Genomic DNA, 72,089 nt, shown 5'->3' with positions numbered 1-72,089 from the left:
AAAACAGGAAGAGCAGAAATCAATTGCACACATAGATATTTATTAGATGGGTCAACAAAGTCAAGAGTTCTTTCAAAAGGGAAAAGCCCTGTTAATAGCTTGGTGGTATTGACCAAAAAACAAAAAAGATATGACACAAATAATGAATAGAATTATTTGAAAACTTGAAGTAACTATGTAACTTATATAATTAGCAGCATGATTCAGTTAAATTATGAATACTTTCAGGAAACATTGAATATATAAAATAAATAGGCAAATTACTAGAAACAATATACTGTGCCAATGACTATTAGCTAATCTTCCTAACAATCTCTTTTTCTTGACAAACAACTAGACCAGATATGAGTGTGGAAAGGTATGTGACTGAGTCCCAGTAAATTTAACACAATGAAAATATTTCATTTCCAGGTTAATCTCATAAAGTTTCTATGTTCAATCTTTCATGGTCTCAACATTCCAGCTTCATGCACAGTAGGTGGCAAAGCCATAGGAAAAGGGGCCTGGGTCTGTGAAGTCACTGAGTAGAAAACAAACATCTCACAACAAATGATGTCCACTCACAATTTCACACAAAAAATGAAATTAATTTGCAATTTATTAATATATTGAGATTTTGATATTTAATTCTTAAATAGCTGTGACAAATTAATTATGTACTACAATAAATTTTAATTACTACCACTACAAAAACTATTTGTGAAATAAATAACAAGCCATAACAATAGGAAATAAATTACATGAGAAAAAAATATTTCAAATTTTCTTTTCTTTACTGTTGAATTTCACTGAACACCCAGGGGGGAAAAAAATTCTAATAGTACATGAAAACTTAGAATAAAATGCATATTATACTTTCCAACTCATTTTATAACAGTAAAACTTTGACAAAAAATTCAGTAAGAGCACTATCAACTAGGAAAATTAAAGTCTAATATCTTTCATGAACATAAATTTATACATTTAAAAACAAATATACTTTATTTGTAAATTAAAAATAGAAGTCAACTTAGTGAAACTAACAATCATATGTAACAATAAATTGCAGTCACCATCATGCTTAATAATGAGCTATCAAGTGAGGTGATGGCATATTAATTAATTGTGGTTATTTTCTCAACATAGACATATATTGAGTTATCATTTTGTACTCAATCAATAAATAAATCAATACTTTCCCTCTGAAATTGAGAAGGTAAAGAGATTCACTATGATCACATTTTTTTCAACACTAAGCCAGAATTTTAATGCAAAAGAAAAGAAAAAGGTATATACCTATAATTATTATGGAAGAAGGAGATATGATTTTGCATGTAAAGAATTAAAAAAGGCAAAAAATGAACTTTGAAGAATTACTAAGAGTTTATCAAGGTTTATCAACACAAATCAATACACTCACTGTTTCATTTTCACTTACAAACTAAAACAGAAAAAGAGTCATTAAATGAATAAAACAGCATATAACAAAGTAGATGTTAGGGAATAAATATAAAAAATATATTCAAGGCATGGATAAAAAATTTATAGCACTGTTTCAGTTTATTTTATTACAAAAGACCTAATATTTCATTGAAAGACATTAAAGAATCCTGAATAAATGTAGCTTACATCATAGTCATAGATGATTATGTCTCAGTTCTGTAAAATTTGTCAACTATCCCTATATTGTTCTACACATTTTATACTCAAAATCCCAATAGAATTTTTAAAATCATCACAAATCGATTTTAAAATTCATAAGAAAAATAAAATGACCTTATGTAGTCAAGATAAGAACAAATAAGGTAGGAAGCTTTTCATTATTAAGAATACTAATAGAGGTATATCTAGTAAGTCAGTCACTCTAGTAGTGGTGCATGTCTAGCAAATAGAGAAATGAAGCTAAAATATAAATATAATTTTTATGTAATGATATTTGAGGAGTTATTTATAACAAAATGGATCTTTAATAAAGTGGAAAACACTGTATTGGAAATACATTGAAATTGGAAAATAAGGTATTAATGTATAAACAATGAAATATGGCTGATTACCTCTATTATATTAAAATATTAAGTATAGATAGGTTATAAAACTAAGTGAAAAGGCAAGTTAAATAAATGGGTAAATTAATATAAAGTGAAACTTTGTAAATATAAGCTTTATATTTTTATGACCACAGAGTGTAAACAGATTTTTAAACAAGGTATAAATTATGTGAACCATTAAAGAAAATAGAATGGTGAAAACCAAGAAGTTGTACCTACTGAAAGACATCTTTAAAAACATGAGAAAATAAGCCACAATATGTAGGTTTATAATTCTGATAGGCTTCAAAGGACTTGTATACAGAAAACACACAAAAAAACCTCTTTTAAATTGAGGATAAAAATAGACATTGCAAAAAATGAAGAAAGAAGAAGAAGAAGAAAAGGAAACAGTTTGCTAAAATATTTATTCAAATTGTCAATAAGTACATTAAGATATGCTTAAATTCATAGTTAATAAAAACTAACCATTAGAAACTATGCCTACCAGAATGTCTAAAACCTGGACCACTTTCTTAACCCATACACCAAAATAAATTCAAAATGGATAAAAGACTTAAATGTGAGATAGGAAACCATCAGAATCAATCCTAGAAGAGAGCAGGCAGCATCTCTGACCTCTGCCATAGCAACTTTTTACTAGCCACATCTCCAGAGGCCAGGAAAACAAAACCAAAAATGAACTATTGGTACTTTATCAAGATAAAGAGCTTATTCACAGTCAAAGAAACAGTTGATCAAACTAAAAAGTAACTTTGGAATGGGTGATGGGTACTAAGGAGGGCATTTATTGTAATGAGCACTGGGTGTTATATGTAAGTGATGAATCACTGGATTCCACTCCTAACACACATACACACACACACACACACACACACACACACACAGAGTACACTTATGTTGATGAGCACTGAGAAAAGTTTAGGTTTGTTAAATCATATTATAAATTTGACATTTACATAACAATGTATGTTAATTATACCTGAATTTAAAAAGTGGACATAAAAACTAATAATTCTAGTAATTGCTACATAAAAATCAGTAAAATTTCAGAAGTACATTAATGCTACCATGGAGATAAAGAGAAAAGATAAAAAGAAAAAATAGGCAGAAAAGAAAAAAACAAGTAAAAGAAAACATTAAAAACAAGTAAAAACAAAATGAATATGCCTATAAAACTCTTATATAAGTAAATGTACATAGAGTGAGTATATCTGGTTAAATTTTAAACATAGAATAAAATATTTGTAATATTACAGACATATATAACACAAAGTTACCAGAATGATGGAAATGAAATGTTTGACCAAATATATGACAAATACATGGAAAGAAAACAGAGCAAAGTTTGATTTCAAAGGAAAAGCAATAGATAAGAAAAAGAGAAAAAGAATCCTAAAATATAATAATCATGACTATATGGCAACCAAAAACTATCACATGAAAATTCAAACCCTATATGAAACAAATGGAAAAAGAGTAAAATACAAGTGAAATAATGGATCAAATGGATAAAGATTTTTAAAGTGTATAGAGAAACAATAATCAAAATGATAAGTCTGATCTAATAGATTAATTTAAACCTGTATGATGTGAAAACAGAAACTATTATTCTTTTTAAGAGTGCATTGGGCGCCTGGGTGGCTCAGTAGGTTAAAGCCTCTCTGCCTTTGGCTCAGGTCATGATCCCAGGGTCCTGGGATCAAGCCCCACATCGGGCTCTCTGCTCTGCAGGGAGCCTGCTTCCTCCTTCTCTCTCTCTCTGCCTGCCTCTATGCCTGCTTGTGATCTCTGTCAAATGAGTAAATAAAATCTTTAAAAAAAAAAAAAAGAATGCATGGAAATATTGTAAATTTTACCCATAAATTAGGACAAATAGAAAATGTCAACATTTACAGAATGTAAAATTACATTTCCTTATGAAAAATGGAAAAACATGCTTAATAGTGAAAAGAAAACAACAACAAAAACAATAAAATTTAAGAAAAAATAGCAATTGAATTAAGAGAAAAATGTAAACACAAACTGCAGAAAAAAGATAATAACTGCGATGAACATGTTAATTTCCCCCAACTCTTGGTTATGAAAAAAGATAGCTAAAGATAGTTGTTCAGCTAAAAATAGCTGGAGATATATTTAAAGATTTAAAGATATAGTCTTAAAAAAGAAAGGAAGATTTTATTGAATAAAGATTTTATTGACTTAAAAGATTTTATTGAATAAAAATCATAGAAAATAATAATAAATTAATATAAGGAAAACAGAAGAAATAATGTAAGAAAAATAAAATTAATAAATTAGAAAAATAATAAAATGATAAAATGTATATTTTTACAAAGAACCGTGTAAATTCTTCATTAAAAATATAACACACATATGCCATTAGCTAATATTTAAGAAAAAAATACTCCAAATGCACCAAACTTAAACATAACAAACACAAAAAAGTAAACAGTTAAGAGATGATAATTTCCAAGAAAATTGCCATGTGAAAAGGATAGTAAATTTTCAATGCGATGCATGATCTCTCTCCCTCTCAAACACCCTCACACCCACACACCCATAACACAAGGTACAGATATTTCAAAAGTGAGTTTAAATAAAATTTCACAAAGTAGATAATTCCAATTATCCATTTAAAGTGCACTATGGAGTCGTCTACTAATGGTGTAACCTTGTACGAGCAGCTTTAGTATCAGGAGGCAACTTGATGAGACATCTTGGTAATTCATTTACACATGAGTCCTGTGTTAGAGCAGTGGTTCTTGGCAACGTTCACATATGAGAATCACCTAAAAAGCTGTATAATAAACAAACAGGAAAATAGTTGTTAGGCTGTGGCCCTCAAACCTAAGATAATAATAAAATTATGGAGTAGCTTCCAGGCAACAACAATAAAAAATAAAAATATTGCTCTAAGTTGGAGAACCAGACTTGGGCATAAGTACCAGGTATGAATTGTGCATAAACATGAAGTATTTTTGTTTTGGTTAATAAATGATATCAACATCACGTGCTAGGACCATATGGCTTGATAGTTGTGGGGAAATTTTTATGATACGAATGAACATATCTCATCCTTTCTGGTAAATTTACTTTATCTGGTGATTTTGTAACATAATTCAACTATGAAAATTTTAGTCACTGTATCGTTTCTGATCTCAATGTTAGAATTCCCTTGTTTCCTTGGGATATTTCCCTTCCTCTTACTTCTGGTCCCACTTTTTTAGGAACAAGGTTTACCTGAGTCTAACACTCAACTGTGGGAGGCGAGAGGGAAGAGGATGGTGGGTAGTGAGTTGTTATGAAGGTTACTAACTAAGTAAGAGCAGTTGCTGATGAGTTTGTATCTGTCCTGACTATGCGCTGGTACCCCGCTGTGCTCCTGCATCCATAGCTCCCGGACACCCCTCTCAGAGCTCTGTCAGTCTTCCTGTAGCAGTTGCCTGCTGCAGCCTTTTCCTCCCCTCACCCCATGGCACCAAGGCTGTGCTATGGGCAGCTGGGAAGGGTGCTGGGATATATTTAAAGATTTAAAGCAGGCTGGAGTTGTGCCAACTTCAGGTACATGCCAGAACCCTATCCATGCAAGCAGTGAATGCACACCCCTGCCATCTCTCACCCTGGCCTTGGCTCTCCTCCACTGCATGTTATAAAATTCTGGCAGTTCTCTAGACCAAGTTTCAGAGGGATGACTAAAACGGTCTCTGTTTTAATGGGTGCCTATGGGATATTGAAGCTCTGTGGTAGAAACCAAACCATACTGAGGAATGAGGATTTATTAAGATCTGGAACTCTTGTCTCCCACAACGAAGATACCTCCTTCATCTAATGCCATCTTTATAAAGCCCTGAGGCAGGGGGGCAGAGGTGTTGCCACACAGACTGCATCGCAAGTCCCGCAGCTGGTTTCTATTACTGAAGTGGCTCTGTTGCAATTTAGAAGCTAAATTGTGTCAGTTAGCTCCCGAGCAAGTCATCTCAGTCAAAAACAAGGTTAGTCATAAAACAAATAAAAAACTAAGTTTTGATGTTGGAAGTTTTTCACAAACATATATAATTTATATTACCCCACTACCTGTGAATCTTAATCTTTTAACAAGGTTATTCTAAGAGCATGCTTAACATTTATCCACTAAAAATGCTCTAAATGTATTTATGAGGACTGTAAGTAAGCACACACTACTCTCGTTAAAGTTTATCCTGTAAGTTTGTCTAAAGAAATTTGACAAAAGGAAAAAAAATGTAGGCATATATTTTGAAAAGAAAAAAGAAATGTTAATATCAACCGGTGATAGAGTTATAGATTTTCAAAGATAATTTAATACTAAAATTCTATAAGCACAATATTAAAATTCAGTTAAATGGCTGGTTACAGTATAGGTATGGATACTGAACCACATAAAAACAGCATCTAGCTAGATAATACAATGTGAGAGTAGATAGCAATTTCAGTAGCCAAATAAATGAAAATTCAGAAAACAACTTCAGCAAATTCATTAATAAAAACTATAAAGGCCAATATGAAAAATAAAAGAGAAAAGTTTGTTTCTAAGGAGTGGCACAAAGGAGAACTTCATAAATGGAAGCCCAAACTTACCTTGGATAGGAAGACACAATGTAATAAAGTTGTCAAGTCTCATCCAGCTAGTATAAAATTCAAATAAATCCCATCAAAATTTCAAAGAAATATGTTGAAACTTGACTAAATTTTCCTAAATTTCATATTGGAGAACAAATACTCAGAGTGACTAAAAAATTGAACAAAAATTAACCACTCAAATGTATAACAGTAAAATATCTGTATTTATGTCTATCTATATATCATGACAGGAATACACAAATCAATGGGAAATAGTAGAGCCTTTTTTCAAATGACAAATGTAGTTCTTCATATTAGTATGGAAATGATTAATTATATAATGAACTTTTTTCTAACAATTATGTAGTCATTTCAAATATAAAACGTTTACAGTATCCATTACACACCAAGATAAAAGACAGGTAAAATCAATACTTATGTTTTTAAAAAGAATTTACTGTAAAAGTACTAAAAAAATTAGGAAGATCTTTAAATATGACATATAAGACTAGAGAAAGCTTTTATTTACATGATGGAAATTTGGCAATCAAAATGAAAATGACAGATGAATGTACTAATATATCTTTTTAAGTATTAGCAAGTGTATGGTACCTATATGCAATATACTCACATGCAGAATTATTGATATATAAAATACTTTGTAGACTGTTTTTAGTAGGGGAAAAAATATTTAAAGCAACAAAACATACACAGTTATATACCTGGAGATCCTGTCTCTGGAAAAGAGAAGATAGTATAAATTTAATATAGAAGAGTTTATTTCATAAGGTTACACTAATCACTAATTCTGCCTTTGTCACAAATTTTCTCACGCTTCAATTTATTTTATTTAATTACATTTCACTGCTAGTTTTTGTTGTTGTTGTTGTTGTTGTTGTTGGTTTGTTTGTTTATTTCTTTTGACAGAGAGAGAGAGAGAGCACAAGTAGGCCAAGAAGCAGGCAGAGAGAGAGGGGAAAGCAGGCTTCTTGCTGAGCAGAGAGCCCCATGCAGGGCTCCATCCCAAGACCCTGAGACTGTGATCTGAGCCAAAGACCACTAACCCACTGAGCCACCCAAGCGCCCCCCATTTCACTGCTAGTTTCAAAGATGCATTTTTGTTGGTCCTATCAGAATATTTTCATGGCAAAAAAAAAAAAAAAATCATCCAGAAGTAGTCATAGCAATTATGCACAAAGTTATCTCCTGGTTTTTACTCTGTTTTGTTTGTTTGTTTGTTTTTTATCCCACTATCTAGATGATGAATGAGGGAAATAGCCCTTAGGACATGATGGGTAAATAATATGAAGAAACTCTAACTAGCTTCATATTATCCTCAGACTGGAGAATGAGTGTGAAGCCCATTTGTTTGTACTTTGTTAATACCACACAATATACAGGACTCTAGTAAACTAATATAAGCTTTTACTAAGTAAGAAGATTTATCAGTAATGCATTTCTCATATATAAATCTAAACAGTGGAATAAAATTATTTCCTACTTCAGAGGTCTAAACACACTGGATGTTAAAGACGGCATGAGTTACTTTAAATGCTGCATTTTTCCAATAATGCGAAGTTCACAGATTATCACAGCTCTTACAAAATGAGCATTTGAAAAGTTTAGAAAATTACTGATGGCTCCTCAAGACATGGTGGCATCCTAAATTTAGGCCTCTATCTATCTGCCAGATGGGGTCACCAGGCCATTCCCTGGCTGCTCAGAATATGCCACTGGGTCTTCTTGCCTGTTCTGTCAGTGGTGAGAATTAATACACTTTAAAGAAAAGCTGAACTCCAGCTGGGTAAAACAAAGCCAGAGTCAGAGGGCAAGGGTTTAATAAATTAGAAATGCCCATCAATTTACTGGAGGAAAACTGCTAATCATGTGATTTCCTGAACATTCACTAAGGAAAACTGCTGTTTATGTATGAGGAGTGAGACTATGTCACACCTACTGAGACGCATGTCCCTGAAACGCCTCATGGCCACCTCAGATTTTAGCAATTTTGGAGACAAAATGATCTGAAATGACTCTCAAATTTTGTTTTATTTTATATTTTTAAGATTTTATTTATTCATTTGGAAGAAAGAGAGTGTGGCTGTGTGTTGAGGGGTGGGGTTGAAGCACAGGGAGAAGAGTTAGGGGGAGGAAGAGGGAGAAACAGTGTCTGTGCTGAGCACGGAGCCTTAAGACGGCTTGATAGCAGGACCCTGAGATCATGACCTGAGTCAAAACCGTACACTTCATCAACTAAGCCCCTCAGACACCCCAATTCTCAAATTTTAAATGTGTAATAACTTTGGCCCGCAGACATGACACTGGATGTGGATTGTGGCAGAAACATTTAAAATTTCTGCAACATTGTTTTTTAAGGTTTTATTTATTTATTTTTCTGAGAGAGAGTAAGAGAGAGAGAGAGAGAGAGAGAGCGCGCATGAGTGTGGGGAGGAGCAGAGGGAGAAGCAGACTCCTTGCTGAGCAGGGAGCCTGATGAGCACTTGATCCCAGGACCCTGGGATCATGACCTGAGCCGAAGGCAGATGCTTAACTGATTGAGCCACCCAGGAGCCCTAAACTTTCTGCAACAGTAGTTCTCTGCTAAGTCATAATAATTTCCAAGTCAAGGTAGATAATGTATCTTATACTCTGGCTTCCCAGTTCCTTCACTCCTTCTCCTCCAGTGACCATTAACTAATCCCTTGCTCACTATCTACCCTTGTCAATATCAGTAGCCAACCACTATAATCACAATATCAACATGACTCTCTGGACACCGCCTTTATCTTTCCAGTTCACTCTTTTTACAATCCCATCTCTAATAACTCTTGGACACCACTGGATTGTTTATCGAATGACCCAGCTACATTTGTAATGTCTAGAGCCTCTGATGTCCTTACCCCTCCATTCACACAGGTTAAATTCTATATTCCATAATTTACCTACTCCCTTGTGTACATTCTCAACTTCCCTGCCACTCTCTCCTTTCGGCATATGCACCCGATGAAACTCCAACATTTAGTTTAACCTAAACCCACTCATACCCTGCCTGCAAACCCAGTTCCTGAACATGGCTGCCTGAAGGTTTTAATTTAAATTAATGACCATTATCATCAAGGAGACCATTTAATTCAGCTGCTATTTCATGTACTATCTCTCCTTAAATTACCAAGACCTCCTAATCTGCCAGTTAACTGGTATCCTGCTCCCTCCCCTGCTGAGAAAAGTAAAGGCATGAGAAGTTCTTTATCTCTCCTGAGTATATGAATCTCCTTGCATGGGAAACACATACTGTGCCTTCTGGATGTATAGTTATTGCCATTATCGAAGGCCAACTCTTTCATCTCATATTAAATCATTTCCCCTCCCCCTATGAAAGGAAATCCACTGGCTGATTCATGTCAGCTTTATGTTCTAGCAGAAACTTAAAAGAATGGTTATAAACATAGAAACATATAATTTCAAACTTATAAAATATCGCTTTTAATACCACCTTCACTGCCTGCCTCATCTTCACTACCTATCACAAAGTTCTTAAAGGGGTTGTCAGATGTTGGTTTAGGTGTTGGTCTGGTCTCCACTTCCTCTCCCCCATTCTCTTATGAACCCTAATTTGCATTTTTACCACTGTGCCCAGATTGTATGTACAGGATATTATATCCACTTTGCCCAATCTTGTGGCCAATATTTAGAACTGGAAATTCTGCCATTATCAGTATCATTTGGTATCTTCAATCTTCTATCCTTGACCAAAATAATACTTCCCATAAAAGAGTTTTAAAATATTCTATTTTGTGAGGTTTTCTCTGATCTCTAAGACAAGAGGAGTCCCTTGCCACAACATGCTTCCATAAAACATGAATGTTTGTTTGTTGTTTCATTTGTTTTCAGATCTCTTTGTATGATTTGCATACCGCATGAATTTTCTGCCATCTTCTTAAGAATAAAATGTCTCTTTATAGTACCATAATTCTAGTGCTTAACACACTGCTGGCATACAGCAGTTTCTCATTAAATACTTTGAAATGAGGAAATGAATGCATATATATTTTATAAGATATTTCCTGTTTCTTTTCTCTGGTACTTCTGACATCCTATTAGTTTTATTTTGATAAAAGAAGAATAAAGAGCTCCAGGAAAACTTCACACATCCTGGTTAACCCTCCTGTCTAACCATGGCATCAAATAACACAGAAATCTAAAATAATACCTAGTTACTTTGCTAATAGAGTTGGGATAAAAAGAGTAATACTGAAATAACATTCCAGGGTACTATGTGAGTTTGTATAAGTTAGAGGTTATAAATATTTCAGACAGAACAATTTGAAATATTATCCGATATTTCTGTTTATGAAATAAATTTAAAAAAGAAATAAATAAATCTACATTGATTAGTTAGGGTAATGCTTACAAATTTGTTGATACTTCCATCAAGAGAAAATTGACATCAAAGCATTATCATAATTTGTGATTCCAGACCTCTCTGTTCTTTCTTGAACAGCCAGGTCAAATAAAGCCTCGAGTCTTTACACATTCGTTCCTCTAGGACTCTAGACAGAGCTCTCTGTGATTTGTGTTTTCATTTCCTTTGGTCTTTGCTCAAATTAAAATTGTGCCCTCTCCCTAATACTCCCTTGCCAGCTTTATTTATTTCCTAGAACTTATTATCAACTTACATACTGGTTATTTGACTCATATATTTTTTTTCTTTGGTGCTTCTCTCCATTAGAATGTAATCATCACATGGGCAAGGATTTCTGTTTCTTTTATTCACTGTGATACACACAGCGACATAAAAACCATCTGGCATAGGAAAGCACTCATTATATTTTGACTGAAATTAATGAACTTATCTTTTAGTGTCATTCTTCACAAAGCAACACAACAGAGTTACCTACTGAGGCTACTACTTCCATAAAATAAACATATGCTAATTATAATACAATTAATTATATTAAGTTCAATTACAATTAGTTAAGGTTCATCTGCTTGAGGAGAGTTGCATCCTCATCTCAAGGTATCTGTGAAATTAGAGGGCCATAACAGGATTGAACTTCTATATTTCTTAAAGTTTTTCACCCACGTTTGTCCAGCTCAGGTTTGATTCCATCACCCAAAGCTTTTCCCTTTGATGCTTACCTGAACCCAACCATCAAATCAATAGAGCATTGTCTCTAATCGTTACCAAACAAAAACATAATATTCATTTCTTTCATACAGGACAATTTCTTTTATACATGACCATTTTTTGGATTACTAGTAGAATTTACTAGATTTTAAATGACCTGGAATACATCACAGAATGCTAATGACTGATTGCACGTTTCACATTCTTGTTCTTAGAAAGTACCCCAACTCAAGTTCTCCTGTGGCTGGCATCGTGGACACCCAGGGCTCTAAGGTGACATCATCTGTGCCAGTGGAGGAGAAGCTCTTGAATGTCAAACTAGGAGAACTGCCAAGATGGATGGTGATGTGAGATTTCATCCCAAAATCATCACTAGAGTGTTTCAGAAAGGTTGCTACCGGTATTACAAGTATATCAAAGCGAAGAAAGGGGGTATTGCTGTGATTTCATAAGGTGCTGGCCCCTGAAGTACTTTTCAACTAAGGTCATTCTTACGAGGAGACATGAGCAGCTACTCAAGTACCACTGAAGAGGGCCCAGTGTGGAGGCACATTCTGCATTCTTGACCTTGACTTTTGCCTCTCATCTATGAATCATATCATATTCTGATTGAGAATTAACACCCAATAAAAGATGACTGTTATGGCGGGTGTGGGAGAGTGTAGGGTAGGGAATAGTACTCCACTCATTTCCCCAGCACAATTTCTAGGTCCCTGTCATGTTGTCTCGTTCTCCTCTGGTCCCTCTCTCCCTGCTTCTCTCTCCTCTCCTCAACCCCAGACCCACATTTCTACTTATATATATTAAGCAAAGTAGTTTAAGGTTTTAAAAATTTTGCCTTTAGTCAGTGCAAACCCTCACAATTATTTCTCAATCAAGTAGTTTATCAAGACGAATTCCTAATAAATCCACTTCTTACCCCAAGAGAAAATCTGGTTTACATTGTATTTACTTGGGGGGGGGGAAATTAGCATGTAGTCATGTAATACGAAGTCAATCAATGTGGGCTATTTTACTTTTTCAATTGTGCTTCCCCTTAAAATACATACACTCACTTTGCTGAAACCACCAAGAGGCAGCTGTGTGGACAGATGGCCTGTGTTGACTACTTGTAATAAACTATATTAAACGCAATTAACACATTTTCTTACTTCTAACGGGAAGTAGTTGAGTGTCATCTATTTCAGACCAAACTACCTTTTGGGTGTACACATGTATTCATAAATCTTCAGATGCCATGCGTTTTTTAAGTGAGCACTTCTGTTAGCATTTATAAAAATGTCTAGACTTCTTGATTATAATTATTGCTAGTTACAAAAAAATAGGAAAAGTATCTACACTGGTCATAATGATTTGGTCAGGATACCTTTGAATAGTAGTTTTGCTTTAGTAATTCGTATCTATTTGGAGTTATTGTTAAATAGTTTTTGAAAAAAATTATGTTTACTAAAGAAGCAACTACATTTAATTTATATGAAACAGTTACAACAAAGAAAAAATAAATTTACTTTTTTCTAGAAAAATTTCTAACAATAAGGTCAAGTAAAATTTATGAGCCTGTAAATGGGTCATGGAAATGACAATGTGATAAAACACTATATGTTCTAAAATAATTAGTTTTCTCATTAAATATTAGTTCATAAGGATGTGGTCCATGAGTCTAAGTTATGAATGACACGTTATTTTTTGATCAAATATTAGAGCTTATTGAAAATTTAAAAATCCAAATAAATACAATAGTAACAAGTATTTTGTTGAATATTTGCTAGATTGTTAAAAAAAAATAAGCATATCACCAGTGTAGCTACTATCATTATTTTTATTCTGTAAAGGAGAAACCTAAATACAGAGAAAGAGTGAATAAATTGCCCAGGATCACAGTTGGAGTGTTTTGGACTTCAGTTCTTAGCAGTCTGAATCCAAATCATGAGCTCTTAACACCATGCTACAAAGCCTGCCAATATGAGTTCCAACTGTCTTTTAGGAGATGAGATGTAAGACTGAAACCAGCCACTAAAGAGTTGAAAAGCATTTGTTGATTACATGAAGTATAAATTTTTTCTTTGTAAAAACTGGACATTTTTATATTTACACATATGAATATTCAAATATTATATATATTACTTAAAATAGAAAGAAAAAAATCTATAAGTGTTGAATTGAAATGCTCCAGTTTGAAAATTAATGTGTAATATCAATACCTATAATTGATGTTTTATGTGGCATTTAGAGGAAAATAATACCATTTCTAAATCATTTTTAGTAAAGGTCTAAAAAATCATAATGAAAATATAACATAATTTAAAATAAGTGTAATTGACTCCTTAATAATTTACATAATGAAATTGTCTGAAAACTATTTTGGACATTATTATGGTATACAACTCCATCTTTTACAAGGTTCATACTTTTCTATCTTTGATGTTTAATATTATGTACATATTTAAAAACCAGACATCATTAAACCATCTAACCATACATGGAAGTCTGTATTACTGAAGTGACTTATTGTATATATGTATAAATAAATATAAGCCATGTCAAGAAAAAGAATTCTCTGGAAGAGATACCATTAGCTTTTATTTCAAATATGTTCCCTATTAAGTCATAAACTGAAACTTTGAAATAAATGTAGAAACAACAGCAACTTAAATAACTACCTATAATATCATATCATGAAGGAGGACTAAAACATTCTGAATTATAGCACATGGTAAGCCTATTTTAAAAATTTGAATGCAGCACCTTTATAAAGAGTACCTCTTTAATAGAAATGTCAACAATATCTATATCTATTTTTCATTTTCACTTACATTTATAAAATGTCAAAAGGAATATATTTTGGATTTAAATTTCTTTGACATTTACTGTTGTGAAAAAAATGGAATGTGTGTTATGAGATCGATCATCAAGTATCAAGTTTACTGAGCATTTGATGTCACCATTGTTAGTGTTACTTTGTAGGGTATAAATGAATTGAAGTAAATTATTCAAATCTCCTACCCAAAGGTTGGAACTCATCTAATGCAGCCTCAGAATTGTGATAACAACAATAGGAAATCTAGAAAAAGTAAGCTACATAATTCTAACCTCAGAGTGTTTATAGACTTTGTGGAAAAGACTAATGTACAAGGACAGATAGTAACAATATGGGAAAAAATATACACGAAATGTTAAGTCAGGTATAAATTACAGTTATTATAGGGATTGCAAAGAAAAATCATTGGTAACAATTTATGGTGATGGATATTAACTAGACTTACTGTGGTGATCATTTTGCATATATACAAATATTGGATTATTATGTTGTATACCTAAAATTAATATTGTGTTAATTATATGTACATTCTGGGTTTTTTTGTTTGTTAGTTTTATCTAGACTATGTTCATGATGGTAATTTTACCCTTGCTCTTCTTGTTCTTTGCAGTAGGTAATGTCTTCTCCTCCAGTGTCTCTCTTAAAATCATACTGATTCATTTCAGTTTGTCTTGGCCTTCAAAAAAACAAGGTAAATGGTATATCATCTTCCTTCTACTGTTTCCTACATATTTCTGTAAAACAAAGTTAAATTGTGTTCTTGTTTCTTTCCTGTTACTAAATATCTATTATCTTCAAAGGTCCTCAGTCAATTTCATAAACAATAAACATAAAGGAACATATCAGTGCTATTAGTCTTTGTCCATGGCCCTTTTTGGGTTTAAAATGCAGATTCATCTATCTGTTAAAAATCCAACCTTTCTTAAAGGATTAAATTCATGAAGAAATCTCTATTCATTCTCTTTAGAAATGACTGCTACCAGTCTCCTCTAGCAAAACAGAGTTTGTAACCCTCATATGGTGTTGATGAGATTAAATAGATATAGATAAGTAGACATACATATAGATATCACTATTGATTTTTTTTACTGACTTTTTAAAAAAGATTTTATTTATTTATTTGAGAGAGAGAGAATGAGAGAGAAAACATGAGAAGGAGGAGGGTCAGAGGGAGAAGCGGACTCCCTGACGAGCAGGGAGCCTGATGCGGGACTTGATCCCATGACTCCAGGATCATGACGTGGGCTGAAGGCAGTCGCTTAACCACCTGAGCCACCCAGGCATCCCAGGGTTTTTTTTACTAACTTGTATGCTTTCTGAAGCTTGAGACTAGCTTATACATCATGATATAAATTACTATACCAAGCCTAACACCCCATATATGAATATGGCTTAATACATTGAAAAATAATGGGAAGACTGCAGATAGATAGATAGATGTAATATATATATATATATATATATATATATATATATATATATATATTTATTTATTTATTGGTCACTTGAAAAGTAACATTTTCAGGATGCCTGGGTGGCTCAGTTGGTTAAGCATCTGACTTTGGCTCAGGTCATGGTACCAGAGTTCTGGGATCAGGTCTCACATTAGGCTCCTTGCTCAGCAGGGACCCTGCTTCTACCACTCTCTGCTGTGCTCTCTGTCTCTGACAAGTAAATAAATAAAATCTTTAAAAAAAAAAAAAAAAGGTGACACTTGCCTTTAAAACATTGGCTGATTGTTTTAATGAAATTATCATTATAATTTTACAAAAAAAAAGTTCTTTAATTTCTTCATTGCTGGCTTTATAAGATCTAGATTTAATGCCTTATTTAACTTTCAGAGACTTCCCAAAATCTTTGGATTGTATTTAAGAGATATTTATCTGAAAAAAAATTTCCAAGTCAAGACAGATTAAAAGACAAAGAGTCTTACCACTTGCATTTCCTGCAAAGGTCAAACTGGCAAAAAGACCTTGAGTTCTCAAGGGGTCTTTAATGTATAATTATCATCAGCATCAGCATTATCATCTACTAATCACATAAAATGAAACAAAGTGGTTTGTTACTTTTTTCAAATTTGAGGAAAAATATAATTAAATATTATTTTAAATTTAACTTCATTACTACAAATCTTTGGATGATTGCTACTGTTCGTGATTACATTTCTTAAATATCATTAGTTACAAATTTCATTCAGACTCCTTAACTTATGCTATACACTGAGAAGATAGTTTTATATGGAATAAAAACTCATAAAGAAATGCTATTTTGAAATTCTAGGGTAATGATTTAAAAAAGTTCTGGATGGTATTGTTTAGACTGACAATCAAGGAGCAACTGGGTGGCTCAGTAAGTTGAGCATCTTCCTTCTGCTCAGGTCATGATCCTAGGGTCATGGGATGTAGCCCCATGTTGGGCTCCACGTTTGGTGGAGAGTCTGCTTGTCCTTCTCCTTCTGCTTCTCCCCTCTGGTTGTGTGATAGCTCTTTCTTTCTCTCTCTGTCTCTCTCAAATAAATAAAATTAATCTTTAAAAAAATAGAGTAACAGTCAAAGCAATATAAGTTAAGGTCTAAATGACTTCAATTTAACAAAATGTAAATATTGATGACACTTAGTATTGGTTATTCTTATAGGTTAGGAAGGAAAATTTTAAGACTCTCAAGAAAATTTCAACATTGTCATATATAGCACAATTACATTAAAATCTACTGAGCAGCAATTACACATTAGGTATTTATCCCTTTGAAGTATTCACATATCATTTCCCTATTTCAGTTATTGTGAAGCGGAATTTTCATACCAGTATTATTTGGAAAGTTAAAACGTCAGAAAATAAGTAAATGAGAATCTTCAAATAAATTATGGTTCACCAGCACCATTATATATTTTTATATTAAGAATATTAAAAATAATCTGTTAAAATAAAAAACTAAAATTTTAAAATTTTATTTTGATAAAAAGACACATTTTATGTATGTATATATGTAATAACATTGATATCCATTCATTAAAACTTTTGGAAAGATACATATAAAAAGTACAGAGGATGTGACTAGAGAATGAGATATAGATAGGTATACATATAGGATTAGGAAAAGCTATAAGTATATATATATATCTATTTCTATTTTCTATATATTGTAATTTTAGATGATATTGCTACTGCTGGAATCTCCTCTGGCTAGTTATTTAACTGAGAAAACTGGTCAGAAATGAGAATTCTATTCAACACCTAGTGATAGAGTATTTAAATGACTGAATTAGGCATTATAATTACCAGGGTCAAAAATAATTTTACTTTTTTAATATCTAATTAAATATGGAAAAGGACATAGGTATGTGTAATATGTAATTAAAATTCTAGAGGCCATTCATAACTCCTGTTATTCCAATAAATACAGCTGATTATTTAATAAGTTTTAAAAATCAATGCAAGAAAGGACTGTTTAGTTAAAAAGGTAATGCATAATTGATTTTTTGTATAAAAATTAATGCATAGAACAGGATGCTTTAATTAAAATTAGAAATATACATATAGGTCTTAATACAGTATCAATAAATACTAGGTATTCAACATTTAGTTTATTATAATTATTTCATCATAATTATTGGATGAACTCCCACAGTGCAAACTGATTTTTCTAATTTCTGTGACAATTTTCTTCTTTTTTTTTCCATGTGATATATAGGGTTTTGTTTTTTTTTTTTAGAAACATAGTTCAAATGAGTATATCTTTTTGGTTATTCTTATTTTTTGTGGACTCTTCTCCCAGTGATGATGTTGATGGTAAGAAATCATTCATCTGATTTCTTCAAACGTTTGGTATATTTTCTGCTAATTTTCTGACAGTTACTACTGAAGGCTTTTTGTCAACCTCCCAGTTTAATCTTTCCATATGTTATATCTACAGCTGTCATTACTCCCCACCATTTATAAGAACTTCTAAACATCTCACTTACTCAGTGATGTTAAAATGTTAATATAATGAGAACTTCTTGGTAAGCTTTCTTATTACATGATTATATGGAACATATTAGATCACTTAACAAGTTTGTATTACCAAATAATTGCATTTAATTTTTTGTATTCAATTTTTTTTAAACATTCTATGTATTTATTTGAGAGAGACAGAGCATGAGCTGTGGGGGAAGGAGAAGCAGAGTCTCTGTTGAGCAGGGAGCCCAATGTGGGTCTAGATCCAGGATTTCAGGATCATGACCTGAGCAAACATAGGTGCTTAACTGACTAAGACATCCAGGTACCTTATTTGCTTTTAATTAATATTTACAGGGTGACTACCCCATTTACTTCATTCAACAAAATATGCCCAGTGTGGAGCCTCATGACTCACTGAATAAGTACTCAATAAGTATTTGCTAAACGAATGAGATAGTCAGATGCTTAACTGACTGCACCACCTGAGTGTCCCTTAGCTTTACTGCTTTGAGTTGTACCACATTCAGGCAAAATCCTGCCCTTTGATTAATTACTACATTTAAAATAATATTTGTAATGGAAATTGCTGTAAATTTAAATGTTTTTCATGAGCTGCTAGACCTACACAAATTCATCTTTCTGCCCTCAAAGCATTCTGTAAAATACCTGGAACTCAACACCATTAACAAAGAAACATCATCTGTATCCTTGCTTATGCACCTAGATTATAGGTTTCAAACTGCAACTGGGATAAGAGAAAGCTGTAAAGGAGTTTTGCTAAAAAAAAAAAAAAAGTCTGCATCCTCATCATTATTTTGTTCTTTGGAGCTTTTATAATTCCCTGACTCAGACTTGCTAAGCTTTGACTTTCTTCCCATTACTGAAACTTCACAAACTGCCAAGAGTCTGAGAAAAAAAAAAAGATTCAAAGAGAGAGACAGACAACTAAATATAATAGTCCCCGAAAAACCAGCTATTGGAGGCAGTTAAAATAGGAATCTGATAGAGGGGAAAAAAGTCTCACAAATATATTTAATCCAATTCACCTCCTCCAAGAGTATTCTTTGAATGTTCGTACCAAGAAACACTACCTTGAGAAATGAGTCCCTCTTTCCTACACATTCTATAGCATCTCTGAAACAGGATAGGAAACATATTGTGCTTTTAAGCTCAAATTAGAAGGGAAAATCCACCCTTTATTTGTCAAAAGGCAAAAAGATATTCATATAGCATTTGTTATCTTGAATAAGAACACGTGTTTTATCAAAAAATTGTGTAACAGTGATTCCCACTCCATTTTTATCAATTTCAAACATATTTTTGTACTTTTATTTTTAAAGATTTATTTATTTGAGGGAGTGAGAGAGCATGAGCAGGGCAAGTAGCAGAGGGAAAGGGAGATAGTCTCAAGCAGACTCCCAGGGGGACTCAATCCCATCACCCTGAGATCATGACCTGAGCTGAAATCAAAAGTCAGCTTAACTCACTGAGCCACCCAACCATTCCAATTTCAAATATATTTTAAACCAGAATTTCCAACCTTTAACATTTACCTGAATTGCTCAGGAATGCTGTTAAAAACTGAGTCATTGTTCCTGAGGGATAACTTAAGATTCTGTATTTTTAAGAACCTCTGAGGTGATATTAATGCAGTTAGCTTATAGGTTCACATTTTGAATAACATAGGTGTTAGGGTATAACTATTATTTATTAATGGATTTAATTTTCACCAATAATATGATTTAATTATAAAATACATTAGAGATTATAAAGATTTTAAGACTCCTCTCACATAATCCTCCCAGAAATATTGTGAATATTTTAAATCTGTTATTATAATTCTTATTTTACAGATTAAGAAAATGAGGCTCAGGAATTTTAGCTGGTTTAACCACGATCACAATCAAAGAGGAATATCTTGCTAGTCACTTTGTTATTTTACCCTATGTCATTTGAGCAGGTAAAAAGGCAAAGAAGTTAAAACTGTGCCATATATTCAGAATTCATATATATGTCCTATATTCAGAATTCAGTAGATTCTCAGGACTTGTTTTCCTCCACAGAATAGATGTGGACAACTTTCTCTTATGTTTAAAAGTAGAAAAGCATTTTATACTTGGCACTTTAATATGTATGTATATAGTAATCTTACATTCTGATACATATTTTAAAATCTTGAATGCAAATTGATTTTTCCTCACTTACAAAGGTAGTCATTCAGCCAAGATGTATTCAATGTCTACTCTTTACCTGATACTGTACCCAATAACAGGATATATAATATTTCAAAATGCACAATCATGCTGATATTCAAATCTAAACAAAGAGCATAAAATTCTCTTGTAGACATGTTCACAGTGTAGTAACAAGAAACAATTAAACAACTAAAATGTTAAAGGGTGATGGGTTAAAAAAAAAAAAAAATCAGTGCTTGGCCAGAAATGCCCTCAGGAGTTACCTGAATAAAGGGGTGGGGGGGCTGTTCCAAGCTTTACTATTTCTATTTTTATTGAACTCCAGGGTGGTTTCTGATGAGTTCTTATTTGATGTATTTAAGAAAATAGTTTATGAAGGAAATAAATTACTATAAAAATTAAAGCAACTATGCAAGAGTACAATGACCAAGATTTCAGGGACCAAATAAAAGAAGACTCCAAAGAAGAATGAAATAGAGCTAAATTAGGAGGTCCCCTAAAATGTCATAAGGTGCTGTTTTTCCTATCAGTTAATTTGTCTAGATCACCAGAATGAATTAGGACACATTCAAAGTGTCTGTTATGCTTTTATAGAAAATACTCTTATGTTATAGCATTAGCAGGCAAACAGTCCAAAGGGTGTATTATGTGAGCCATGGGGGACCTGACTTTCCTGTCATTTCCCCTGCATTGCTGCATATCTATTCTGGGGAAGAAGAGTCTGCCACATCATCAGGAGCTATGTATTTATGTGGAAACAAGGAGGGAAAGACACGTGGGCTGTGTAATCAGGTTTGAAAAGTCTGAATATTTCTAGAGTAGCTGCAGCCATCCTACAGTGAAATAAAAATTAGGAACAAGGTTGTCAGCAAAAATATTTTTCAGGGTAAAACTTTTTTTCTTTTATCCTAATAAAAAACAGTGCAATGATAATAAAAAGAGTTTCAGTGTGACGTTGGACTCTCAAAAAATTATATTACTTGATTTAGAAAGTTGTTCTGGACAAAAAATAAATAAAAGCTTCTTGGATAAAGGAAATTTCATCTTGAAAACTTTTATTCCAGAGAGTTTATTTTTAAAGTTCACTTTTTATCATGCTGATCCATGCAGTATTTGAGCTTTATAAATAAGTTTTAGGTACTGAGTTAAATTTTAAACATTTTAAATAAGTATCTTTCTTTAAAGGAAACATTGAATAAACTCAAGACTCATATTTTCATATATAATTATTTAAGAAATAAGTAGATAAAGAAGACTTTATTATTTTAAGGTTTCAAGGCTTTATTTAAATTTTAGTTAACATATAGTGTAATATTAGTTTCCAGAGTAGTACTTAGTGGTTCATCACTTACACGCAACACCCAGTTCTTCATCTAAGTGCCCCCCTTAGTGCCCATTCCCCATTTAGTCCAGTCCTCGCCCAGCTCCTCTTCAGCCTCCCTCAGCTTGTCCTCTTCAGTTAAGAGTCTCTGATGGTTTGCCAAGGAAACTTTAATTGTCATGTTTTATCTCAAATTATTAACAGGCAAGTACACAGAATAGTTTGCTTATATATAGTTGTTTCAGTATAAGTTAATTTCACTAAAAATTTGAGGAATGTAAGTTCAAGGAATCACACACTTCAAGTTTTATTTTAAAATGCAATCTTTAATATGAAAAAGTTAAAATATGAATATGTGATATCAGAAGACAAGAGTTTGTGCAAGATGATAGCAAAGAAAGGATTTTTTTTTTCATGTCAGTCCTTAAATCTTGAAGAAAAAGTTTTCTCTGATACACAGGAACTCAACTTATAAATAGAATCAGATTTAGAGAGAATATAATCTACTTCTTGATACAATGTGTAAAATGAATAGTAATGCTCTAAGTATTGCTATAGATAAAGATTTTTTTGTGATTTAATATTTGGTTTTGCTTTCTTCTAGGAACATAGATGATGGAATTGCATTATAGCATTTCAGGATGATTTATTTCCAAAGAAGGGACTTTAACCACTTTCTCTCTCTCTCGCTCTCTCTTTTTAAAATATTTTATTTATTTATTTGAGAGAGAGAGAGAGGCACAGCAAGAGAAGGAACAGAAGCAGGAGAATTGGAAGGGAAAAAGCAAGTTTCCAGCTGAGCAGGAAGCTCAGCTTGGGGTTTGATCCCAGAACCCTGGGATCATGACCTGAGCCAAAGGCAGAAGCTCAGTGACTGCGCCATGAAGGCGCCCCTCTAACCTCTTGAAAAACAATCTAGTTATTTGCAATTTTGTTCCCCAGAAGTTATTCCAAGTATTTAACATATTATAATATTTAAATATGTTAGTCTTCATCTTTTAAGAATACAATTAAAATTTTATCATTAAATTCTGTACATGTTTTCTGATGATTTTCAACCATCTTTACTTTAGGTAATATTTTCTTCTTAACCTTCACTAGTTCCATCAATATTCTTCTTCCATTTCTGTTTGACATTAAATTTTTTAATCTGTAAGTGATTTCCTCCTTTCATATAAGGCTATACTCTCTTTATACATAAGTGCACTTCAAATGACCAATTAAATTAAGAACTCATTCTGGGAAATTGGGTGGAACTATTTTATTGAGTGGGAGGTTAATATCATGTCCTTGTTGAGAAAATGTCAGAGTTGAGCACATTCTTTTACCACCCTTATTTTGGTCAGCAGCTCAGCATGCAAATGCAATTTTTGTTATTGAACATCTGCAGGTAATGGGTAAAGAAGCATTGACACAGGTATAGAAAAGAGGCAAAACTGGGGCACCTGGATGGCTCAGTGGATTAAACCTCTGCCTTCGGCTCAGGTCATGATCTCAGGGTCCTGGGATCGAGCCCCGCATTGGGCTCTCTGCTCAGTGGGGAGCCTGCTTCCTCCTCTCTCTCTCTCTCTCTCTCTGCCTGTCTCTCCACCTACTTGAGAGTGAAATAAATAATATGTTAAAAAAAAAAAAAAGAAAAGAGGCAAACTGATCTTCACTGCTATTACCAAGAAAACATTACCTTTCATATAACAAGAATGGAGGTGATGAATAGAGTGATTTATTTACACATTCAAAAATATGTATTTAACACTTACAGAAACTGTTTGGCTTGATGATCCTACATTGTACACAGTTTATATGAAGATTATGTAACAATATAATAGAATGTGCTGTAAGTATAATGCTCATATAATTTCAAGCTTTATGGGACTTTAAAGACATTTTAGTTCAATTCTCGTTTAAGCAATTGGGTACAAATACTTGGCCATCTCAAGTAATACTAGTTTCAAAGGCAGAGAAAGAGGTAAAGCTGCTTTTATCATTTAGTTATAGCTGATCTTGCTTAATATTCTCAAGCTCACTTTCAAAGTCTTTGTATTTGTTTTAGTCAGGTTCTATTAAGCTTTTTTAACAATGTACTTTTTGGGTTGTTTTTCTTTTTTATCTGCTTAACTACCCACTGTTACTCCATTTCTCTCTAAATTATAAACTCTTTTGTCTCTTCATTTTACATTTGTTAATAAAACAACATTCTTTTAAAGGACTTAGACATTTTAGACAAGTTCTTAGTTCAATATTTTTGTCTTATTAGTGATGTGCTATATCTTCTAACATTAGAGAAATTATGACATCATATTGTAAAAAAAAAAAAAAGTTTTGTGAAATCACTATTGATTATTTCATGGAGGCTCTACTGAAAGCTGACATCAGTTTGAACAAAGAGCTTGAAACTGCCAAAAAACTTCATAGTCACCTACCCTAAATAACCACAGGTTTTATCATACAGGTTTTGAATGATCAGGGCCTATTCCTAATAATCATATATTTCACTCATCCAGATGAATTTTTAACAATAATGGATGCTTGAGTGAAGTTCTTATTAAAAAATATAAGAAGAGAAGCAGCTGTGAATGAAATGATAGCCAGGAAAAAAAGATGATACTCCCATTGTGTCTTTTAAGCAAAATTAAGTCATACTGTCAACATTTAAAAATAATGGCCATAGCAGTTTGTGAAAGTGGCTGCAATTGTAAACTTTTTTTTTTTTAAGATTTTATTTATTTATTTGACACAGAGAGAGAGAGATCACTTAGTAGACAGAGCAGCAGGCAGAGAGAAGGCGGGGCGGGACAGGAAACAGGCTCCCTGCTAAGCAGAGATACCAATGCAGGGCTCCATCCCAGCACCCTGAGATCATGACCTGAGCCTAAGGCAGAGGCTTAACCCACTGAGCCATGCAGGTGTCCCTGTCAATGTAAACTTAATCAAATCATTGAACTAGAAAACTGCAATTAATTTGACCATGTTCATTATTCAGACAATGAAAATGTTTCTTTGTTAAAGAACTGCACCACCTAAAGTTAATCTGATCCACCTTGTTTTGCATTTCCAGGGATCATTTAGCATTAATACTCCATGGCTTTTATCCTTATGCTTTGGTAAAATAAGACATTTCTGAATTCTTAATTGGTGTCAAATTAATTCTGAGAAGCTTCTACAAATGATAAAAGTAGCTTCATTTGTTTTCCTCATTGGTCCATTTGGTCTTTGGCGAAATATTCTCTTATTAATCATTAGAATGTGGAGAAAAGGGAGGAGTTGGCTTCAGAATATATAAACCATAAATGTACAAGGGCATTTCATGGAGAAATGTGCAGTTGCAGAAGGAGGAGAAATCGTAAAGAAGCAAAAGTATTCTCAGAAACATGGAAAACAAGAACTTGAGAACCATGCATCATTCAGCATGTATAAAGCAGTACCTGCATGAAAGGAGCTTTTCAACCCATCATTCCAGGGCACGCCAGTGAGATTTTGTCAAAATAATGTGTCTCAATGTACAAGAAAGGTAGCCTTTGTATAGAATATATCACAGGGTTAGTTTGTCCAATTTTCATTTCTGAAAGTCCAACTATCCAGAATGTTTGCCAATAAAGCTTTGAGACTAATATATTTAATATGAGTTGAATAATTTAGTTAAAAGTGGTGTTCACATGCAGATTTTCCATGGACTATGTAATTCATAAAATATGAATTTAAATTTATTGAAATTCTATAAAGTTTTTTTACTCTTTGTCATATATTTCCTCAAGAATATTAAATTTTAAAAAGAACTTTAAATGTATTACTTAATATGTATCAAATATATATATTGATTGTCTAATAAATTTTTACTCTATGTAGAGCAGGAAAAACAGCAAGAAAATATAGTGATAATAATAATCATATTGTTTATATTTATTGATTATTCTAACTGCCAGATACTTTTCCTAAAGCTCAAATGTATTAACACATTTATCTTTTTAAGCACATTTTTTATCTTGACAATAACTTCATGAAGGCAATTGTTATCATGTTCCTTCTTTAACAGATAAAGAAAGTGAGATGCATTAAAGCTTATGTAACATTTGTATAACTAGCATATGATACTTATGATACAGTCTCAGAGAAACTAATTCCAGTAATGAATTGCAGTGTTCTGTCTCTCTCTCTCTGTCTTCCTCCCTCCTTCCCTTATTCCCCCACTTTCTATCTCTCCCTCTCTCTGTCTTTCTTTCACACACATGCAAGAGAGGAGTGAGAATGGGAGAGATTCAGAATGATAAATTCGGATTTCCTTCAGTTTAGAAATGTTCCTGTTTCATATAATATTCATACTACCATTTAATATGTTGTAGGCACATTATTGTAGGTACAATGTAGGTACATTGATATGGTCTAAGGATCCAAAATATATCAATAATCTCTTTAAAAGTATCCTCATTCTCAGTTCCTTTGCTGGACCTTCTTCTAAAGGACATTCTCGGTCTCAAGTTAATTGCAATACTATTGATCTTATCTCCAAAGGATGATCCTTTACCCCAATGCTTCTGTCACCACCCTAGTCCAATATACTCTTTATTCTTCCCTAAACTTCTATAATTACCACCTAACTGGTTCAGTGAGTATCCAGCTTCCTGTCCAGAATCTTTTTTTTTTTAATTTTTTAAATTTTTGTTAAAGTCAATTACCTAACATATGGTACATCATTAGTTTTTGATGGAGTGTTCAATAATTCATCAGTTGCTTATAACAGCCAGAGCTCATCATATCATGTGCCCTCCTTAATGTCATCACCCAGTTGCCCCATCTTCCCACTCACCTCCCTTTCTACAACCCTCAGTTTGTTTCTCAGAGTCAAGAGTCTCTCATGGTTTGGGTCCCTCTGATTTCTTCCCATCCAGTTTTCCCTCCTTTCCCCTATGATCCTCCACACTATTTCTTATATTCCACATATGAGTGAGGCCATAGATAATTGTCTTTATCTAATAAACTTGTTTCACTTAGCATAATACCCCCTAGTTCCATCCATGTCAGTGTAAATCGTAGGTATTCATCCTTTCTGATGGTTGAGTAATATTCCATTGTATATAGAAACCACATGTTCTTTACCTATTTATCTGTGGAAGGACATCTCAGCTCCTTCCACAGTTTGACTCTTGTGGACATTGCTGTTATGAACACTGGGGTGCAGGTGCCCCTTCCGTTTACTACATCTATATATTTGGGGTAAATCCTCAGTAGTGCAATTACTGGATTGTAAGGTAGCTATATTTTTAACATCTTGAGAAATCTCCATACTGGTTTCCAGAGTGGCTATACCAGCTTGCATTCTCACTAAAAGTGTAAGAGTGTTCCCTTTTCTCCACATGCTCACCAACATTTGTTGTTTCTTGTTTTGTTAATGTTAGCCATTCTGACTGACTCATTGTGGTTTTGATATGTACTTCCCTGATGACAAGTGATGTGGAGCATTTTTCATGTGTCTGTTGACTGTTTGTATGTCTTCTATCCATTTCTTGACCAGATTCTTTGCTCTCTGGGTGTTGAGTTTGGTAAGTTCTTTATAGATTTTGGATACTAGCCCTTTATCTGATATGTTACTTGCAAATATCTTCTACCATTCCATAGGTTGCCTTTTAGTTTTATTGATTGTTGCCTTCTCTGTGCAGAATTTTTTTTTATCTTGATGAGGTCCCAGTAGTTCATTTTTGCTTTTGTTTCCCTTGCCTTTAGAGATGTGTCTTGTGAGAAGTTGCTGTGGCCGAGGTCAAAAAGGTTGCTGCCCGTGTTCCCTTCTAGGATTTTGATGGATTCCTGTCTCACATTTAGGTTTTTCATACATTTTGAGTTTATTTTTGCTTATGGTATAAAAGAATGGCCATTTCATTCTTCTGCTTGTGGCTGTCCAATTATCCCAGTACCACTTATTAAAGAGATTTTTTTTCCCATTGGATATTCATTCCTGCTTTCTTGAAGATTAGTTGACCATAGAATTGAAGGTCCATTACTGGGGCCTCTGTTCTGTTCTATTGATCTGTGTGTCTGCTTAGGCGTCAGTACCATACTTTTTGTTTGTTTGTTTGTTTAATTTTGTATTTCTTTTTAACGTAACAGTATTCATTGTTTTTGCACCACACCCAGTACTCCATGCAATCGTGCCCTCTCCAATACCCACCACCTGGTTCCCCCAACCTCCCACCACCCGCCCCTTCAAAACCCTCAGGTTGTTTTTCAGAGTCCATAGTCTCTCATGGTTCACCTCCCCTTCCAATTTCCCTCAATTCCCTTCTCCTCTCCATTTCCCCATGTCCTCCATGTTATTTGTTATGCTCCACAAATAAGTGAAACCATATGATAATTGACTCTCTCTGCTTGATTTATTTCACTCAGCATAATCTCTTCCAGTTCCGTCCATGTTGCTACAAAAGTTGGGTATTCATCCTTTCTGATGGAGGCATAATACTCCATAGTGTATATGGACCATACTGTCTTGATGATCATAGCTTTGTAAAATAGCTTAAAGTCTGAGATTGTGATGCCACCAACTTTGGTTTTCTTTGTTTTCCTATGGCTATTTGGGGTTTTTTTTGGTTTCATACAAATTTTAGGATTGTTTGTGCCAGTTCTGTGAAAAATATAGATGGTGTTTTGATAGGGATTGCATTGAATATGTAGATTGCTCTGGGTAGCATAGACATTTTAACAACATTTGTTTTTCCAATCTATGATCATGGAATGTTTTTCCATCTCTTTGATGTCTTCTCAGTTTATTTTGTAAGTGTTTTGTAGTTTCTAGAGTACAGACCCTTTACTTCTTTGGTTAGGTTTATTCCTAGGTGTCTTAAGGTTTTGAGTGTAATTGTAAATTGGATCAATTCCTTAATTTCTCTTTCTTCAGTCACATTGTTAGTTTATAGAAATGTAACTGATTTCTGTGCATTGATTGTTGTTTCCTACCATGTTGCTGAATTGCTATATGAGTTCTACCAATTTTGGGGTGGAATCTTTTGGATTTTCCACATAAAATGTCATGTAATCTGTAAAGAATAAGAGTTTAACTTCTTCTTTGCCAATTTGAGTTTTTTTCTTTTTTAATTTCTTTTTGTTGTCTGATTGGTGAGCCTAGGACTTCCAGTACTATGTTGAACAACAGTAGTGAGAGTGGGAATCCCTATTGTGCTCTGACCAGGGGGAAAGTTCTTGTTTTTTCCCCCATTGACAATCATATTCACTGTGGGCTCTTTAGATATGGCTTTTATGATATTGAAGTATGCCCCCTCTTTCACTACACTTTGAAGAGTTTTAGTCAAGAAAGGATGCTGTGCTTTGTCAAATGCTTTTTATATATCAATTGAGAGGATCATATCATTCTTGTCTTTTCTTTTATTGATATGATCTATCATGTTGATTGATCTGTGAGTGTTGAACCACACTTCCATGCCCAGAGGCATTCCACTGAGAATCGGTGACCTACCTTCAATCCCAGACCTCTTGTCAACATCTGTGAATGTGCCTGTTCTCAGAAGCTCCAGGCTCCTTCCTTTTTCTCTTCCATAATTATCCAAATTCATTTCATCTTAGTTCTTTCAACTGTTTTTTCCTCTGCTAAATATAATCTATATAAGGAAGTTTATATGTCTAGCTGCTTTTTTCCATTCTGATCTAATTAAAATATATCTTTTTCCAGGACTCCTCCACTACCTTTTTATTTAAGGAAACCCTCTCCTCCCCAAGTCACTCTCCTATAATCCCTTTTTATTTGATTTGAAACACTATTATCACTTTTGAAAATCAGCTGCTTCTGTTTATTGGTAAGAACTTACCATTTTTCCCTGCTATTATCGGATCTAACTTGTTCATCATCACATTTCTAGGACTTGAAACAGTTAGGTGGTAGATTTCTAGTGCTCTATAAATATATATTCAATAAATGAATAAAATAATGCATTAACCTCTGAGTAAAGGGAGCAATAAGATAGTAACTCTTTCACTGGATTACTTGATACAGTTTTGAATTGTTTAATTATATTTAAGGAGTAAAATATTTACTCAGAGAGAGATGATGTAGAATCTGAAAAAAATGGCCACAAGGTAGTTTTGCAGGTCACAGCATATTATCAAGCAATCTTGTTGTTTTTCCAATGTTTGAAAACAAATCCAGAAAAAAATCCAAAAAGAGCTTTTTTTTTTTTTTTAAAGATTTTATTTATTTATTTGACAGACAGAGATCACAAGTAGGCAGAGAGGCAGGCAGAGAGAGAGAGAGAAAGAGGGAAGCAGGCTTCCTGCGGAGCAGAGAGCCCGATGTGGGGCTCGATCCCAGGACCCTGAGATCATGACCCGAGCCGAAGGCAGCAGCCAAAACCACTGAGCCACCCAGGCGCCCCTAGAGCTTATTTTTGTTTTTAAAAAATGTGTATAGCAGCAGCAAAAAAAAAAAAAAAAAAAAAAAAAAAAAAGTGTTTTGAAATTGATAATAGAAATACTTTAGGGGAAAGAATTTTTTTTTTAAAGATTTTATTTATTTATTTGACAGAGAGAGATCGCAAGTATAAAGAGAGGCAGCCAGAGAGAGAGGAAGAGAAGCAGGCTCCTTGCTGAGCTGAGAGCCTGATGTGGGGCTTGATTCCAGGACCCTGGGATCATGACCTGAGCCGGAGGCAGAGACTTTAACCCACTGAGCCACCCAGATGCCCTTAGGGGCAAGAATTTTAAATTGGAATAACATCTTATATGGACTTTCCATTCTTCCTACCTCAAGTTTCCATTCTTCCCATTTATACTGAATGATCTCCAGAGATTTAAATTACCATCAGTAGATCCATGCTTTCCATCTATTTCCTGATGTGTCTCCTTGGTGGCCTCTTCCTTGGGTCTGCAGGTTTCAGTTGGAGGTAGCAAAATATCATACCATGTGCAGGTCTGAGTTACATGAAAATTACTTCCCTGTATCTCTGTAATATACAAACGAGTTATGTCTTTTCTAAATCTGAAAAACTCACTCTGATCTATTAAAAACTAGGTCTAATAAAAACTAGAACCATGGCCTTTCATTTCATCTCTAATTTGTTGGAAAAATAAATATACTAAACTCTTGTTAAGAGTTTTCAATATTTGTTTTCTTGTAAGGGAGGAGAGATGTCAGTATTCTAAAGGAAGTATGGGTAGATTATATATAACATAATTAGTATTCAAATCTTTATCTCCCTGTAGTTGAAATCTCATTTAACTGTGTCACTTATAAGCTAAATTATTTATTTGTTCCAACTACTTGATTATTTCAAATACTTATCTGCTTACCAAAAATGATTCTCCTAAAACATAGATATGACAGAAAAATCTTAATTAAATTAAATTAATTTAATTTAATATAATTAATTTATTTATTTGAGAAAGAGAGCACAAGAAAGGGGAAGGGTAGAGGAGAGGGAGAACCAGACTCCATGCTGATCAGGAAGCCCAATATGGCACTCAATCCCAGGGTTCTGGGATCACGACCTGAACTGAGGCAGATGCTTAGCTGACTGAGCCACCGAGGTGTCCCAGTAACCCTTTATTTTAGTTCAAAAGTCTTAATAGGCATACGCTTAGTCAAATTTTCAAATATGTACTTGCATTTTTTCAGATGTTGAGTCCCACAACCAATCACGAGGTACAGTTTTCGAAAGTAGTTTATTTTTTTCCAACATAGTTTAAAAAATATGTGTCATTCAGATTCTAGCCTTAAACTATGAAGACTTTTCCCTGGGAGTTGTTCTGTATATTACACAACAGTGTTACAATGTCAAGAGGTGGTCCTACAGGGGATCTATTTGAGGAAAAGAGAAAAAGAAAATGAAAAAGAAAAAGTATCCAGGAGACTAAAGTCATGAAATCAAATGATGAATAATAACATATAATAGCAAAACATAATAATAAATATTATTATATTTGTTAATGTAAATTTTCTCTTCAACACAATAAATATCTTCTTGTGATTTACCATAAATCAAGTCTGTAGGAGGAAACTAAGACAAAACTATTCATCAATAGTAACTGTACCCCATATTTGGAGCCAGTACATAAGCACTCTTTGGTATTGGCTATATAGGGCTTGAGAATTTATAAACATTTTTTCATCTGAAAAAAATCCCCAAAAGAAGATACTATTATTAACAATTAACAGATGAGTATCCTTAAGTTTAAATAAACAAAGATCATAAATAGTCGGTAGGTTTAAAATATATGCCAAGTTTAATTTTGTAGTCTATGTTTGTTGAATAACTCTTAAACATTTTATTAATCTTTTTTATCCTTATCTGAAAAACTGCTTATCAGAAAGCACTTATTCCAAAAGGGTGATCTGCTATCATAAATCCTTTTACTAGGGTAATTACAAGCTGCTATTAAAGATTAAAAACCCACATCCAATGGAGTAGTCCACTTCGTATCAGGAAGCAATCCTATTCCAAGGGCTCATTCAGAGTTAAGGCTCTTTTTGTGGCATGGTTTATTTCAACATGTAGCTTCCAAGTTTGTTTGTTTGCTTTTTTGTTTGATTCCCCCTCTCCTAAATTTTCTTGTCTCAAATCATGAAAGTTTTCTAAAAGTGGAACTTCTGTCTTCTCACATTCCACTGGCTCCAATTCAGCTACAAGTGACATTAAACTAAGAAGGAGGGTAGGAAATGAGGGATAGATCTATGCTCAGGAAGAAGATGAAACACTTGAAGAAACAGCAAGTTGGCTAACAATAATCAAAAGCCCATTTTACTCTTCCTTCCACAAATATAATATAATATGCTCAGCCACTTCTAAAAAGAGGGCAACCCCAAGTTACAGCTAATCACTTAATCCACAAAAATGCCACATCCTTGTTTTGCAACAAAACATTGTCTTGTTTTAGGAGCTAAACAAACCTTCATTTAAAATAAATTTTTATTGATCATGGGGTGAAAAGAAGCACAAAGTGACTTTTTTTTTTCTACTATGCTCAAATTTATTTGAAAGTATGGTTGGTATCTACTGGTTAATGGTGAAGAAATGGAATTCAAATATCTAGTCTTCAATAAAATTTGTTGTAATTAAGATGGTGAATATGATTTTTAAGCTAAGAGCCAGCTCTTCACAATGAATGGGCAGTCTAATTCACTAGTAGCCACTGTAACATGTCCTTCAACTTTAAATGATAAAGAGAATGTAAACATGGAAAGCAGCAACTTCTCATTTTTTCTACTTTGTTCTACAGAAAATTTAAGTAGTTTTGAAGATTTTATTTTAGTTAGGCAGAAAAACAAAACAAAACAAAACTTATGCTGCTTTTACATTTAACATTTACCCAAGCATATAATTTCCTATTCTTTGTTCCCTAGAAACATACGACAGGGAAAATGTTGCTGCAAAAGAGATACAACAAGAAGTAACGGAACAGTTCTAGCAAATATTACTGAATTAATGTGAGTGTGTGTGTGTTAATGCAATTCTCTGGAGGAAAGAAAAGTCAAAAATTCTTAAATGTGTTGGGATTTCTACCCCCCACCCCCGGCCTTGTCTTGTGTAGCTCTTGGGACAGTCCATATTTTTCAAATATTATAGTTTTCTACTATTTCCTTTAAATGACCAAAGGTTTTGTCATTGTTTTAAATGTCTCATGATAATTTTATTTTTATGTAGTACTTAGAATTTAAATAAAGACCTTATTATAATTTTCATCCCCAAAATGTACTTCCAACAGATTCACTAATCACTGAAATTTGATTCAAATCTACCAAATGATACTTCTGCTTATCCATTTTCTAACTTATGTGAAATGTTATTTTTTTTAACGAAGTATGCTTTATTCACTTATGGTAACATTTGTAGGAAGAGAAAGCAATAAGAAATGAAAGTAAGCTCACTGGGATATGGAATCATTTCTAAACTTTTTAAAAAATTTTTCAATTATTCACTTCTTACTAAATTCTAAAAATATAATATTCATGATCCATTTATTTTTCTTTAAGCTTAAAAATAAGATCATTTAGCTTTATCTTAATTAAGCAGCAACAAATAATGTGATTAACAGAAAAAATAATTTAAATTGTATCTCAGAGACTTGTTCTATCTTTTATAAAGAACTCCTGATGAAAGATCTATCTGACCAAAATAATAGAGAAAATATTTCAATAAGCTAATGTCTTTCTCTGAAGTTTAAACATATTCCTTAAGATTTATGAATTTGAAAATTTGTCATGTTGGCATAAAAAAGAATCACATGCTTACTTTATTCCCTACATTTTTTTAATGCCTACTATGAGCTACACACTATTCCTTTGAAATACAAAGGATGGTTCCATAAAAATCATTCCATGAGGAACCACTGAGTAAACAATAGTAGAAAAAAAAGGGGGGCATATTAACAAACTTAACAGTGTTGAGCCTTATGATAAAAAGGCAAACCAGTCATACAAGAGAGGTAAGTATCAAAAGTATCCTTGAGCTACATTTTGAAAGAGTTTATAGATAACTTGAGAAAGAGGTGAAAAGGCATGCCAAGTGGCGTGGGATAGTGTTAAGCAAAGCCATAGGAACTAGGGAGAAAAAAAAATTGTTTTGGGAATATGAAAGCTGTAGGTCACCTTCGCGAAGACTATGAAAGGGAATGTGTGAGAGGGATTCATAAATTGGTAGGCTGTGCGCCTTTTTCCTCTGGCTTTCCCTTGTACAGATGCTTATTCAGCTGTATTACTCTACTCAGACTAGTCCCAGAGATGGTTATTACTCTCTCACTCTTCTGTGTACATCCAGACTCCTCCAACGTAGAGTTTACCACTCTGTCTTCTCTCATTGCTTTGAGCCATATTTGACTCCAGTTGAACAGCTGTGTGCTTTAATATTTTAATGCATACATATTCTCCTTCCTCCAATCCTTTAAAAAGATTTTAACTGACTATATTTTTATTGCCACTGCAAAACGCTAAATACATAGCAGTAGTTTAATAGGGTTTGATTGACTTTAATAATCTAGATCTTGTTAAGCCTTTCTGATGCTGAAATAGAAGGAACAGTTGTTACATAATATCTGATCTTCTTTTTAGGAACAGTATTCCTTTCATTACTATTGTAATAAATTACCAACAGCAGCTTAAAATAATACAACTTCATTATTTTACTGTTCTGGAGGTCTGAAGTTTGAATCTCATTGGGCTAAAATCAAGGTGTTGGTAGGGGTGCATATTTTCCTAGTTGCTCTTGAGGAGCATCTGTTTCCTTGACTTTTCCAGATTCTAGTCGGTGCTTGAAGTCTTTGGTTCAAGGCCCCCTTCTTTTATTACCAAAGTGGGTCAAATTCTTTTCAAATTGCATCACGGTAATCTTGCTTCATCATATTTCCTTATCCGACTCTTCTGCCTCCTTCCACTTATGGTTATATTAAGCTTACTCAAGTAATCCAGGATAAACTTCCTACCTTAAATTCAGCTGATTAGCAACCTTAATTCCAACTGTAACCTTAATTTCACTTTGTCCTGTAAACTAACATATTCATAGGCTGTGGCGATTAGGATGTGGATATCTTTGAGGGGCCATTATTTTCCCTATCATAAGGGCCTTCATTAAGTTTTAGCTCAATTCCAATGGATTTTTTTTTCCCCAAAAGCATTCTAAGTGTAGCCAATATGACCAGATATTAAACAAACAAAATAAACAAGCACAATCCCTCATATTCATCTCATTATTGCTTTCTAATCATTTGCCCTTTTGTTTAGAATGTCCAACTTAAGAATTTTTAAAGAAATGGATAATTTATAATGCAGACCCTAATATTCATTTGTCAGACATTTCTGTTACTTTATCTCTGATAGTAAAAACTTTCAAATTTAAGAAACACATAGACAGACTTCCTTCATTCCATCAGATTAATTCCCAGATATTTTAAATTGTTATTCCCGTCTTCTGTAAAAATTTCACCCAAGTGAGTCATCCTTGCTTTTCATCTTGCCTAGACTCTATGGGTACACATACAGAGAAAATAAGACTTTATTCCTTTATTTTTTTTTTAAAGATTTTATTTATTCATTTGACAGAGATAGATCACAAGTAGGCAGAGAGGCAGGCAGAGAGAGAGAGAGGGAAGCAGGCTCCCTGCTGAGCAGAGAGCCCGATGTGGGACTCGATCCCAGGACCCTGAGATCATGACCTGAGCCGAAGGCAGCGGCTTAACCCACTGAGCCACCCAGGTGCCCCAAGACTTTATTCTTAATATATTTATTTTTTCAATAGCCAGACTTGTTTTCCTAATTATCTTCCAAATTACCTGGGAAAACTAGCATAATTCTAAGCTCATAATACATTTCTGATATATAGCTAATGCATGACTGATTTGCCAAACCTAGTGATTCTCATAAGCTATCTGTTTAGGGACATTTTATTTTCTCTTGGAGAAAGTTTATCTAAATCAAATGACAAGTACTTAAACAAATATTCTATGTTCTTATATTTTAGAAGTGCCTACAGTAAACAACATGTAACTTCATTTTGTGAGCTTTTAAAAAAAATAGTCCGACAACATCTTTGTTTTAAATGTGATTACTGATACATATGGATTAATGCTTGTTATCTTATATACACAGTCTCCTCACTATATCTTGGGGGTTTTTTGGTGGGGTTTTTTGCTAATTTTTTTTAACACTCCCGTATTCTTTGAAATGTTTCCATTTTTTTCTTACTCTTATTTTTCCTGTTGCTGAGAGGTGAAATGCCGATCAACAGTGGATTGATAGGATTTTGTTTTGCTTTTGCCTTTGCTTTCATTTTATTTTATTAAAAAAATATGTGAAACTCTCTCAGTTTTTAAGCTCTTGGGTTGTATTTGGTGTCCCATACACTCAGTATGATATGTCTGGTGACATTTTTTTTTAAGTGTAATTTTCTTTTGAGTGCCTGAATTTGAATATCTTTCACTGAGTTTGGAAAATTTTAAGCTATCATCTCTCATTATCTCCTTACTGTAATTAGGAGTATGTCAGAAGTGCCACTTTTTTTTCCCTATGTCTCGTGCTTGCTTCCCCCCTCCCCATTTCCACCCACTGTATGAGATGAGTGCCTCTGCATATCTACAATTCAGAGGCTACATGGCCATATCTGGTACTGCCGGCCTCTTTACTGCACTCCCAATAATCATTATGTATGCTTCCAATTCATTAAAGACACCTTCCACTGTTTAAATAGTCTCTTCAATATTTTTTCAATTTTTTTTTTAATTTCTGGGTGACCTTTTACATAGATTTTGGGAACTACTTGCTTATTTTTACACCTCTGGTTTCTTACACATATTTTAATACCTATCTGTTGCTTTTTAATACATAGTTATCATATTTACTTTATAATCAGCATTTGATAATACCTGTATGTGAGTCTTTGCTGATCTCATTCTATTATGAGGACCTGCTTTCTGTTGCTCATGGTGCTACATTTTCTCTGCATTCAATCATTCTGAACTGTGAGCTCTTAATCTTTTCTCTTTGGGAGTTAGGCCTTGGCTGATGGTGACTTTTATTTGTAATAGCTCATGCCATGGTTTGATGGGCTCCTCCAACATAGCGCAACATTTACCATTCTCTTGGAAAGCTTTCTCAGACAAGATTATAATTATATTAGCTGCAAAACCTCATGAGATCTAGTTTGTGCTTGTAATTTCTTAAAGGATACTGTTTTTCTCTTTCCACAGAGCCAAATTCAAGTCAGGTAATGTTCTTCATTTCACCTTCTCAGGATTAGACTTATTTCAGCTCACCCATTCACTAAGAGTAGAAACAGTTTTCTGTAAGCTTCTACTAGACTCCCACTTAGGATGAAAACCCTAGGTTTTTCTCCAGTCCATTGTACAGGTGGCAGTTAAAAACTGAAGTCACCAGGATTTGGAACCTGCTCTAAAGTAAAATCAGTCTGACTGCTTCTTACCTTTCAGGATTAGGAATTTCATTTTGCTTTTAGTCTTTGAGGATCTGTTGAGTTTTTGCCAGCTCAGCTATGCATATATAATTATATCTAGCATTTTGAGCTTTTTGGATGCAAGATTAGTAGTGCAAGAAATCTAGATTCACAAAATGCTAGAAATAGAAATATCCTTATAGCTTATATTGGTTATATCAAACTTTGTATCATTTTAAATTCTTCATAGAACCATCCATTTTTTTCCCTCTCTCTGCACCAATATACACAGTCATTTTTAATAATCCATTCCAGAGGAGAGTATAGATATTAGAAGTCTGAGTAGAATTTCAGTTCTTAAAACAAGAATACAGGGACCACTGAGTGTACTAATGACAAATAGTAGAAATTTATACTTAAGGAGACAGAAAAGAAACCAAGAGTCACAAAACTTATAACTGTTATCCTACTATCCTTTCTTTTCATTTGTTTGCTTTAATTGTCAAAAACAGCACTAATCTTCCCCCTTTGGTTATCCTAATCAACTATAACTGTGCTAAAATGGCACCCATAACAATGGGTTGCTAAAGATATCCAGCCAGCTGTTTTGTGTATCTTGTCAGTTGAACAAATTTGTCACATTATGATTTGTTTAATGATTGACATAAAAATATCAGTACAGGTGGATATTCATATTTTCTGATACACTGGTGGGAATATAATGGAAGCGCAGATCTGTAATCTTTTATTTCCTGATTGGAAAAGACAAATAACAAAGAGCAAAAAATGTTAAATTAGCCTAGCAAGAAATCATTGACTTTGTGTAAGTTTTAGTTGTCTGTCTGGTCTTAATATGGATTAGCTATTGACAACCACAAAGCTTGACACCACTTACATTAACTTTTCAAACATTCAACTCTGCCTAAATAATCAGTCTTAAACAAACCTAATCATTTTAATCATTTCTGTAGAGGGGTACGTTTTGAAGTACATTTGAACCAGAATATATTTCGTACCCTGGTAAGTGCCTAAGGATTGAGAAATGTCCTTCTCTAATGTAAGGGATATGTGTGCCCTTCATCTTGCCCTTCACTCTTTCCAGTCTGTTCTCTGCCCCAGGAGCTAGAGCTTTATGCACCAGATCAATGAGCCTCCCTACCTTCCGCATTTTAGGTGAATTCCATCAGTGGGAGCCCCAGGAGAAAAGCATAGGAGAAAAGAGTTTGAGATCAAGGTGTTTATTTCCCCAGATCACTCCCTGGAGGGTGGCCTTTGACTGGAAGCATCCCTCCATGCAAAGTGGTCTTCTCCGCAGGCCCTGCTTCCTGGTTCCATTAGCTGTTCAGTAACCCTTTTATGGAAGGAATGCTCCTAGTCTATGCACTATTCTATGTGGTTTCTCTTTGCCCCAGCCACACTGTGAATTAGCCTCTTTGTTAAACTGTCCCTTTTGTGGCCTGTGCATAGGAATATACAGCTAGAACTACACAGATACCCATGGAGCTAGAGAAGTGATAAAATAAAAAATTTTCTCTTCTTTTTTTTTTCTTTCTTTCTTTCTTTTTAAGCTAAAGATGTGTGCCCTTGACATCTTGTTAAATGTGGGAAGGCAAGGGAAAAAGGAATCACAGAAACGTTTGAGATTTAAAATCTCAAAGAATTCCTGTTTGAGAGTTCATTTTATAACATGAGAAAAAATATGTATACAGAGAAACACGCATGCGTGCAGCGCGTGAACACACACAGTCCAAAGTACAGAATACTTGAGACGCTATGACAAGAGGAAACATGAATCATCTAGTAGGAAAAAAAAAATAACCTCTACAATTATGATATTCCAGTATGATTAAATTTTTCATGAAGCAGAAGGAACACAGGCAGGAGGAAGGATGATCAAAAGCCAAGATCTTAGAGCCAGAGAACCTGGGTGTAAATGCAGGCTCTGCCATTTACTAGTTGTGACTATGGCCAAGTGATTTTACTGCTCTGTTCTTCAGCTTCCTCATTGGTTAAATGGAAAGAGGGCAGCACCAACTTATAGTGAAGTGTTTTGTAAAGAATTTAGAGCAGTGTGTGACACGTAGTACGCACTGCAAATATATTTTATGTAATAATAATTATTATGGAAATATATGATAAGGAATGAAAGCAGGAGAGATCATTGGGGAAAAATCATAAATAACCTTAACATAAAAGTGAATTTTATTCTAAAGAAAATGGAGAGGCTCTTCAAATGGTTTAATTAAGAGACAGTTAGGGGGCGCCTGGGTGGCTCAGTGGGTTAAAGCCTCTGCCTTCGGCTCAGGTCATGATCCCAGGGTCCTGGGATAGAGCCCCACATAAGGCTCTCTGCTCAGCAGGGAGCCTGCTTCCTCCTCTCTCTCTGCCTGCCTCTCTGCCTACTTGTGATCTCTGTCTGTCAAATAAATAAATAAAATCTTTAAAAATATAAAAAAAGAGAGAGAGACCGTTATTATGAGATCTGAAAATGTTTAAATAATTATTTATGACTGATGAAGTGGATAAATCTGAAGAAGTTTGAAAATGCCCCCATTTTGGAAATTATTACAGAAAGAGTGCGGAGATGAGGAGCTGATTTTAAGTATGTTTAGAAAGCAGAGCACATTATCTGGTAATTGACTAGCCATAGGAGGAGGTAGAGAAAGAGGGGAGTGGATAGTCTAAGATGCTTCTAGGATGTTGGTGTGTATACCTAAGTAGACAGTGGCATGTTGCATTTATATAGAGGATATGAGATTAAGGGCAAACATAGCTTAACTGTGAAGTTATGACAGTGTATTAGGCCTCCAAATAATAAGACAAGTCCTCAACTGCATTAATTTATTCATATTTATTGGGACGCCTGGGTGGCTCAGTTATTTAAGCAGCTGCCTTCTGCTCGGTCATGATCCCAGGGTCCTGGGATTGAGTCCTACATCAGACTCCCTGCTCAGTGGGGAGCCTGATTCTCCCTCTCCCTTTGTCTGCTGTTTCCTCTGCTTGTGCTAGCCTCTCTTTCTCTGTCAAATAAATAAATAAAAATCTTTTTTAAAAAGATATTTTAAAAATTATTCAAATTTATAGAATTAAAGCTTTATTAAAATATAAGTAAATTGTTTATTTTTATTTTTTAAAGATTTTATTTATTTATTTGACAGAGAGAGAGAGAGATCACAAGTAGGCAGAGAGGCAGGTAGAGGGGGCGGGGGAAGCAGGCTCCCTCCTGAGCAGAGAGCCTCATACAGGGCTGGATCCTAGGATCCTGAGGTCACGACCTGAACTGAAGACTGATGCTTAGCCCACTGAGTCACCCAGGCATCCCTAAAACATAAGTAAATTTTTTATTTTCAAGAGGTTGACCCTTTCATAGAAAATACTGCTTATTAAGTGTTTAAGATTAACAAATTATAAGTACAAACATTAAGCTCTACATAGTTAAGAAATACACTAGTGAGTAAAAAGAGATTGTTTTAAATGGCCCCTGTTCTAAGCTAGAGTAGATTTTTCTCTTTAAGGTGATTTTTCTTTTGCTGCACTCTCAAATTTTATGGTCTTTGCTCATAATAATGGCAAATAGGAAAGTTATAGTTTTAAAATCACAACTTTTGACAAGCCAAGTTAAAAATGAAAAGAACAATTAATTTTAATAAGGCTTATGAATATGACATTACTTAAAAAAATCAAAGTTCTGAATGTAAAGGTAAAAAAAGAGAATTAATATTTAGCCTTGATTAATATTCCAACCTCTAGGTAGCAGCAATACAATAGATTTTCTTGTAGGCCCTATTCAGATATTCTCTTTGCCTTGAAGCACTCTACTTTTTATTCTTTTTTTTGTTATAGTTCTCCTTTTTTATTCCTCCAATTGACAGTTCTCCAAAACGTGTTTGCAATCAGATTGCTATATCAAACAATTCTTGACATAGTTCCAAATACAAGATGATTATTTTTGTAAACTTGTGTTAAAAGGTGTACAGAAGGTGCGTTCTTGTAAGAGAAAGTTTATAAGAAATATATACAATATATATGCATGTGTGTGCATGCACATGAGTGTGTGTATGTATACACACACTAGTATTAACCACTAATTTATCTAAAATGTAAAAAGTGGTGATTAATGTAAACACATGCCACATATTCAAGAATGTGTATGGTGATCTGAAAGATGTGTTAATTTTTCTTTAAAAAGATAATACATTTTTCAAGTAACAACAGATACACTTCATTTTTAAGAACATTTAATCTCATCAGAATATCTCTTGTTAGAAACTAAGTAGCTGGTGAATGTACAGATCAGATGACACATTATTTTGAGATATAGTCAGTTCTCAAATTATAGCATAATCCAACTATTGAAGAAATGTTTAATAATTCTCTTCATATGATGCAAACAGACATATTATAAAAGTATTTCCTAAATTGAGACACATTTCATAAATTAAAAGTCTTATTACTAGAATAAACTTGGAGCTCTGACAGTCTTGCAGAAGGGTATCTGACAGCATCACACTTCTTAGAAACAGTCACTGAATAGTCTTTATATCATTTTATGACAAGCATAACACTGAAGTAAAGATATGGAAAAGGCATTAAAGAGGCTAATCTCCTTCTTCATATAATATCTATAGGCTAATCTCCTTCTTCATATAATACTTATACCCTGCACCTCAATTCAAAAGAGAAAACATGACTTTAAAAAAAAAAAAAAAAAAAGATATACAGGGACACCTGAGTGGTTCAGTAAGTTAAACCTTCAACTGTGGATTTCGGCTCAGGTCCTGATCTCAGTGCTGTGTGAGCTGCTTAAAATTCTTTCTCTCTCCCTCTGCCCTTCCTGCCTCCAGCCCTCACCCCACTTGCAAGCACTCTCTCTCTCTCTCTCTCTAAAAAACAAAAAAGTCACACATACACCTGCACATTCACACATATGTGTGTATATAATGTGTGTGTGTGTGTATATATATATGTATATATGTATATATTTGTAATTCTGATCAAAATAACAAAGTGAAGAATTTATAGAGAAATCCGAACATAGTACTTATAAATTAAAACACTCTTTGTGGACCTTAAATGAAACAGATAAACCAGACTGTGGAGGTAGAAACTTGAATAGGAAAAGGACAATGGTGGCTTAAGACTTGATGCATGCTCACTATGTGAACCAAAGATTTACAAAACATGCCCACTACTAAAGACTGTTGTTCATAACAAGAAACAACTTTCTTAAAGTAACAGGATATATTGTACACAGCCTTATAGGATGGATAGCAGGGCACTGGCTGGAGGAATAAATATCTAATACCCATACAATATGTTACAATTAAATTACCAGTATACGGATGTTTTTGTCTATAAGACTTCACTGGAGGGTAGAGAGAAGGGAAGGATGAGAATAAAGTCACCAAACACAGAGAAGTAGTCAGGTGAAGAAAATGGGGGGCGGGGGGGGAGAAAAGAAAAGAAAAGAAATTACCAGAAAAAAATAAATTTGCAAGCTATAATTTTAAACCCAGGAAAAAAATCTATACCAATTACAACAATTTTTGTAATTCTTTAAACATTAAAGAATTTATTCCTGAGGAAATTACAAATATAAAGCAATGTGAAAAGTGTGCTTTATCAGTGTGTTTAAGTTTCTCAGATCTAAAGGAAATAACTACGTCTACAACAAAGACAAGAATTTATGGGAAAATTTCATTTTTCTGCATGTGGCTGTCCAATTTTCCCAGCACCATTTATTGAAGAGGCTGTCTTTTTTCCATTGGACATTCTTTCCTGCTTTGTCGAAGATTAGTTGACCATAGAGTTGAGGGTCTATTTCTGGGCTCTCTATTCTGTTCCATTGATCTATGTGTCTGTTTTTGTGCCAGTACCATGCTGTCTTGATGACGACAGCTTTGTAATAGAGCTTGAAGTCCGGAATTGTGATGCCACCAACGTTGGCTTTCTTTTTCAATATCCCTTTGGCTATTCGAGGTCTTTTCTGGTTCCATATAAATTTTAGCATTATTTGTTCCATTTCTTTGAAAAAGATGGATGGTACTTTGATAGGAATTGCATTAAATGTGTAGATTGCTTTAGGTAGCATAGACATTTTCACAATATTTATTCTTCCAATCCAGGAGCATGGAACATTTTTCCATTTCTTTGTGTCTTCCTCAATTTCTTTCATGAGTACTTTATAGTTTTCTGAGTATAGATTCTGTGTCTCTTTGGTTAGGTTTATTCCTAGGTATCTTATGGTTTTGGGTGCAATTGTAAATGGGATTGACTCCTTAATTTCTCTTTCTTCTGTCTTGCTGTTGGTGTAGAGAAATGCAACTGATTTCTGTGCATTGATTTTATATCCTGACACTTTACTGAATTCCTGTATAAGTTCTAGCAGTTTTGGAGTGGAGTCTTTTGGGTTGTCCACATATAGTATCATATCATCTGCGAAGAGTGATAATTTGACTTCTTCTTTGCCGATTTGGATGCCTTTAATTTCCTTTTGTTGTCTGATTGCTGAGGCTAGGACCTCTAGTACTATGTTGAATAGCAGTGGTGATAATGGACATCCTTGCCGTGTTCCTGACCTTAGCGGAAAAGCTTTCAGTTTTTCTCCATTGAGAATGATATTTGCGGTGGGTTTTTCATAGATGGCTTTGATGATATTGAGGTATGTGCCCTCTATCCCTACACTTTGAAGAGTTTTGATCAGGAAGGGATGCTGTACTTTGTCAAATGCTTTTTCAGCATCTATTGAGAGTATCATATGGTTCTTGTTCTTTCTTTTATTGATGTGTTGTATCACATTGACTGATTTGCGGATGTTGAACCAACCTTGCAGCCCTGGAATAAATCCCACTTGGTCGTGGTGAATAATCTTTTTAATGTACTGTTGAATCCTATTGGCTAGTATTTTGTTGAGTATTTTTGCATCTGTGTTCATCAAGGATATCGGTCTATAGCTCTCTTTTTTGGTGGGATCCTTGTCTGGTTTTGGGATCAAGGTGATGCTGGCCTCATAAAATGAGTTTGGAAGTTTTCCTTCCATTTCTATTTTTTGGAACAGTTTCAGGAGAATAGGAATTAGTTCTTCTTTAAATGTTTGGTAGAATTCCCCCGGGAAGCCATCTGGCCCTGGGCTTTTGTTTGTTTGGAGATTTTTAATGACTGTTTCAATCTCCTTACTGGTTATGGGTCTGTTCAGGCTTTCTATTTCTTCCTGGTTCAGTTGTGGTAGTTTATATGTTTCTAGGAATGCATCCATTTCTTCCAGATTGTCAAATTTATTGGCGTAGAGTTGCTCATAGTATGTTCTTATAATAGTTTGTATTTCTTTGGTGTTAGTTGTGATCTCTCCTCTTTCATTCATGATTTTATTTATTTGGGTCCTTTCTCTTTTCTTTTAGATAAGTCGGGCCAGGGGTTTATCAATTTTATTAATTCTTTCAAAGAACCAGCTCCTAGTTTTGTTGATTTGTTCTATTGTTTTTTTGGTTTCTATTTCATTGATTTCTGCTCTGATCTTTATGATTTCTCTCCTCCTGCTGGGCTTAGGGTTTCTTTCTTGTTCTTTCTCCAGCTCCTTTAGGTGTAGGGTTAGGTTGTGTACCTGAGACCTTTCTTATTTCTTGAGAAAGGCTTGTACCGCTATATATTTTCCTCTCAGGACTGCCTTTGTTGTGTCCCACAGATTTTGAACCATTGTATTTTCATTATCATTTGTTTCCATGATTTTTTTCAATTCTTCTTTAATTTCCCGGTTGACCCATTCATTCTTTAGAAGGATGCTGTTTAGTCTCCATGTATTTGGGTTCTTTCCAAACTTCCTTTTATGGTTGAGCCACATGCAGAAAAATGAAATTGGACCATTTCCTTACACCACACACAAAAATAGACTCAAAATGGATGAAGGACCTCAATGTGCAAAAGGAATCCATCAAAATCCTTGAGGAGAACACAGGCAGCAACCTCTTTGACCTCTGCCGCAGCAACATCTTCCTAGGAACAACGCAAAAGACAAGGGAAGCAAGGGCAAAAATGAACTATTGGGATTTCATCAAGATCAAAAGCTTTTGCACAGCAAAGGAAACAGTTAACAAAATCAAAAGACAACTGACAGAATGGGAGAAGATATTTGCAAATGACATATCAGATAAAGGACTAGTGTCCAGAATCTATAAAGAACTTAGCAAACTCAACACCCAAAGAACAAATAATCCAATCAAGAAATGGGCAGAGGACATGAACAGACATTTCTGCAAAGAAGACATCCAGATGGCCAACAGACACATGAAAAAGTGCTCCATATCACTCGGCATCAGGGAAATACAAATCAAAACCACAATGAGATATCACCTCACACCAGTCAGAATGGCTAAAATCAACAAGTCAGGAAATGACAGATGCTGGCGAGGATGCGGAGAAAGGGGAACTCTCCTACACTGTTGGTGGGAATGCAAGCTGGTGCAGCCACTCTGGAAAACAGCATGGAGGTTCCTCAAAATGTTGAAAATAGAACTGCCCTATGACCCAGCAATTGCACTATTGGGTATTTACCCTAAGGATACAAATGTAGTGATCCAAAGGGGCACATGCACCCGAATGTTTATAGCAGCAATGTCCACACTAGCCAAACTATGGAAAGAACCTAGATGTCCATCAACAGATGAATGGATCAAGAAGATGTGGTATATATACACAATGGAATACTATGCAGCCATCAAAAGAAATGAAATCTTGCCATTTGCGACAACATGGATGGAACTAGAGCGTATCATGCTTAGCGAAATAAGTCAAGCAGAGAAAGACAACTATCATATGATCTCCCTGATATGAGGAAGTGGTGATGCAACATGGGGGCTTAAGTGGGTAGGAGAAGAATAAATGAAACAAGATGGGATTGGGAGGGAGACAAACCATAAGTGACTTTTAATCTCACAAAACAAACTGAGGGTTGCTGGGGGGAGGGGGTTTGGGAGAAGGGGGTGGGATTATGGACATTGGGGAGGGTATGTGCTTTGGTGAGTGCTGTGAAGTGTGTAAACCTGGTGATTCACAGACCTGTACCCCTGGGGATAGAGTATTATGCCTCCATCAGAAAGGATGAATACCCAACTTTTGTAGCAACATGGACGGGACTGGAAGAGATTATGCTGAGTGAAATAAGTCAAGCAGAGAGAGTCAATTATCATATGGTTTCACTTATTTGTGGAGCATAACAAATAGCATGGAGGACATGGGGACTTAGAGTGGAGAAGGGAGTTGGGGGAAATTGGAAGGGGAGGTGAACCATAGGAGACTATGGACTCTGAAAAACAATCTGAGGGTTTTGAAGGGACGGGGGGTGGGAGGTTGGGGTACCAGGTGGTGGGTATTATAGAGGGCATGGATTGCATGGAGCACGGGGTGTGGTGCAAAAATAATGAATACTGTTATGCTGGAAATAAAAAAAATAAAAAAAAAAAGAATTTATGGGAAAAAAACAGAAACAAATAAACAAGAAAAACTAATAATATGAATATAACACATGTAAGCATGAAAAATATACAAATAAAAATAAAAATCAGTTATTACAATGAAAAATGCATCAGTAACTGAGATAAACTATAGAGTGGGTTTAGTAAAGAAAGCTTCAAGTGGACAGTTTATAGACTTTCTAGAAGAACGAATACAGTAAACAATGAAGAGACAATATTCAAATACATATTATCTGGAATGCCTCTTAAATTAAGAAAGATATGAATCCTTAAACTGAAAAAGCACATGAAGGAAAGGAAGTATGAATAGAGAGAAATAAACATAAAGAAATTTTTAAAAAATGAAGTAAATGAGAAAATATTCATGGCAACTAGAGAGAAAATTTAGAATTTTTTTATGAATAATTACAATAGATTACTAAAGACTTTTTTTTTTTAAATATTTTATTTATTTATGTGAGAAAAAGAAAGCATGAGTGGTGAGAAGGGGCAGAGGGAGAGAGAAAGCAGACTCCCAGGGGAGCCTGAAATCATCAGTAGACCTGAAGGTAGATGCTTAATGACTGAGCCACCCAGCCTCCCCTAAAGACTTCTTACATTTAAAATTAGTTTCCAAAGGTCCTTTGGGTGGCTCAGTGAGTTAAGCCTTTGCCTTCAGCTGAGGTCATGATCTCAGGGTCTTGGGATTAAGCACCACATTGGGCTCTCTGCTCAGCAGGGAGCCTGCTCCCTCCAACTCCCGCCTGCCTCTCTGCCTACTTGTGATCTCTGTCAAACAAATAAATAAGATCTTAAAAAATAAAAAAATAAATAAAAATAAAATTAGTTTCCAAAATTAAAATACCACTTAAATTCTCAGGGAAGATAAAATATATATCTTCTAAGACTTAAAGAAATAAAAATATTTTTAGGCATACTGATACAAATGTATCTCTTCTGAAATTGTTGCTGAAAGCATATATCAGCTAAAGCATAAGCAATCAAAGATAGAATGGTTAGCAAATACTTAATAACATGATTTTCCATCTAATTTTAAATAGTAATGATCAATTTGCAGGTCAATTAAGAAAGACACATCTAAGATACCACACAACAATAACAAATCAGATACAGGAATACATTTCAGAGAACACTAACACATACTAAGTACTTTGTTTTGATCTGGGAGAAGATAGTTACAATAAACACCTTTGTCTATAAAAAATATTTAAGGTAAGTTATTAAAAACTTACTATATATTAATATATATATTTATATATTAATATATATCTTTCAGTTAAAGATGAGGGGGAATAATAAAAAAGAAAGCATTGTAAGCAAAATACAAAGTGGCATTTGGAAATAGTTCAAATATTATATTATCGTAGTAATTTTAATAAATTAATACCTATTCAAAAACACACTAAGATTTTAAAAAGAATCTATGACTGATTTATATCACTTTTAGAATTATTACAAACAGACTTTAATTATTACAAACAGACATAAAAGAAGGGTTTTTTAAAATGATAAATTAAGACAGCTGGTACAATAATGCTGGTAGACTTTGAAGGATTTTTAAGACAAAAAAATTGTGGAGGACAAACAGGAATGATAGTTATTGAAAGAAACAAAATAAAAGCCTCCAAACATTTTTTTTAAAAATAAACTTGTGTGCACTCAACCTGACAGTATCAAAAAAGCATAAACAGAAACTGATGGAAATTAACAAGAACAAAAATTTTAAGGATATAGAATGTGAAAAACACATTCTACAAAAAGAAAAAAAAAGCTTAAAACGTTAGAAATAAAAATGAAACGCACACACACACAAACACAGTGGAAGAGCCACAAGCAGAACCTACACTCCTTTTTATTACCTTTTTTTTTGATGTCCCTTAGTGTCCACTCTGCTGTATTCTATTAGATGAGGTAGTTATAAAGTTCAGTCACTGTTCAGACAAAGGGAACATAGATATCTCTTGATGGAGGCAAAATAATGTCACAGAAGAGCTTCTTGCAAAAAATCTTCTGAAATAGAATATATATTGGCATGGCCATTGTATGGTTTTCGATACGTTTGACATTTAGGATTTATATTCCTTATACATGAGTCTGAGCCCTCAGTACATCTGGACTTACTCTACAGAGGTGCATTGTGTGTGTGTGTGTGTGTGTGTTGGTGTTTTTACATTGTGCCATGAACATAACTTGCTTAATATTTCTAAACCCATCCCAGCTTATCTTGGACAGGAAGTGTTAATATTAACTACATTAGTAAGAATCATAAAAAATCATAATTAGAAATTTCTAATGTGAATTTAAATTTCTTGCTCTCTCTTTGAAATTAAAGTTACTTAGATCATATTGTTCCCTTGGCTCATCTTATCTTTAACATAATACTGTTTAGAGGAAAATGAGAAAGCCAAGTTAGGAACTTTAAAAAAAAAAAAAAGTGTGAATATCCAGCCTGAACAAAAAGAAAAAGTAAAATTTGAGCAATAACTTCTACAGAAATTTATAGGTTTGCACTGTAACATATTTAAGTGCCTTTTCATTTTATTCATTGCAGAAACTGGCTTGCAAGTGTCAACTACAGCTTCATTTAAAACCGTGGTCACAACATTAATATCTCCACAGGCAGACTATTAGATCATCATATTGACTTTTATCTTGCAATGTAGCTCACCATTGTTTGTATGTTCCATTTGTTTTGAAGTTATATTAATTACCCTATTGATTGTGCAAAAATGTTGCTCTTATGAATTAAGTACTCTGGTGACCTAAGCATCCATATAGTTTTTCTGGTGAGGCTATTTAGCCACAAAGGACAGTGTAATATGTTGCAATTTTTCAGTAAATCAAGTTTATACAAGTTATATGTTACCTTAAAAAGTACACTTTTCATTGTAGAATTCTATATGTCTTCAAATGATGAAAATTGTGTAAAATTATGTAAAGTTTGCAAATAGATTGGGAATAATACTCAAATTTTTATTTGTAGTACATCCCATGCTCATTTTCCTAAAAGTACAAAAAAAGTCTGTGTTCATTTAGACAATTTATAACATATAATATATACTAATAATAGTGGAAATGTCATATAATATACAAATACATAAAATTATATGAATTGAGGCCATCTAATTGGATCTGAATTGTTAGTATCTTTTTCAAAATGAGCAGGCTAGCAATATTTATACTGCATCTTATACATCTAAAGCTCAGAAGGTGGTCTCCAGACAAGAAGCATCTGTACCACTTGAGACATTATTACAAATATAAATTATCAGGATCCACCCCAGACTTACTGATTTGGAAACTCTGAAAGTAAGACTTAACGATCTGTATTTTTACAAATCTTCCAGGTAACTCCGGTGCATGCTAAAATTTGAGAACCCATGTTTTATCCATTTGCTGGGCTTATTGTTAATATGAACTAAACCCTAGTCTTAGCCAGAAAGCTCAAAGAGATCTCAGAAATGCATATGAGAAGGCCTTATACTCTGGCTTGAACAAACTATAGTATGTACATTTCACGGTAGTATTGTCAAAGGATTATTTCCTACAAGGTAATTTATTTTTTAGGAAATGTTTTTCAGTCACAATCATTACAGTTAAAGCAATGATTAAGAATCTTGTGACTATTTTCTCAAATAACCTTGACAGTTCTTTTGAAATCAAGGTTTTTGTTAAACTTGAGTGGCTTCTGAAATACAACTGCCCAGATGAGCTAGGGAAGCAGGACATGGCATGTTGATAGAGCCTCATAAACGCAGATGTTCTTTTTGTTGACGGATTTTTATAATGTCTTTGCTCCCATGTTTTCTCACTGCCTTTTACCTTGAAATATACTTTTGTTTTACCTATTTACAGTTTTCTGTGCCATCCTCTTGTTGTGCATGTACCAAAATTACAGTACAAAACATATTTAGATAGTTTAGTTACAGAGAAAGCCTTGGGATAACCACTACAGGCCAGATCAACCCATTTCTTATGCTGAGTTCAAATCTCCAAAGGAGCAGGAAACTTTTGCTTGTCATTAGTCTAGCTCCAAGGCTTACTATTTTAAGTTGAAATTATAAAGACCTGATCACTACATTTTATGCCATTATATTCATCTTTAACATTTATGATAATTTATGATCTCATTTCCTTTTCCTTAAATTTAATCTCCTAATTGCTTAACAATCATCCTCTATTACATGCTGGCCTATGGATGGTAGAAATGGATAGAGTAAACTCATAATGTCTGATTACTTAGTCCTTTTTGACTCACTGATTTAGTCTCTACCTTCCTCTTACTTATTGAGCTTTGTTAAAATTCACTTATGACTTCCAAAGAATCTAATCTAGTTCCTTTACTGCAGCTACAGTATGAAAGTACATTAGATGAATATGATACATAGCATCTCCACATGACCAGAATAAAGTAAAGGACTCTTCTGGAGTTTTATTCTCTATAATACAAAGTTCATTATCCTTATTTTAAATATATTTGTATTAGACCCTAAGAATTTCTGTCTCATGACTCCTGTGATTTCAAACAAGGTGAGGCAATAGACTAGCATGTTTACATTTTAATCTGAAAGTTATCTTGCAGTAATAGGGTTTTCTTTGAGGATATTAAAATGAGTTGAGAAGCATGCCTGCAGAGACCACACTGTGCACAGAATGAGCCAAATCATCCTATTCCATTCAATTAGATATGGTAAGAAAGATAAACATAACAAATGAGCCTGTGGAATATGCAAACAGCGTCAAGAAAAAAAAAAATAGGAATAAGAAAGCTGCTTCTACGCAGTAAGCAAGCACTGGTACTTTGGCAAAGGATTTAAGTGATTTTTCCTCCAGACATTAATAAAGTTATAATAAAGTTATTATCTAAAGAGTAGTATTAAATAGAGTGTCAAGCCATTAGCTTACTCCAAACGACATGAATATCGTTTTCCCTGCTAGGTGTTTAAAAATCACCTTCATTTCCTGAAGTGTCATTTTGCTTAGTGATTTATCTTTTATGAATCTCCTTTTGACCCACTCATGCCTAAATTTTATTAACATTAGTAGATATAAAGCAGCATATATTTTTGAGAGTAAAAGAAATAGAAAATAATAGAAAGGTAATGTATCATGCAGAATTTTACTGTAGCTTGTTGAAAAGTGTTTTGGTGACTGAAGCAAGAGAGGGATGATTCCTCTCCTAACTTCTATTCAACATAGTACTGAAAGTCATAGCCAGAGCAATTAGGCAAGGAAAAAAAAAATAATAAATAAATAAATAAATAAAGGCATCCAAATGAGAAAGGAAGAAGTAAAATTGTTTTGATTGGATGATATGATCTTATACATAGAAAATCCTAAAGACTCCACAGGAAAAACTGCTAGAGGTAATAAATAAATTTGGTAAAGTTTTAGGATGTAAACTTGACATACAAAAATCAGTTGTATTTTTATACAATCATAATGAACTATCTGAAAGAGAAATACAGAAAGCAATCTCATTTAAACTAGCACCAAAAATAATAAACTACTCAGGAATATATTTGACCAAAAAGTTGAAAGAATTAGTACAAACTATAAGACATTTTGATGAGAGAAATTAAATAAGAAACAAATAAGTGGAAAGATATTTCAAGTTCTTGGATTGTAAGAATTAATATTGTGAAAATTTCCATGCTACACAAAGCTGATTAGAGTCAAGGCAATTTCTACCCAAATTCCAAGGGCAATTTTTAATAGAAATAGAAAAGAAATCCTAATATTTTTATGGAACAAGAAGAGGTTCTGCAAAGCCAAAGAAATCTTAAAAAAGATGAGCAAAAGTGACGGCATCATATTTCCTTATTTCAAAGTATATTACAAAGCTATATTAATCAAAACAGTATGGTACTGGCATTAAAAACAGACACAGCATAGCTAACCCAGAAATAAACCCATGCACATATGGTCAGTTAATTTACAACAAAGAAGCCAAGAACACACAATGAGAAAAGGATAGTTTCTTCAATAAGTGGTGTTGTGAAAACTAGACAGCCAAATGCAAAAGAAGGAAACTTGACCCATATCTTACACCATACTCAAAAATCAACTCAAGATGGATTAAAGACTTAAAGGTAAGACCTGAAGGCATGAAGATCCTAGAAGAATATATGGAAGAAAAAACTCCTTGACATGGGTCTCAGTAATGCTTTTTTTGGATAAGTCACCAAAAGCACAGGCAACAAAAACTAAAATAAACAGGCTGGGATACATCTAACTCAAAAAGGCCTACATAGCAAAGAAACAATCAGTGCATTAAGAAAAAGTAATCTAGGGGCACCTGGGTGGCTCAGTGTATTAAGCCGCTGCCTTCGGCTCAGGTCATGATCTCAGGGTCCTGGGATCGAGTCCCGCATCAGGCTCTCTGCTCCGCGGGGAGCCTGCTTCCTCCTCTCTCTCTCTCTCTGCCTGCCTCTCTGCCTACTTGTGAACTCTCTGTGTCAAATAAATAAATAAAATCTTAAAAAAAAAAGTAATCTATAGAATTGAAGAAAATATTTTCAGACTATATATTGGATAAGGGGTTAATATCCAAGATGTGTAAAACTCCTACAACTGAGTACAAATAAAAAAAAAAAAAATTAAAAATTCAGCAAAGGACCTGAATAGACATTTTTATTTTTAAAGGAAGACATACATGGGTGCCTGGGTTGCTCAGTCGTGAAGTGTCTGCCTTTGGCTCAGGTTCTGAACCCAGGGTCCTGGGATCCAGCCCTACATTGGGCTCTCTGCTCAGTGGGAAGCCTGCTTCTCTTTCTCCCATTCCCCCTGCTTGTGCTACCTTTATTTTGTATCTCTCTGTCAAATAAATAAATAAAATCTTTTTAAAAAGTTTTAAAAATTAAGGAAGACATACAGATGGCCAACAGGTTTATGAAAAGGTGCTCAATCTCACTAATTATCATGGAAGTACAAATCAAAGCCACAAGGAGATACTACCTCATACATACATATAATGCATGTCAATTAATCCTCATTAATTTGTAAAAATTAAAAATATTGTGACCACAGTATCCAAAGACTAGCTGATGGCCCTTGATCAATCATTAATCATTCTGCAGTCTTGTTCTATGATGTCTGGTCATTCTAATCATCTCCTTGAAAATTCTGTTTTCTACTCTTGATCTATGACTCTGGTAGTCCCCAGTCATTTTAAAATACTAGAAAGTCAGTGAAGGGCTTTTGTTAATAGTGATAATATGCCTAACACATTATATGTGCTCCTATGTATTGATTTGATCACTGCATAACCACATTATGGCATATTTCTAGGTAATGCTTCTAGATCATTTTACACATTTCTTATAAAAATAATTTACTTTTACATTTTCAATTTTTATTTTTGTGTAAATAGTTCCAAAATGCATTTAACACATGTTGGTTCCTAATCTTTTCTCCAATACCATATTTCTAGCTTTCTTTATTTACAATTGGTTGCAACCAAACTTTAATGTATTAAAAAATGAATTGGGGTGCTTGGGTGGCTCAGTCATTTTACCTAACATAGCAAAAATATGTCTAGCTACATTTCAAGTCTTCTAATAAACAAAAGGGGCAGGTACCTATTGTGTCAGGCAGAGCAGCTCTAGAAGACAGAATTCACCTCAATACCTTTCCAAACTATTCCAGCATTATTACTCTCTCCTTTTTTCTTTCTCACAATATTAAAGTTAAATACTTCAAAAATAGAGGAAAACATAAGAGTTCTGAAGTAATGTAGTAAAGCTAATGATCTTGAATCTCATTCTACTATTTCTGATGGACCTAATGTTTAAATATTATGAGTCCTCAGTTTTGTTCTCTGAAATACATGTACATAATTTAAAAGTTAACAGTACCTCAAGCCTTATAACCAAGCTCAGAAATCTGCTTTCTAAATTCTTTTCACTCCTGGATCACACTCATTACAGTTAACCACTCTCAGTTCATTTAATCATTTCTTCTTGTACTTTCCTCCATATTTTAAAAATATGTAATCTGGAGGCACGTGGGTGGCTCAGTGGTTAAAGCCTCTGCCTTCGGCTCAGGTCATGATCCCAGTGTCCTGGGATCGAGCCCCACATCGTGCTCTCTGCTCTGCCTGCCTCTCTGCCTACTTGTGATCTCTGTGTGTCAAATAAATAAAGTAAAAATCTTTTAAAAAAATGTAATCTACTTTTATGTTTTCATGTCCTTTATTATTTATTAACTTCCAAATATAGAAAATGAGGATGTTGTTTTCTTAAAATTACCTTCTTTTTATCCATGCTTTCAAATGTTCTCTCTCCTCTTTCTCTACAACTTCCTAGCATATTTATACTACAATTTCTGGTTGAATCAATACATTACTTGGATCATGTAGATGTTACTCGCACTAAGAGACTCTAGTATGTTTACATTCTATTTCTTGAACATCTCATAGTTTTCTCTTGAAGAAATAATCTTGACATCCTTTTGTTTTCTTATTTGTCGTTATATCTGTGAATATTTTTTTTCTCCAGCTTTCCAGTCTGACTTGGAGCCTCATAATCCCCACTGAATGTGGCAAAACACATCAGATAAAATAACTTTTATTTTGTTAGGGGTATCTTTCCTCCTTGATCATTCTCACCCACTGTTCCAGTCTGGATTGGATGTTGTTAAGATATATATATATATATATATATATATATATATATATTCTGATTCCCCTGCTTCATTTTTCCCTTCCTTTTCCTAATGTCCTCCATGCTGTTCCTTATGTTCCACAAATAAGTGAAACCATGTCACTTAAAGCTCTCTCTCGTGTTGGATCTCTTGTATAGTATTGATTTCTGGTTGACTATTTCCCATCCTGTTTAGAAAAGCATATAGTCACAGTAGTATCCTGAACATGTGTGTTTTGGTGATACATTAGGTTTGAGAATTTGCATGCTGAAGCATTTCATTTTCAGAAATAAGGCACTGTAAAAATGCATTTAGACATATACCAAAAATAGTGAGCAGATCCTGTCCTTAACCCAGCTCTATCCTCAAAATGCAGCACAATACAGTTCTTACCTTCTGGGAGTGAAGATCTAAATGGAGGGAAGGTGGAATGTGGTGTGTGTGGAAAGGGCAGGGAACTTTTCCACAGACAGGAGAGAGACAGATGATGGTCCCCTTATCCTTATTTTTCCTGGTCCATTTGGGAACGAATGAAACTAGCAGCAAATAAACTTGTATTTACTGGAATTCCTCCTCAGTCCTGACAGTCTAAATGGCCTTGTGGACACATAACCAACCCTTTTGACCTTACTAACAGAGAGGACAAACACCATCATGTGAATCTAATGAGAACTTGGGCCTTTAGAACATGTAGAACATTTAGAACATGCAGTGAGAACCCAGTACTTCTCGACAGGGAGATGTGAAGGCTTAACTTTACAGTAATAACAACTTCAGCGGTAAATTTACTAAGTTTAAGTTTTTGAACCTTGCTTATTGTTATGGTGAGGATTATACTGCATTATCTTACCAACTGAATACTTTAGGGAGTTGATTATAATTTTTGCAATAATTTTCCCTCTCAAGTTTAAAACATTCATCTGTTGTTTCCTAACTTCTAGAATTGCTGTTGAAATGTCTGGTGATATTTCAGAATGAAGATTCAAACTAACTTCTCTTAGCCTCAGTAAAAATTCACCCCTACCTCATTCCTACTTGATGTCGATGAGTCTGGAAACCTCACATTCAGCTTTGCAGAAAGTAAAACTCCGTTCTCCTGCTTGGGTGGAGTCAGAAGGTTGTCTGCTTTCCTGGTTTGGGGAGAGATGTGGGAGTTTAAATATTTCCTGTACCTTATTTTCAATCAGTTCTTTTGTTTCCTTCCAACCTCTCACAGACCTCACAATCCAAGTATTAGGTGATTGAAGCTTTCAAAGTCTTCTTGATCTTGATTGGCTCCCTTCACACTCTGGTACTGATAGATCTCAGCATCCCTTACTTTGATAATATTAACATTTATCAATCTTCAAAATTGTGTTGGCTTTTCTTGTCTTCTGTGGTTCACTTTGTTCACTTTTCTTTTACTCAGTTCTACAATTTTATACCTTTACTGTGACTTCATTTGATCTTTTTTTTTTTCTCATTAAACTTTTGTTTTAATGGGTCTCAAAATTCTGTGACAGATTTTTGTCAGGTTGTTTCCATTAAAAAGTACTGATTTTAAAAACTAATAACTTAAAACTGCCACACACACACACACACACACAAAAATGGTCCACAAAACATCTCCCTTTCCTTCTGAAGGTTTTACAATGCATTGTTATCATTAACCAGTCTTTTACTATTAAACTTAAATGGCCAATTGACACAAACAGTTCTGAGACCATTCTTCCACCACTGATTAAGACTGGGGTGTCAGGTGTTGGGGATAATATTCATTTAGCCTTCTGAGCTTTTTGGGCAGACTTGGTGACGTTGCCAGCTCCAGCTGCCTTGTCCACGGCTTTGATGACACCCACAGCAACCGTCTATCTCATGTCATGAACAGCAAAACGGCCTAGAGGAGGATAGTCAGAGAAGCTCTCAACACACATAGGCTTGCCAGGAACGATATCAACAATGGCAGCATCGCCAGATTTCAAGAACTTGGGACCATCTTCCAGCTTTTTTCCAGAACGACGATCTATCTTCTTCTTCAGCTCAGCAAACTTGCAAGCAATGTGAGCTGTGTAACAATCCAGCACAGGTGCATATCCGGCACTAATTTGGCCTGGATGGTTCAGGATAATCACCTGGGCTGTGAAGCCAGCTGCTTCCACTGGTGGGTCATTTTTGCTGTCACCAGCCACATTGCCATGACAAACATTCTTGACATTAAAGCTTGCATTGTCCCCAGGAAGAGCCTCACTCAAAGCTTCATGGTGCATTTCAACAGACTTGACTTCAGTTGTAATATTGTCTGGAGCAAAGGTGACCACCATGCCAGGCTTAAGAACACCAGTCTCCACTCAGCCCATAGGGACAATACCAATACCACCAATTTTGTAGACGTCCTGGAGAGGCAGACGCAAGAGCTTGTCATTTGGACGAGTTGGTGGCAGATTGCAATCCAGAGCTTCAAGCAGTGTGGTTCCACTGGCATTCCCATCTTTACGGGTAAATTTCCATCCCTTGAACCAAGGCATGTTAGCACTTGGATCCAGCATGTTGTCACCATTCCAACCAGAAATTGGCACAAATGCTACTGTGTCGGGGTTGTAGCCAATTTTCTTAATGTAGGTGCTGACTTCCTTAAAGATTTCCTCGTATCTCTTCTGGCTGTAGGGTGGCTCAGTGGAATCCATTTTGTTAACACCAACAATTAGTTGTTTTACACCCAGTGTGTAAGCCAGAAGGGCATGCTCACGGGTCTGCTCGTTCTTGGAGATACCTGCTTCAAATTCACCAACACCAGCAGCAACAATCAGGACAGCACTGTCAGCCTGAGATGTGCCTGTCATCATGGTTTTGATAAAGTCTCTGTGCCCTGGAGCATCAGTGATGGTCACATAATACTTGCAAGTCTCAAATTTCCACAGGGAGATATCAATGGTGATACCACATTCACGTTCAGCTTTCAGTTTATCCAAGACCCAGGCATACTTGAAGGAGCCTTTTCTCATCTCAGCAGCCTCCTTCTCAAAATTTTCGATAGTTCTTTTGCCAATCCCACCACATTTGTAGATCAGATGACCAGGAGGGATAGACTTGCCCGAATCTACGTATCCGAGGACGGCGACGTTGATATGAGTCTTTTCCTTTCCCATTCTGGTTTAGGTTGAGCGGTGGTTTTCACGACAACTTTGTTCTGGAGGCAAAAACATTGCCAAAAAGCTTCATTTGAACTTTCTGAGAAAACAGTGAAGTCTCAGCTTGCTTAAGATGACACTAATTCAGAAAGAGTCTGGAAACCTCCCATTCAACTTTGCAGAAAGTAAAACTCCATTCTCCTGCTTCGTGGAAAATAAAACTTTGTCTTTGTGTTTTACATGTCTTTATGTTTTAATGTGAAATTAGACTAAAATTACCTCTTCTCAAATCAGAGACTATAACCTCTGTTTATTTTGTCTTCACCTTAAAGAGCTGAATATATACAGAATACACTCTATAGTTACTAATGAGGTTTGTATCAAAAGTTCAAAATGGTCCTTGAAAATGTCACGAGACTGTGGCTGCTTTTGCACAGATACATGAAAAATTCTTTTGTCCGTATAGTAAAGTGAAAGTTCTTTGTACTCAGATACAAAATCTAATCATAAATGATTACTTTAGTCAACATTAAAATAACAATTATATGATTTTTGTTTTTACATAAAGATATAATCATATCTTAATCAATGTAATATAAATACAGTATATAAAAGGAAAAACAAGCATTGCTTTTTTAATTAAAAGAAACAACTTTCAAATACCTGTTATAATGTATGTTCCATAAAGATAAGATTTTTGTATGTTATGTGTATGTGTTTTTCTGTGCGTGCATGTGCATGTGGCATGTGTGTATATATAGGTGCATGTATGTGTGTGTATATATGGATATGTATGTGTGTGTATATATATGGATATATATATCATATAAATCAATAAATATTTGTTGAGTTTAATTCTGATGTGGTAATTTTCAAATAATTTTGACAGCAGTATTTTTTCTGTTCTATCTTAATCATTTATAACCCCACTTAGAACAGAGCCTTGCACATAGTACACATCATAATTAGTGAAGAAACATTTATTAAGTGAATAAGGATACGTTGAGTCAAGACTAACGTTTCGGCTGATATAGCTCCATTAAATACTTACAGTAGCGATTAGTTATAAGGAGAGAAAAGAGAAGTGAATAGAGGGAAAAGGGGGTGTAGAGAGTAAAAGGAGAGGGAGGAAACAGGTAAAGCATGTTAATTGTGTTTTGGTAACTCTTTTTCAAAGTGTGATCCCACAATTTCAAGTGCTGGAAGTTAAAATATGCAAGGCCATCAAAAACTAATAAAACTGACAGTACAGATCAACAAAAGAGCAATTGTTAAATTTTATAGATCACAAATATACACATCGAAATGAATAATAATTTCTAAAACTATCCAAGTATTATGTGTTATAAAATGTCAATTGGAATAAAATTTCTAGTTATTACATCCCTAGGGTATTCAGGAAGTGCATTGTCATAGCTTAGGGGAATAAAGGGTAACTTGCTTTCGAAAACTGAGTTAAATGACTCAAAATTGACTGTAATGATAAAAAAACACAGTCATGTTTTTCAATGCTTCTAGTCATCTAAAAAAACAACAACAACGAACACTTTTCTTCATGAATTTTGTTATTGAAAAGGCAATATTTCTAAACATTAACTTATATGCAATTTAAAATATGCATATGTGACATCAACTATCATGCCTTAATTGTTTGTTGTTAAATTTTCAATTACTCAAAATTTCCATTATCAAACTGCACAAGAAGCTACCTGGTGGGGGTCTACTCATTGGGAAAGTGGGAATTGTCTTATATTTGAAATATACTTAGGCATTTATGATAATCCAACTTTAGAACACCTTCGATTCCTATGAGCTTTCTGTAATGTTGCTTTTTATTAGTGAGGTGATATCTACTAAGATTAATTTAAATATCATTTAGAAAACTGTGATAATAAAAGAGTGATAACTCCTATTCATGCCTTTTATTCACCATTTTGCTCTTTCTAGAATGAAGTATTCAATCTTTAAAAATGATTATACATATTTATCACTAGAATATTCTGTCACTGTATATTTCTAACAATTGTGGGAAGCAATTTTTTAAGGTATCAGAGCACATCTGATCTGGTTACTGAATCTGCATGTTCATATTAATTTCCTTTTGCTGTTTAAACTTGAGATCCTGCAAATCGTTACACTTAAAAAAAAAGATAAAAACATGAAAACTCTCAGATACCTTTATCTTCTATATCTAGTCATTATAATTGCTACAGGTTTTTTGCCACAGATTTGTCCTAAGTAGTGTGTGTAATATTCACATACTCCTTGACATTTGTATCAATTAGGTTTTCAATCTCATAACTTTGTTCAATGAGTAAAAAAATTTAGAAAACGTATATCTCTGATGTATTTTTTTGATCTGTTTATTTTTTGTAGCTCCAAGTTTTTATGTAAATTCCTGTTAGTTAACACACTGTATTATATTAGTTTCAGGTGTAGAATTTAGTGATTCATCCTTTACATACAACATCCTGTGTTCATCACAGTTGATAAAAATTAAACATAAAACCACCTGAGAAAATATTGTTTTCAGTATGGCTTCAGTCACAGGGACTGGGCAATCTGATGAAGAATTTTTTTTATATAGTTTTTCATAACTATTGCATTAAAAAATAATAGGTCTATTCAAGGAAACACAAACCACTCTAGTTTCTTCTTAACTATGTGTCAGGTTTAGGGGTGCCTGGTGGCTCAGTGGGTTGAACCTCTGTCTTCAGCTCAGGTCATGATCTCAGGGTCCTAAGATTGAGCCCCACATAGGGCTCTCTGCTCAGCAGGGAGCCTGCCCCCACCCCTGCCTGTCTCTCTGCCTACTTGTGATCTCTGTCTGTAAAATAAATAAATAAAATCTTCAAAAAAAATAGAGAACAAACAAAAACAATGTGTCATGCTTATAGTCTTATTTTTATTTTCAGAGGTGTGACATTAAAGGTGTTACTTCATGAAACCATAGAGAAGGAAATTTGTCAGTGAGATTTCTTATCATCTAAATCTTTGAAGTCACCTCACTCCCTGTTAAAACAACAGGTGTGATCTTCATTTCTACACAATTAATCAGAATCTGTATTGTTTCCAGTTTGCCTCCACTCCTTAATCATTAAGTAACTTGAAGACAGGGCTTTTTCTGGTTACCAATCCCTGCATTGATTATTATCACTGTGCAAAGCACAAACTTGGTGCTTAACAAATACTTGGTTGGTGACTCAGCAGATAAATGAGGGTAAAATTTATCAAGTTCTGTACATCAGAGTTTTGTGTATCATCTTTGTTCATATATAAATAAAATTATGGTCCTTATCTACTGTGTTTGCCTAGATTAGGTTTCACTAAGTGGTTAAAAAAGAGGTCATAAAATGACCTAAATATTTTAATTTACATGCTGACAATGTGTTTCTTTTTTATATGGGTCACCAAAATGAAAAAGCAAACAAACAAACAAAATGAAAAAGCAAGAAAACAATATGAAATTTCATATTTCATTCTGAAATATGAAAAATATTAATAAAATTACATGATGATATTCTATATAAATAGATGGAATCTGTTTTAAGCTAAATTCAACATATATCACAAACAGGGTCCTAACCAGACCAAAAATAACTTACAAGTGCTATAGAAAATACCTAAATTTTAAAGATCACTTGTAACACCAGCAGGTTCACTATTTAAAGCTTACTAAACAAATGATGAATTAATTTACAAATTTTTTTTTTTTTTTTACATCAGGGACCATAAATGCTATTCTTCATGTATGGGAGGATTTTGGTGGCTCAGTGTAATATTAATAGCTTATGTTACTTTTCCTACAAAATATTTTTATTGAAGTATAATTAACATAGAGTGTTATGTTAGTTCAGATGTACACCCAGCATTATTTGTTTGTTTCTCAGTAGTCCAAGGGAGGCCAGGGGTTGAAATCTAATAAACGTTATTCTGTTTAATTTATGAGATTGGTATTTGAAGAAAAAATATTAAAAGTTTGTTCTTTCTTCTGATGTTTCTAAGCTTAGAGAACATAGGTTGCTGACATTCGATAAGTTCACAGTACTAAAAAATTGCATTTAGAATGTAGGCACTCATAGACAAACAGAGCTTGTAGATGGATTAAGAGGCTTGCTAACATTCTTTGATGCCCAGGATCCAGTATTTATTAAAATTAGAGCCATATCTAATCTTCCCACTAAAGTGAGCCCAAAATTGTTTTTTTTCTCATATATGTTTAAGTTAGAAGTATGTCAATTTAAAGTATAAGAATCCAAAGAGTTTTTTGTGACTCATGCTCTGTTTTGATTTCTATTGCTTACTAACCATCTCTCTATTAATCAATTTCTTTAATGTAATGATACGGGTAATTAGTTTATCATCAAAGTTGGTGTTATCATGAGAAATATTTTATTCCATTAATAGAAATTTCCATATCTGCAATGATCCTATATGTGTTAGCTTTATATTTGGTCTTGTAAAAAAGATTCCTATTTACCTCATTTTCAAATCTTTGTGGGCTACCCACTGTAGCTGCCAGGCATTCCTATATACTCTTTTTTATAGTGTCCTAATTCTCAGATCTAAATATGTCCTTTACCAAAGCATAGAACAGATATTCTCCATCTTTATGGGAATTCTCAAATACTTTGTAGACTCAATCCTCTTCTCCTAAATATCCCTTTATTCAGAATGCAATTTCCACTGTTCTTCTTTTATTATTGTATCATAGACCTTGTCCATGTGCTTTGCTTTCTTGGAGTTTTGTTTTGTTTTGTTTTGTTTTCAGATTGTCAGTTTCTTCTTTTAAATATTATATAAAAATTCACTAAAATCCACAATTTAGATGGAGGATGGAAAGTAGCAAGGGTATCTGTTAGCTGTACTTACTCAGTTTATACACATTCTGTCAAGCTCAAGGTATTATTTCAGGTGAAGAGAAGTTCTGATCTGGGGCATACATTCAGACATGTATATAGGTAGTTTTAAAATATCTCTTTATATCCTTACTTGTGGGTTAGATAATCTGGAGTCAGTAAACTTTGATCCAACTAGAGGAAACAACATAAATACTTCTCAATTAAATTCAGAAAATATGTTTTACATAAGTCATTTGGATCATGGTAAATTATGGTCATTAAACCTACAATCAAATCTCAAATAACTCTGATGAGTCCTTTATAAACAAAATGAGAAAGCCTATAATTCTGGCAGAACAAAGTATGCATATGCAGCGACAGGCGAAACTGTGAGGACTGCTTTCTCACTTCCCTAGCTGAAATGAGCATGAGTTCCAGCTCGTGGCTCTCTTCTTTCCTAAGCTGGCTGGTTTCTTATCTCAACCAGTCACACGCTTAATATGGTCCATCCCCAGCTGTATAGGGACCTTTTCAGTGCAGAACCGCAGCGCTTATCTAAACTGCTATGACTCCAGTAACAACTTGAAGTTTTTACCTTCAAATGTATGGCTTTTATTTCTACAGATAAAATTTTCAACAATGGTCTTGATTTGGTTCTAAATCAATGAAATGATAGTGGAAGGGTGATAGAGTGTATTTGGATGAGGTTTTAGAAAGGGATCATTTTCTTCCAACTGTACATCTAATAAAACCATGTAATAAATTCTTTCTTTGCCTTGCTGACAGGGTCATCTTCCAGAAGATTGGGAACATAACCAAGGAACTTCAATTTTTACTTAATTTTAGCAAAAAGAAGTCCTGCCTACTGAAGAGTAGTGATGAAAAATTTGGAGAGAAAAGTATCAACTTTCTGGGCATAGTTATAAGCTATTCTACTTCTATAGTAGTAGCATTAGTCTACTATTTCACTCTGCCAAAAAGGAGATTTTTTAAAGTTTTAAGATAATGGACAATTCTGTGGTAATAGAATATAATAATACAGAGAACCTGCAGAGATTGGAGGTGATGTTGCAGAGTGATGAAGAACACCTAATTCTAACCATATGACCTCTAATGATATAACCATATGCCATATTTGTAAAATAAAGGATAATAATAGTTCATATCCTAAGGGTTTGTTGTAAAGCTTAAATGAGTTGAAATACATGAGGTGCTTAGAAGAGCACCTGGCAAAGGATCTTACTGGGAGATTTATATTGAAATTCTAACATTTCAATAAGTGTAGGAGGAATAATAATAATAATAATAATAAAACAAGCAGTGTTATCAGCTCAGATATTTCTCTAATAAGGATACATGCATTTTTTTAAGTATGTAAAGAAAGGATACTTAACTATGGAGAAATACATCAATAGAAGGAAAATATAATAGTCTCACTGTGTCTGTTATCAAAAATAAGTCAGCACTTGCAAAATATTCCAAAAGAACAAGAACATTTGTGAATATGGATATACTCACTATTTTAGGCAAATCTTAAATAAAAAAGAGACTACTAAATGTAATATGTTGCTTTTTGTCTGTCAAAGAGAACAATTTGTAAACTGGAAAGGGTTAGAAATTTATTGTTGAGGGACCTCTTGCCTATGACAAGTGAAGGAAAACATTAAATGAATTAAAACCTCTGACACTGAGGATTATAAATATGACTGATAAATAGTTTAGAGTGTGATTGTGCAATCATTGCTGGCTATCTATGAAGTATTACGAATAATAGGATTAGGACCAGAATTTAAAAACAGGCAAACATAGTACACTTTTTATAAATGAGAAAAAGATGTATTCTGGAATCTATAGGCAAAATGCATTAAATGTCGTCCTTGACAAATTAGGAACATTAAATATAAACCAGGTGGTTTGTAAGCAAAGGGCCATAATGTCAACATTCTAAACCTTATCTTTCAAATTCCTTATTCTGTAATCGTCATCAAGATACCTCATTTTCTTGATTTATGTTTTGTCACCTGAAAAGTGAAAGATTATATTAGACGTTGCTTGAATTTTCTTTTAACTAGAACATTTTTTAAACCTGACTTTGTGATTCTGTTGTTGTCAAGGGCATCTCAAACAAAACATATTTTATTTTGTGTGCAAATCAAACGTGATTAACATTAGAAGAAGCTGTGAACATTAGCATTGTCAAACAAAAACAAATCTGGATTTAACAAAGGAGAGACTCTTTGAATGGATTATTGCATTGGAGAAGGGGGAGAGGACATTACAACAGTGGGACTTCTCCCCACAGGAAGATCTGGAAAAATCTTAAACATCAGGCAGAAAAAGGACTTTTCTTTTATAAAGACAAATAAATGATGCTAGGGGGAAAAAGACATGTGAGGAAATTAGAAGAGTGCATACAGGTGATGTCATATGAGAGTTGATAAGAGAAAATTTTACCCTGAGGTCAGCCTATTCTCTCTCTTGGAGAAGTTGTTAAAGAGAGGTGGGGGGGGGGGCAGGCGGTGGTGGGCAGATTAGGAGTTTCTTGGAAGGAGAGAATTTAGTTTGATCGAGTTAGATTGATGAGCATCTTGTTCCAGTTGATCACTGGGGACAAATGGTTTAACTAATTATTTATGAGACACGTGAAAGTCTTTTGGAGAGTATGTTCCTGACCTCGTCATAGGTAAACAGGAGGAAATCTATGAGACACGTGGGAAAGAGTGGTTCTAATAATCCTTTTCCTGGAATTTACAGGGATTTTTTTAAAACATACCTGTTTTCCAGCATCACAATCTTGGTAAAATTTAACATTTTCAGTGTACATTACTGTAGATCTGTTTTAATTTTTCTCTGATAATTAAGTATGAATGGAATCTCTGAGTCATATGGTAGCAAAGAAGAATAGCACCAGACAAAATAAATGGGCAACAGAAGAATTTATTTGGAATTATTGCAATAGGGAAGAGAGATTAAACCCAATTCCACTGAAACAAAAGGCAAGGTTTTTGAGCACTGGTGTGAACAAGTGGAAAAATACTGGAGGACTTAAGTGAGGAAGGTTGGTGAATGTGACCAGGTTGTCTATATTTGCTGATGGGTATTTATTAAACTTGGGTCCCTCCTGTACCACAAACTGGGCTCTATTTTCATGATGATTACATTTTAAAGGGGTGCCTCCCACGTATTAGAGAAAAAAAAAAAAAATTAAACACACACACACACACACACACACACACACACATTCCCTGGGTTCTAAAATTTCAAGAGACCAGAGAAGGCTTATATCTCAAAGGGTCCGAGGAAAATTTATCATTTATCAAAGGTTTTGTAGAACAAATACCCTTAAAAAAGAGAGGTTAAGAGCCTGTATCAGAAAGAAACCTATCGAAAGCTTAGTCAAGCCAAGAGAAACAGTAAGACCATCTTGGTCAATAGTAAGTTTATATGTAATGTATAAGGAATTGTCAAATTATTTTCCAACATAGTTGTACCATTTGGCATTCCCATTGCTTTATGACGAAAATGAGAAACAACCCAAATATCCGTCAGCAGGTGAAAGCATAAATAAATTGTGCTACTATCGAAACAACAGAATAGTGATCAACAATAAATAGAAAGCATTGCTAACACATGGAAAACATAGGTGACTCTCACAAACATTTTATCGATTGAAAGATGTCAGGCAGGAAAGAGTATTTACTATATGATTCCATTTTTGTAGAAGTCTGAAAAGACAACTCAAATCTACAGTGACAAAAAGCAGATCAGTGATTGCCTGGGGCTAGGAGTAAGGCTGAGAAGTAACAGGAAGGGCCATTCTGGAGTGCTAGAAACTTTCTATATTTTATTAATGGTGATTGTTAGATGAGTATATTAATTTATGTAAACTTACTAAAATTTACAGTTAGAGTGGGTACATTTGATTAAAAAGTATACCCTAATTAGCCTATTTTAAAAATTTTAAGAGAGCTATAAGTCACACTGGCATTACTAACTTGTTAGGTAGGAAGAAAACTCACAGAGGGGTTACTTTCCATTTTTTTAAATGTACAAGTTAATAATTAAGTTCTTGATAAGATAAGCTAAAGGAGTCTGAAGATAAGAGTACATATGACCTCAGGCTCTTATACAACAAAGGGAGCAGAAGAATGGGAGAAAAATCTTACTGGAACTTAGATTTATTTACTCTCTTTTACTACAATTGTTGGGATGGAATGAAAAATTTCCTAAGATATTCATAAGTGGTAAGAAAATGTTCTCTGAGCTATTTAGTACATGGTGCTTTTTAAAATCTTGTAAACAACTTTCAACTTCAAAGAGTGTAAAACTCGCAACGTTCAAATGATCTAAAGGAAGTTTGTTTTAGGGAAAGGAATTTTTTCTACTAAAGTAGTAAATGAACTTGAATAGCCTTGCATTTACCTATATACTATTATTACATAAATTGTCTAGTTTCCTTTGCTATCCTGACAAAATCTCAGAAACCAAGTGTCTTTTTCTCCCAGGGTGCTTGAAAGATAAATGTGACTCTTACATATTTAAACAGAAAAACAAGTGAAGTTCGATTTCTCCCACAACCACCACTGTGGCCCTCTTGATGAATGAATGGTTACAGAGAACATGTCTTAATTTCTGTTGCAAATTTTTAATCATCTTGTGGGCAAGATGAAGAAATGTGTTATGGAAGAAGAGTTGGGATTAATATGTATTTTCTATTTTATTCAGCTATAATCCAATTGTCCACAGCTTATTAAGATTTAATTCTTAAATTTATACCTAAGAATCATTATTATTTGTAGAGAAAGGACTATAGTTGTATACTATATCAAATGCTTCAATAGAGGTTTATGAACTGATGCTCTAGATAAGATGGCCTTGCCTGCATTACAGTTTGAGAATTCTGGAAGAAGACATTAAGATGAACTTTGTGGTACCCAGAAATTAACCAATGTGAAGGAAAGAGAGAAGAAGCAGAGCTGGGCAGAGAAAGTGATAAAAGTCATATGTAGTGTCAACAAAGCCACACCAAGAGGGAACTCTAGAATGATCACTGCCCTTCAGATTGTTCTACATGGACTTAAAAGACCCGGCCCTTATATCCATGCTTTACACACCAGTAAAATAAAAAGTTCCCCGGGAAGAGTGGGTTTTCTGTAGTTGAGGTGCACCCAAAAGAAACTGGAAACTGAAGGCCATCTGTTTACTGACTGAATTCTCCCCATGTCCCCACCACACACACTTAAGTCCCCTTTCCAACATGGAGCTGGGTTATAAGTCTTTTCTTGAAGGGGGAACTGAATGATATATGTTCAGGTATTTCACAGCCTGGCTTTGAATCTTGGATCTAACTTTTACATATTTCATGATCTTAGATAAATTTTAAATGTTTCCTTGCCTCAGTTTATTCCTCTACAAAATGAAATAATTATAGTACCTACTCACAAAAATTAATTTAATGTGTCAACCTAGCTAGGTGACTCTGCCCAGCTTTATGGTCAAACACTAGTCTTTTTTGGTTGGAAACTATTTTTTAGATGTGATTAACATTTACATCAGTAGGCTTTGAATAAGACAGATCCCCTTTCAAAATGTGGGTAAGTCTCATATCACTAAACTGAAGGTCTTAAGAGAAAATACCTAAAAAGGAAAGAATTCTGTCCTCAGACTGCCTTCAGACTCAAACCTGCAACATCAACTCTTGCTGGAATTTCCAGCCTGTAGCTCTGCCCTGTAGGTATCAGACTTGCCAGCCCCCACAATCATGTGAGCCAGTTCCTTAAAATAAATTTCTCTCTCATCATATGTATACATCCTATTTATTCTGTTTTTCTGGATAATGCTGACTAATACAGTATCTCACAGGGCTATTATATGATTTAAATATATTGGGCTATAGCGCAGTGCCTGGCAAATACTTAGGACACAGTAAATATTAGCTCCTATTGTTTACCTAAAGGTTTCCATTCATTAACAACTCAAGGAATTATGAATGCATTATCTTAACTATAAAAATAACGAACCCTCCATATATGAACCCAACTGTATTTAGATATTAATTATTCTTAAATATTTTAGAGTTCATCTAAAATTAAGTGTACTCTCTTATACATGAAAGAATATGTTCAATTTTACTATTTTTTATGGTAGTCCCTAGATACTTTGTTTTTCCCAGCAAGTCTCTGAAAATTTATCATGCAGATTACAGTGTAATATTAACCACCTTTGAGTACTAGAAGACTGTAAAATGCACTCCATGGTGTTTCAATGCATGAAGGTACTTTCAGAATTTTATGTAGCATAATCCATTTACTAAAACTTGCAGTGCCCCTTGTTTTATGAGGTTCTACAAAGATGACAGATGTTCCTTAATGTTTCACCCTGGGAATTCTCCCTCAAATAAAGCTGTCTACACAGGAAACTATGAATATAGATTCAATTGTTTAGAGGATGGAAATTCTCCAATTATAATACTATTTATTATGAGTCTCACAAAAATATTTGCACTAAAACAAAATGTACTGGGGTAAGATGTGTAACTTAAGTTGTCTCTTGTCAGGCTAAAGGTTATTGCAAAACTGGTTTTCAACACGTGAGTGTAAATGTCTGACTGCCTATGTACAGATGATTTGGAGAGAATGTTCAGATGCAGATTTCTCCATATTATCCACACCTCCTGGCTCAGAATCCACAGGAAGAAGGCCCCCATATATCCACTGTAACAATGGCTTTTATTTCTTATCAACCCTATAGTTTAAAATCTACTAAACTATATACTCACAAAATAAGTTTAAAAATTGGAAAATTTTCAGAATCAACTACATATTTAGAAATATAATTGAGTGAAATCGCTTTTTAAAACATTTTTATAAACTTTAAACTCCCAATTATCTGCTTTGTTTTTGTTGAAAAATGCAGTAGTTGGGTGTGTTGCAAAACACACGTAGACACATAGACACAATGTCAGAAAGCAAATAATTTATCTTCAACAAGAAGTTGATGTCATCTCACTATATTTATATCAATAGCTTTTGACCTAAGGCAAACTGAAATCAACAACAAACAGATGTTTTCTTTTGGAAATTATTGAAAGATGTTGCAATATTTCAGACTGGATAAACAAGTAATTAAGTTAGAAATTTGATCATTTTGATGTAATCATATGAATTCCAAAAAGCATTTTCATTGTTTATTAATTATATCTAAACAGTTAGCTATTGTACACCCCGCAGAACCACAAAACAGAAAAATATGATTCAATGTCATATCCATATTATGGAGGAGAAAATAACTGTTTTCTTTTCAAAACCCTTTTTCCTTTACACATGCAATAATAAAAGAGCTGAAATCCATTTTAGTTTATCAAATGTTTATTCAATACCTCTTATGTACCAGCTACTATTTATTAGTATTGGCCACATAGATTAATAAAATCCCCCTTCTCTTTAGGGAGTTAAAACATTAAATTAAAACAATTTACCCTTATTTCTTAACAGTACCATTGTGTACTGCATTATTTAAGAATTATGCTCACTTCCAAAAAGCAAGAACTCAGTATTAGTTTCCTATTGTTGCTATAACAAAGTATCGCAAACTTGGGATTTAAAACAATGCAAATTAATTTTCTTATAGTTCTGGAGGGTGGAAGTCCAAAATCAATTTCCCTAGACTCTATCAAGGTGTCAGCAGAGCTGCACTACTGTTGGAAACTATAGGGGAGACTATGTTTCCTTGCTTTTCCCTCCTCTAGAGCTGCATTCCTTGGCTCATGTCCCTCTTATCCATCTTCAAACCAGCAGCTCTAGGGTAGCGTGTCTCTGTGATCAAATCTCCTTTTGCCTCCTTCTCTTAAGGTACCCAGATAATTGAGGATTATCTTCCCTTTTCAATTTTTTTTTTTTTTAATTTAGTCACATCTGCAAAGTAATTTTTTCTATACAAGGAGATATTCACAGATTCCAGGAATTGGGACCTCAATATCCAGTCCAGGAATTGGGGCCTCAATATTCAGCCTCAATATTCAACCCCAAAAAAGTAGCTCAGACAAAATAGAAGAGTATTTTGGCATCCTAAAAATGAAAGTCCAGAGTAGGAGAAAAAGGCTAGAATGACAGCACTTCAGTGTTATCAGGGAATCAGTTCTTTTCTACACCTAC

At 34.1% G+C, this 72,089-nt stretch overlaps 1 pseudogene; it reads right to left on the bottom strand.

Moving 5' to 3' along the window:
- Window positions 1–57,622: 57,622 nt before the first annotated feature.
- Window positions 57,623–59,134, bottom strand: LOC116588814 (annotated as a pseudogene).
- Window positions 59,135–72,089: the final 12,955 nt, after the last annotated feature.

Source organism: Mustela erminea, chromosome 4, assembly GCF_009829155.1.
Source record: "Mustela erminea isolate mMusErm1 chromosome 4, mMusErm1.Pri, whole genome shotgun sequence".
NCBI classification, from domain to species: domain Eukaryota; kingdom Metazoa; phylum Chordata; class Mammalia; order Carnivora; family Mustelidae; genus Mustela; species Mustela erminea.
This window is presented reverse-complemented; position numbering and strand designations above follow the sequence as displayed.